The sequence below is a fragment of the Nelumbo nucifera genome, chromosome 3 (genome assembly GCF_055504915.1).
Source record: "Nelumbo nucifera cultivar China Antique chromosome 3, China Antique-T2T, whole genome shotgun sequence".
Lineage (NCBI taxonomy): Eukaryota > Viridiplantae > Streptophyta > Magnoliopsida > Proteales > Nelumbonaceae > Nelumbo > Nelumbo nucifera.
The window spans coordinates 99,922,772-99,982,253 of NC_142651.1; the positions used below are offsets into that span (position 1 = coordinate 99,922,772).

A 59,482-nucleotide genomic window follows, 5' to 3' on the forward strand; every position below is an offset into this window, starting at 1 on the left:
TTTACAAAGAATAGAAATAAAACACGCTGATGTGATTTTTTACCAAGAACAGAAAATTCCAGGTTTTATACAACTTATTTTTATTTTTTTAATTTAATATAATAATATTTTATTCCTACACGTAAAAGAGAGGAGAAGAATTGGAAGCTGTCTTGATACATGAGAGAGAAAGAGAGAGAGACGAAAGTGTTGTCACAGGGATGAAAAATTTGACAGTTAGTTCTGATTTTAGTAGAAGGTTGATAAAGAAAATTAAATAACACTAGAAGGGCATTTGTGTTTTTTTACATATCACTTAATAGCTGGTTAACGGCAGGTACTAGAATGTCGCATTTCAAAAATTTGGGTACTGAATTCTTGTATTTGAAAGTTCGGAGACCAAATTGTCACTTGAGCCAAAGTATAGGGATACTGATAGGGAATTTACCCTAATATAAACTGTGAATAAAGTGTAAAGATATGTTGAAATAGTGATTTTGAGGTTTATTGCGTGACTTAGCTAACTTGTTGCCCACAGGGGAGATGATCGGTCGATGTAACTAAGCTCAACACTATGAATAAAAAAAGGAAGAAAAATAAATAAAAAACTAAGGTCAGCACTCACACCCTAGCACTTGTCCTTGTATGAGAGAAAATATTGCAATGCATTAGTTAGTCAAAATGCTTGGGAACCAAGTCCATATGTGAATCATTTTTTTAATTAATTAATTCTCTATCTATCTATCCATCCATCCATCTACTGATTTTTGAGTATCTGCCACAAATTAACAAGTTCAAGCACCGTGTAACTTGCATTATTTCTTTGCTTTTTTTCTCTTGTCAATCACTTGGCACTTGAGTTAAATTTTAAGAGACATGGGAAGAAGAATAAAACAGAAGAATGAATTTTTGAGTTAAAAAGTAGTTGACTGTTAACTTTGAATGGTGCCTCTTGATCACATCTGATCGAATCATGGCTGTTGATCACATCAAGGGTCAGCTTCACACCAAAAGTCAAAACCACCATTTGTATTGTGCTACACACACGCATGCGCACACATTGCGCAATAGCAAGCCTCCATACTCTCCTCTTTATATCCAAGGAGTGTAAATCAGCTCCTATTAAAAAACCTAAAACAATTCTTATAATTTTCCAATGTGGGATAAATAGAAAACTAGTTTTAGTAAGAGAAAAAGCTATTTTTAAGACATGTGTGCTGGTGTATTTTTTCATGTAATTGATCAATCAAACCCCATTGGATTTAATCTCTAATGAGTGAGATTAAATCCAACATTAGTTGTCCTAGAGTCACTCTATTGTCTGATGAAAGAAGAAGGGATTTTCCTTCTGTTTCGTGTCTATGTTTCAAAGAATATCTAATTGAATCCTGTCAGGAGATCCTGCTGGTTTTTCTCATTTCAAGGAAATCACTTCTCATGGTGGATGAAGTTTAAGTTTTCAAACTGGATGCTTCGAATGTCTCATGGATCAAGATGGGCAGCTTCGGAGACCGAACATTGTTCGTGGGGATTGGTTCCTGTATGTGGGTCTCTACTAGTGAAGTCCGCTGCAAGGCTAATTGCATATATTTTACCCACTACACCAGTGATGGTTGGTGGGTGTTCGACATGAAGAGTGGAGGTTGATAATGATGGTATTGCTGAATTAGTTACACCATTTACTAACGTGAGAGATTTAGAGTTCGACTCATATTCAAATTTTGACTTTGTGTTTATTTATCTTGAATTCTCTGTGTATTTATCTCTAATGTATAGTCGCACATGTGCATACATATGCAGAAATATATATAAATATATATGTGAGGTTCACTATGAGTTATTCACGTTTATGTTCACTCAAAACAGTTTCTCTGTCTTTTATGGTATTAGAGCCTGTGACGAGAGTCATGGCAACCTCTGCAACCCAACAACAGTAGTGCTCATTACCATGATTGTTAACCTGAATCTCCCCACCAATAGTCTCACACCTTACAACAGTAAAGTTGGATCGCCCCAATTACCTGTTTTGCATGGCAATCACAACTCATTCTTAATCTCAAAGGTTTCAAGGCGATGGGCTACATTGACGGCTCCACCAGACCACCAAGTAAGTAAGTACATTGATGAAGGAATAAACTCCACTTTGAATCATGAGTTTGCTTTATGGGAACAACAAGACTAGTTTTTGTTAAGCTAGATTTTGTTCTCCTTGACTGAAGGCATACTTGCCCAACACAATACAACTGTGTTTTGAACTAATGCATATCATCAAGAAAGGCAACTTGACAATGGTAGATTATTTATAGAAAGCAAGGTTGATTGTTGATAGCCTTGCATCAATTGGAGAGACTCTATTTGATTGATGCTGAAATCATCCAATATATCCTTAGATGGGCCAAGCTTTCCTCATAAATCATGAAATCAGAATAGAGCATTCAAAACTCTTGTTTGAATTTATTCAACCTACTGCACATGTGGCAGCCCGTGCTAAGTCTGAAACTGCATTCTCTTCAACCTTGCGGAATGATAACCAAAAGCATAAGGACAAATCGTTTGAGAATCCTAAGGGACGAAAGCCAAATCCCTATCAAGGTGTTCAATGTTAAATTTATCACAAACTTAATCACATAGCCTTCAGGTGCAAAGCACGCTATAATAGAGATTTTTGTCATGATACTTCTACATCTCCTGTTGCATATACAACTTCATCCTCTCCATTCATTGATAGTAGTTGGTATCCTGACTCTAGAGCAAGTCATCATATGACTTTAGGGCTGGAAAATCTTCACCTTCATTTTGATTATACAGGTCCTGATCAAATTAAAAGTTGGAAATTGATGGTGCGCAATCCGGCCGGTCCTAGCTGTCAACGACCTTGCCTTCGACTGGAGCAACAGGGGGCCTGAAACGGAGAAGAAAGTGGGGAGCCTCCGGGGAGGAACCCGGTGAGATTGCTCCGAAGCTCAAGTCAGTATTCTCTCAAAGGCAAGATAAAACCAGATGGCGCAAAATTCACATACCTTGTTCTTGGGGGGTAAAGAGCCTTTTATAACCACTTCGCGCACTCACTCCTAGGCTTCTGCCAGGTCGGGTATGATTACTTCTGTGCTTCTGCCAGTTCGGGTGTCATCACCTCTGCTGGGACAGAACCGCCACTGCTCTTTGTCGGAGCCGTCTCTGTAACTGGAGATGGCGGTGGCAGGTGGCCGTTGGAGTGCGGCTGTCAAGCATCACATCCCAAGTGAGTCAGGTGCGCCGCCCCTGGATACGAACTCCTTTGGTGTCAGGTACAGTGTGGTTTGTTCAGTTCGGTGTCCTAGAGGCAAAGTGTTGGAGTGGTGTGCGAGGTTAAGTCTTGAGTTCGGATAGAGGCGTGGCCGGAACTGCCATGGGGCAGGCCAGTTCGGGTCGTTGCCCTTTGTATTCGTAAGGCTCGGGGCCTAAGGGAGAGCTTGGGCTTCTTACAAGGAGTTCGGGCTCTTTGCAGGGAGTTCGGACCGCTGGTTCCTCCTTTCGGAGCTTGCGCCTTGGCGAGCTGTTATCCCGAGCTGTTGCCTTTGCCACGTGTTGAGTGGTTACAAGGTCGGGCCAAATCTTCCTTCATCAATTGCCCCCCACTCCTCGTGCCAAGGGTCTTGCCCTGGCGCGGGGAGTTCACGAGGTGGTGGGTGGATTTGTCCCATACTTCGAATTGGTTGACTGATAGCGCGAGGTGTGTCGTCAGGATTCTTTTGGGTTTCTCGAGCGCCAAAAAGGCGGGAAACACGCCATTCTGCCTATAAATGCTGACAGACGTGACAGCGCGTGCCTTATTTCAAAATTCAAAAAAGCGCACCGCTGGGAGACATGACATCGCGCGCCTTATTTCAAAAATTGAAAAGCGCGCCGCTGGGAGACATGACAGCGAGTGTCTTTTTAGATTTAAAAATGTGCCGCTGCAGCCTTTAATGTGAGGAGATGTGCACTTTCAGTTTCGAGGGACGCGTGGCCAGTCACGTCTCGGTCTCAGGAGACGTGCGGTCAGCACGACTGCGGGCCGTCAGATTGGCTTTGATCTGAGCCGTTGATTCTTGGTTACTGTGGGTATAAATAGTGGGGGACCCCAGTCGCTTTGTCACTTCTGCGCTTTGCTTCTTGAGCTCGCGTCTAAGTTTCAGCTCGCGTCCAAGCCTTTAGTTTGCATTCAGGATTTTAGCTCGTGTTCAAGTTTCTGTAGTCCGTTCAAGCCTTTTTCCGGTTGAGTACTTTCCTAGAATCCATCTTCTCCTCCCGATGTCAAGCTCGGATAGCTCAGACAGTTCTTCAAGGGGGTCAGATGCAGGTTCTACGAACCGAGTTGCATCCCCCGACGGTCCTAGCGAACCTGAGGTAGAACTCGAGGAAGAGTTCGAGCCTGTAGGCCGAGTCGCCTCGGGTAGTTTGGCGTCCACCTCTCGTCGAGGTCGGATGTTAGACAAGTTTGGGCCCTCGACTATGATGCCTGAGGGGCTTCAATCCCTTATTACCCAGTTCAACTTGCCTGGGGAGTACGCCTACTTCATACCTTCAGGCAGTTTCCCTTGGGAGCACAGTCCTGATGAGATCGTGATATTCCGGGAGCAGCTCGCTGCGGGGTTGCACCTGCCTTTCCACCCCTCCTTGTCGAGGTCATGAACCACTTCGGCGTTACTGTCGGTCAGCTTCACCCGAACTCCATTCGTAACTTGGTGGGGACAATCTCCCTATTTTGCGAATAGGGTTTTCCTTTAGACTTAGAGATCTCCTCTTCTATTTTAATGCTTAAGAAGCAAGCGGGTCCCCTTCCCGGGCGTAGGCGGGCGTATTACCTGTCTCCTAGCCCAGGTGCGAAGTGTATTGGGGTGGCCGTTTCAAACCGGGTGGGGGATGGCCGCCCCTGACTCCGGTGTTACGCTTGATAAGGAGACGGCGAAGGGTCTCCGGCAATGGGCACGGCTTGGGCTAAAATGCCATCATTATCTGTCGAAGGCCAAGCTCATTGAGGCCGGTCTGAGTTCGGGTAGGTTCCTTACTCAGGTTTGTCTTTTGTTTTGCTTAGTTCTTTCGTTTTTTCCTGATTCCGAGCTCATTTTGCAGGTGTTATGGACTTAGAGAGGACTCGTGGTGGGCATCTGTTTCACGGCATGAAGAGGAGGAAGCGGATCGCCAAACGAACTCGTGCCAAGCTACCCCGGGATGCGGAGCCCGAGGTACCAGACTACCCGTCCGTGGATCTGCCCGGGGAGCCCGAGATGGCCCCTCCAGTGCATGAAGCGGCAGAGGCCCCTTATGCTGAGGCTACTTACACGGGGGCTCCCACTTACTCCGAGTCTGCCTACACGTGAGCTGGGCCCTCAGGCTCGGGGGCCCAAGGCGAGTTCAAGAGCGTGTTGTCGCTGAACCACACTCTTCAGAAGAGTAGGGAGGCCATCTATCTCGAGGAGGTCGCGGCATGGACCGAGCTTCCTTTAAATCGGGTAGCTTGTCGTGTTGCCACTCATGCCATGGTGGTAAGTCAGATTTCTTGTCGGGCTCTTTGCTTTTATCTTTCTTGCTATCGCTCCTTTGGTCATTTGTTCTTTCCTATTGGTAGGTGAATTCTTCTATTCACGCCTTGAAGGCCCAAGTGGAAAGGAGCTCGAGGCAGGCGCGAGCTGCCGAAGAGGCTTTTTGTTCTGCCGAGGCGGCTTCCCGAGCTGCTGAGGCGGCTGCTCGCGCTGCACAGGTCAGGCAGGCGAGGTCTCAGAGAGATGCCGAGGCCATGGGAGTTGTTATGAAGCATATAGCGGACCTGAGGCTGGATTTGCACCATCAGGTTGAATACCTTCAAGAGGACATTAGGGAGAGGACACAGATCTTTTCCCAAGGCATTGAGGACGCCAAGAAGAAGGCCGTCGATGAATACATTGCCTCGCCGCGCTTTGATGACCTGATGGTGGACTCGTACAGAAAGGGCTTTAAACTAAGCCGGTGGTTGATCTAGAATACATACCCCGAGCTTGATATTAGTGCGATATCCACTTCGCGCATTACTCAGGAGATGGCCGACGCTGCTGATGGTGAGCCGGATTCTGAGGGCGAGGCAGGACCTTCGGTTGTCATTGAAGTGCCTTCTGATGGAGAATAAGTACCTCTGGGCCCGTGAGCTCGATATGTATTTTTGTTTTTGTTTTTTTTTTTGAAATGTATACTCCCTTATTTTGAAATGGAATGACTTTTTGGTTAAGTGTTGGTTGTTCTTTCTCCCGAACTGACCGTATTTGCTGAATTGACCATATGCCCGATCTGTTTTTTGCCTGGGTTACTGTACTCGCGCGGCTTGTTTTGGTGTTAATACTTAGTCTCTGAGATGCCGATGTCTCTATTAGTTCGTTGTCAATACTTCGCCTGAGCCTTTGGTTGGCACTTTTTTCCTTTGCTTGCCTATGCCGAGGTTTCTTCGTTAGCTCGACATCCTAGCCCTTAGGCTCTGGTAGCAACTTTGTCCACTTCGCTTGGTGGTCTATAGGTAGTATCGCCTTAAGTTGACGATATTCCACGCTCGGGGTACTTGTTTGCCCTCTAAGGTTTCGAGCTCGTATGCCCCCCCGAGCGCTCTCTTTACTCTGTAGGGCCCTTCCCAATTTGGTCCAAGTTTGCTCACGCCGGGTTCGGGTGCCATGATCTTACGGAGAACCAGGTCGCCGACGCGGAAGCTCCACTTCTTTACTCTGTCATTGTAGTATCGAGCTACTTTTTGCTGGTAGGTTGCTGTCCGGATGTGCGCGAGGTCTCTTACCTCGTCCAGTAGGTCGAGGTTGGTACGTAACTCATCTCCGTTTGTCTGATCGTCATATGTTTCTAGTCGTAGTGTAGGTATTTCGATCTCCGCCGGGATTACCGCTTCAGTGCCGTAGGTGAGGTTAAAGGGGGTCTCTCACGTGGCGGTTTTTTCCGTAGTTCGGTGAGCCCATAGAACACTTGGTAGCTCGTCCTCCCACAACCCTTTAGCTCAGTCTAGTCATGCTTTCAGTCCGTGGAGGATGGCTTTGTTCATTACTTCTGTCTGACCGTTTGCCTGCGGGTGTGTGACCAATGTGAAGTTCTAACGAATTCTCATATCTTGGCACCATACTTGGAACTTGATATCCTCGAACTGCTTGCCGTTGTTGGAGATCCGTACTCGAGGTAGCCCGAAGCGACATACTATGTTCTTCCAAAAGAAGTTCTGTATGTTTCGGGCCGTAACTATTGCCAGAGGTTCAGCTTCTATCCACTTTGTGAAGTAACCTACCGCCACCACTAGGAACTTCCTCCCACCTGTTGCTAACAGGAATGGCCCCAGGAGGTCGATCCCTTATTGCGCAAAGGGCCATGGACTGGTGAGGTACTTGAGGTTGGCAGCAGGCTGATGGTGGATATTGGCATGCTTCTGACACTTGTCGCATTTTCTGACAAGCTCGACAGCCTCTGCCTTCATCGTTGGCCAGTAGTACCCTTGTTGAAGTGCCTTTTGAGCGAGGGCCCTGTCTCCCAAGTGTCTGCCGCACAGGCCTCCATGAGTGTCGCGGAGTACGAGCTCGGCTTTAGTAAGTCGCAAGCAACGCAGGTAGGGTAGCGTGTAGGATCGTCGGTACAACCGTTCGTCTATTATGACGTATTTGGCTGCCTAGCGCTGCACCCTCTTGGCTGCATTGCGGTCCACAGGGAGGGTTCCATCTAACAAGAAGCTCGTGAGTGGGTCGATCCAGCTCGGCTTTGCTTCAAGGACGGGAGCGACCTCCTCTGCCCCACCGAGAATGCTAGGCCGAGGTAAGTCCTCTATGTACACAGTTCTCAGGGTGTTGTGACTCGTGCTGGCTAACCGGGACAGGGCATCGGCCTTAGTGTTCTCTGACCTCGGTATTTGCCTGATGAAGTGTGATTGGAAGTTGAGCAGAGCCTCCTTTACTTTTGCCAAGTAGGTGATCATAGTCAGCTCGCATGCTTCGTATTCGCCCATAACCTGGTTGACTACAAGCTGGGAATCGCTGCAGATAACTATGTTTTTTGCCTCTACTTTTGGCGCTAGGTTCAGTCCGGCTATTAGTGCCTCATACTCCGCCTCGTTGTTGGATGCCGCGAATTCAAAGCGTAGTGCGTATTCCAATTTCGTGCCACCCGGGCTGCGCGACACTATTCCAGCCCCGCTGCCCTGCTAGTTCGAGGAGTCGTCTACATGAAGGATCCAGGGCTCCTCATCCCAGTTCGCGCTTGGCCTAACCAGGAGAGATGCCACACTGGCTAATACTTCATGGGGTTCAGACTCTATTGGCTTGGGAGCCCCGTGCTCACCCGAACTGGGGATCTCGGGCTCAATCGGCCTAGGGACTTCGAGGCTGAACGTGCACTCGGCGATAAAATCTGCTAAGGCTTGGGCTTTAATAGCAGTTCGTGGCTTATACTGAAAGTCGTATTCGCTGAGTTCGATGGCCCACTTCGTTAGCCGACCGGAAACCTCGGGCTTGAGTAAGACTTGCCTCAGAGGTTTGTCAGTCAGGATGATGACAATGTGAGCCTGAAAATATGGGCGGAGTTTCCAAGCTGCTAGTGCCAGTGTGTATGCTAGCCTTTCTATCTGCGGGTACCTTGTCTCTGCTCCTTGCAAAATTTTACTAACATAATAGATGGGTCGTTGGACCCGATCTACTTCTTTTATTAGTACCGAACTGACCACCTCGTTGCTTGCCGAGAGGTACAGTTCTAATACCTCGCCCTCCTCGGGCCGGGCTAAGATCGACACACTAGCGAGGTAGTTTTTAGCTCGTCGAACACGAGCTGGCAGTCTCGGGTCCATTCGAACCCTTTGCCTTTGATTGCTTTAAAGAAAGGCAGGCAGCGGTCTGCCGATTTGGGCATGAAGCGGATCAGAGCGGCTATGCGACCGTTTAGCCTCTGAACCTCTTTTACTTTTCTGGGTGGTCTCATATCTAGGATGGCCTTTATCTTGTCCGGGTTGGCCTCAATACCGTGCCGGTTGACAATGTACCCTAGGAACTTACCTGAGGTGACACCGAAGACACACTTGTTTGGGTTCAATTTCATGTTAAATTGACGCAGAATTTGGAAGACAGAATCTAAGTCTTGTATTAATTCCTGTGAAAACTGCGTCTTGACGACCATGTCGTCTACATAACATTCTATTTTCGTACCAATTAAGGGCCGAAACAACTTATTTACAAGTCTTTGGAAGGTCGCCCCATCATTTTTCAATCCGAAGGGCATGACCTTGTAGCAGTACAGGCCGAACTCGGTTATGAAGCTGGTTTTTTCCTCATCGGACTGGTCCATCCTGATTTGGTTGTAGCCCGAGTAGGCGTCCAAGAAGCTTAGCAACTCATGTCCTAAGGTCGCGTCCACTAGGCGGTCAATCCTGGGGAGGGGGAAGCAATCTTTCGGGCAAGCTCGGTTCAGGTCGGTGTAGTCGACGCACATGCGTCACTTGCCATTTGCCTTTTTCATCAGCACTGGGTTGGCTACCCAGCTCGGGTAATGAACTTCCCTTATGAAGTCTGCTGCGAGGAGCTTTTTGACCTCCTCGTCGACCGCCCTCCAGCGCTCTGGGGCTAAGTTGCGTTTCTTCTGTCTAATGGGTCTGACTACAGGCTCAGTATTAAGTTTGTGAGTTATAAGGCTGGGGTCAATACCGGGCATATCGGCCGCGGACCATGCAAAAATATCTAAATTTTGAATTAAAAAACTCACTAGTTCGGTTCGTAGAGGTTCCTTGACGGAAGCACCGATCTGTAGCATGCGAGCTGGGGTCCGTGGCCGAAGTCGGGATCGCGACCGTTTCCTCCGTGGGTGAAGCTCGTTCCTCGCTTTGCTCAGTAGGCCGCTCCAGTTCAAGGTCGTCAGCCGCCTTGGTTTTTCCCTTCAGGGCGGCAACATAACACTTGCAGGACTCAAGCTGGTCGCCCCGCGCTACCCCCACACCGAAGTATGTAGGGAACTTCATTGCCAAATAGTAGGTGGAGACCACTGCCCGCAGGATATGCGTAATTGGCCGCCCTATTATGGCATTGTATGGGGAGGGGGTTGCGACCACCAGGAAATCGTGGTTGAGTCTAACCGCACAAGGCCATGTGCCGATTTCCACAGGTACTGTTATTTTCCCGAGGGGCCTGACTTCTTCTCTGCTGAAGCCCACCAGAGGAGTGTTCGTGGGCTTCAGCTCGTTTCTCTGCAACTGTAGCTGGTCAAATGCTGACTTGAAGAGGGTGTCTGCCGAGCTGCCCGAATCCACAAGTACGCGCCTGACCTCGAATTCGTTGATCCTTAGTTTTATGACAAGTGCGTCATCATGGGGGTAGTGAACTCCTCGCGCATCGTCTTCCATGAAGAAGATCGGTTCTTCCGTCTTCGACCTCTTTGGAGGGTTCTAGTCTTCTCGGGCTACCTCGCGAACTGACATCCGGGCCGCTGCCGAAGTACAACCTACTACCACCGAACCTCCCACTATCACATGGATGGTTCCCCGAACTGGCCTCTCTTTTGGAGGCTATCGTTGCAATGGTTCGGCTGGCCTGCTGTTGGATTCGGGGGCATCCCTTCCGTGCTCCCCTTGCCGACCTGCCTTATTGTTATTATTATTATCATGCTGTACAAAATTTCTTAAGTATCCGCGACGGATGAGTCCCTCTATCTCGTCCTGAAGATTATTACACTGTTCGGTACTATGATCGTGATCTCAATGGAAACTACAATACAAGTTTTTATTTCTCTCATTTGGGTTCCCCTTTAAGCGAGGTGGCCATTTTACGTATGGGGCATCTTTGATTGTCATCAAGATCTCAGTCCACCTCGTGTTTAACGGTGTGTAGTCCGTCCGAATTGCTAAGGGAGCTCGGAATGGCTGGCTCGGCTTTGGCTCCCGGGCCAGGTTTTTTCTTTTCTCGATTGGGTTGGAGGGCTCGCCTTCCCTCTTTCTTTTCTCAATCCCGCTTTTGGTCCTTTGGTTGATTTCTTCCTCTATTCTCATGAACTTATTCGCGAGCTTGAGGAATTCGGCCACGATTGCAGGCTGGTTAACTACCATGTGCCATTTGAACTCCTTGTGGGTTACTCCTCTCTTGGCCGCCGCGAGCTGCACAGCGGGGTCCAATCGCGGTATCTGCAAGCATGCGTCATTGAATCGCTTGATGTAGCCCCTAATGGACTCACCTTCCCTCTGGACTACTCCAAAGATGCTCTCCTCGGTTCTAGGGCATTGTTTGCTGGTGACAAAGTGCACGGTGAAGACCTGCACGAATTGGGTCCAGCTTCTTATCGACCCCGGGGCCAGGTTCCTGTACCAAGTACGGGCCACCCCCCTGAAGGTGGTGGTGAAGGCCACACACATGCATGATTCACTGGCCCTAGCTAGGTGCATTCGGGACTGGAAAGCATCGACGTGGTCGTTAGGGTCGAAGGACCCATCATACTTGTCCAAAGGTGGGAGCTTGAAGTCTCTGGGCATGGGGACTGCTAGGAGTTTCGATGCAAGGGGGGAAGGAACTGAGAGAATCGAGGCGGCTTTTACCTCGTCCGAGCTTGTCTCTTCTTTACCTCTGAGCTCGGGTAGGACACGGGTGGCAGTTCGGCAACCTCGCCGGTGCCTTCGTTGCTGAGTGGGCCTGGTGGTGGCGCTGCTGGCCTCTGTGTTGCCGAGCTCGATGGGCCCAAGCTATTGGTAGTCTGCCGCTAGGATGCTGAATCGATTCTCTGCCAGCGGGAGCTCAGACTTGATGTGCCAAGATACTGACTTGGCGGGCGAGGTGCCCGACCCGCCGGCGAGCTGCGAGGTGGGGGTGATTTTTCTTTCCCCTTGGCCCGGGGATGAGGCATGGCTCTTGTGGGGGTTCTGAGGTTGGGAGGCATCTCCTCGGTGACGGCGCCCACCCTGGGGGGAGGGCTTGACCGGATTTGGAGAAGGGTGCCAAGGTGGAAGCAGTAGTTGGTTCAGAGGAAGTTGGGGGAACTGCTGTTGATAGTGATATTGAGAGATGTGGTGCAGTACTTGGTGCTGCTGGAGCTGATGTTGCTGGAATTGTTGCATTTGGGCTTGCATTGCCCGCATGCATTGCATCAGGTCGTCCAACTGGTTCTGGCTGGTCGCCAGGGGGACAACAGTTGGTTCAGCAAAGGTTGTTTCGACAGGGAGAGGAAAGGGGACGTTCATGGCCGTAAGGTTTACGGGTGCCACTATTTGTGGCGCACTCAAGCTCCAGGGGATGGTGAATTGTCCGATGCACACCACAGGGACTTGAAGTTGTTCCCCGGTGGTGTTCATCTCCGTGCCACGTCTGGCATTGCTGGAAGAAGCCATGAGTGTTGGGGTGTCTGGAAAAAGGAGGTTATGAGAGTTTTTTAGAGGGAGGCTTTTAGAAGCGTTTCCCAGAGATGGTGCCAATTGATGGTGCACAATCTGGCCAGTCCTAGCTGTCAACGACCTTGCCTTCGACTGGAGCAACAGGGGGCCTGAAACGGAGAAGAAAGTGGAGAGTCTCCGGGGAGGAACCCGGTGAGATTGCTCCGAATCTCAAGTCAATATTCTCTCAAAGGCAAGATAAAACCAGATGGCGCAAAGTTCACATACCTTGTTCTTGGGGGGTAAAGAGCCTTTTATAACCACTTTGCGCATTCACTCTTAGGCTCCTGTCAGGTCGGGTATGATTACTTCTGTGCTTCTGCCAGTTCGGGTGTCATCACCTCTGCTGGGACAGAACTGCCACTGCTCTTTGTCAGAGCCGTCTCTGTAATTGGAGATGGCGGTGGCAGGTGGCCATTGGAGTGCGGCTGTCAAGCGTCAGATCCCAAGTCAGTCAGGTGCGCCGCCCCTGGATACAGACTCCTTTGGTGTCAGGTACGGTGTGGTTTGTTCAGTTCGGTGTCCTGGAGGCGAAGTGCTGGAGTGGTGTGCGTGGTTAAGTCTTGAGTTCGGATAGAGGTGTGGCCCGAACTGCCATGGGGCAGGCTAGTTCGGGTCGTTGCCCTTTGTATTCGTAAGGCTCAGGGCCTAAGGGAGAGCTCGGGCTTCTTACGGGGAGTTCGGGCTCTTTGCAGGGAGTTCGGACCGCTGGTTCCTCCTTTCGGAGCTCGCACCTTGGCGAGCTGTTATCCCGAGTTGTTGCCTTTGTCATGTGTTGAGTGGTTACGAGGTCGGGCCAAATCTTCCTTCATCAGAAATGGTGCAGGTTTGCATATTAAGCGTACTGGATTTTTTAGCTTTTCTTCTTCTTCTCGAAAGTTTATTTTGCATAATGTTCTTCATGTTCCAGAGATTGCTAAAAGCGTTCTCTCAGTTGCCAAATTTACAAAGGATAATAACTGATACTTTGAATTTTATCCTTCTGGATTTGTTGTGAACAAAAAAAGTACTATTGAAGGGCCCAAGTGAAGATGGATTATACAAGTTGCAAGTGAGACCCCCTTATTGTTCTTATATTCCTAGTTCTTTACAATCCAACAGGTTATCCCTTGAAGGACATTTACAAGGGCTTCCAACTGTGTGTGTAGGAGGGAGAGAGAGAGAGGACAGTTCTATCATACATAAAGTAACAGAAATGCCAAAATTCTACCACAGCCACAGGTATGCAGAAAAAGAAAAGAAAAGAAAAGAAACATTCATAATCGATAGTTTAAAAATTCTCCATTAAACTCTGCCATGGCCACATTATCAAACTCTTAACAAATATCTCACATTCAAGCAAGTAAAAAACACTTGATAGAAATTCATACTTCATGGACTACAGAGTTTTCCCAATTAAACATTATGAATAACAAATAATGATGCACCTTCAAGAGTCCCTCTTTACCATTCAGATGTCTCGATCGGCATAAGAAAGCGAAACAAGGGTTCATATTGTCATGTAATGCAAACCAAGATGATGAAAGGAAAGTAGACACAACTGCAAAAACAACAGACGAGCATTCCAAATCCAGCCTAGTAGCTTCTGACCTCCGACTTCCGAGAAAGAAAAGGTTCAATTCCCTCCATGAAACAAACATATGATAGGAAAGGTTTTCGTATTGGATTTTTCTTTTTGAGCAAAAAAACCCAGCTTTTCTGATCAGACATCACAACCCATTTTTGCAAGTATAAGAACAAGGCAGCAAAAATTCAGAAAACATCAAGGATGAGTTTAGAAAGAAAAACAAAAAAAAGTTACTCTGATTCTGTTTCTGAACTCTCAAGGGAGTTGAGGGCCGTGAAACGGTCTAGAGGGTCTGGACCGTGGACCCGTAGCTCGGCATCAGGACCGGTGGGTGGGACCACCATTCAGTCCGGTCTAGACCGAATTATCTATAGATAATGGAAATTCGATATTGAAAAACATACAACAGCCATCAGAGTGACGCAGCGGAAGCGTGGTGGGCCCATAACCCACAGGTCCCAGGATCGAAACCTGTACAGAAATCAGACTTTTCTCTTCTTCCTCCAAATAGTAATCCACTTTCTGCAAATCCCCTTGAATTAGAATCATCTTTTCAAATTCCTTGTCCCCGAGTTTCATGGTTAAGGGTGTTGGTGTATTTTCAAGTACTACGAGCGAGATTAATTATTGGCACAAGTTTATAAAATTTAAACCAATTAACCGCAGTTTTTCTTTTTGTCCGGGAGGGAAAAAGAAGAGAATCATGAATTTACTGCTGAAAAAAAGAGAGAAACAATTTTAAGTTGAAAGAAATTTCTCTCACGGAATATCACAAAATTCATTATCAACTTTCCCTCTTAATTATTTTCTGTCAAACCAAACAGTGTATATGCTACTACTTCAGGTGGCATCACATTAGAGAACTGCAAAACGTTTCACCACCACATGGAAGGGACAATGGAAGTTCAAACAATGTAATAATACTATTAGATGGTCATTCCTTCTGTAGAGTTCATCCAATAAGTCCCATCAAAGGACTTCATTCCTTTGATACTTGATTCCTATCCCGTGCGAGGACATAAGTCCTGAACTTTATATTATAAACTAGCAGGGGCACGGGAAAATCTGAAAGATTTAATAATTTTATTTTTCATTTAATGTTAATTTGTAAAAAATAATTATTTTTAATTGAATATAAACATTTTTTTAATAAATTTAGTTTTATTAATATTTTTTATTCTTTTTAAATGAAATTTTGATCAACTTTAAATAAATAAAAATAGTTATAAAAGCTAACATTTTTATGGACTACACTAGGTTGAAACACTAGGCTGAAAATAGTCCAAGTGTGTGCAAAAAATAGTCCAAGTATAGGCTGAAACACTATACTGGTCATTCCAATCCAGTATGTGCAAAAAATAGTCCAAGTGTGGACTACACTAGGTTGAAACACACAACAATACTGTTGTCATGCAAACCACACTTTCACACCTATCGGCCGTGTCCGACAGCGTCAGAAGGCAAATGGGCTCGGGCTTTGGATAGCTAGGTGACCGACGCCCCTACCACAAGTACTACGCAGACCATTGGGTCATTCCATTCCGGTACGTGCATCGACACTAGGATGAAACACAAATCGGTACTGGTATCACCCAAACCACACTACGACACCTATCGACTGTGTCCGCGCGTGTTCGAAGACAAATGGGGATGATCTTTAGATGGTTGGGTGGTTGAGGCCCCCAACACAAGAACTACGCTGGCAATTGGATCATTCCACTCCGGTATGTGTTAAAAATAATCCACCAAGTGTGGACTACACTAGGCTGAAGCACACAACAATACTGCTGCCATGCAAACCACAATTCCACACCTATTGGCCATGTCCGCTCATATACAAAGGCATAAGGGCCCCAGCCTTCGGGCACAAGCACTATGCTGATCATTGGGTCATTCCATTCCGGTATGTGCATCCACACTAGGCTGAAACACACAACAATACTACTATAATGCAAACCACACTTCCACACCAATCAACCGCATCCGACCGCGTCCGAAAGCAAATGCGCCCAGGTGCCCAAGGTCCCCGACACAAGCACTACGCTGACCATTGGGCCATTCCATTCTGGTATGTGCAAGAAATAATCCACCAAGTGTGGACTACACTAGGCTGAAACACACAACAATATTGATGTCATGCAAACCACACTTCGACACCTATCGGCCGCGTCCGACAGCATCCTAAGGCAAATGGGCCCGGATTACGGATGGCCGGGAGGTCGACGCTCCCGACACAAGCACTGCACTGACCATTGGGTCATTACATTCCGATATGTTAATCCACACTACGCTGAAACACACAACAATACTGCTATAATGCAAACCACACTTCCACACCTATTGGCCGCGTCCGCCCGGGTCTGAAGGCTAATGGGCCCGAGATTCAGATGGCTGGGTGGCCGACGCCCCCAACACTACGCTAACCATTGGGTCATTCCATTCCGGTTTCTACATCCACACTAGGCTGAAACATACAACAATACTACTGCCATGTAAACCACACTTCGACACCAATAAGCTGCGTTCGCTCGCGTTCGAAGGAAAATGGGCCTAGGATTCGGATGGCCGGGTGGCCGATGCCCCCAACACAAGCACTGCACTGACCATTGGGTCATTCCATTCCGTTATGTGCAAAAAATAGTCCACCAAGTGTGGACTACACTAGGATGAAACACACAACAATACTGATGTCTTGCAAACCACACTTCTACACCTATCAACCGCATCTGAAAGCAAATGGGCCTAGCCTTTAGATGGTCGGGTGACCGAGACCCCTAACACAGGCACTATGCTGACTATTGGGTCATTTCATTCCGGTATGTGCATCCACACTAGGCTGAAACACACAACAATATTGTTGTAATGCAAACAACACTTCCACATCTATCGGCCATGTTCACCTGCGTCCGAAGGCAAATGGGCCCGGGCTTTGGATGGTCGGGTGCCCGAGGCCCCTGACACAAGCACTACGCTGACCATTGTGTCACTCTATTCCAGTATGCGCAAAAAATAATCCACCAAGTGTGGACTACACTAGGCTGAAATACAAAACAATACTGTTGTAATGCAAACCACACTTTCACACCTATCGGCCGCGTCCACCCGCGTCCGAAGACAAATGGACCCAGGCTTTGGATGGTTGGGTGCCCGAGGCCCCCGAAACAAGCAGTACGCTGACCATTGGGTTCTTCCAATCCCGTATGTGCATCCACACTAGGATGAAGAACAAATCGGTACTGGTATCACGCAAACCACATTTTGACAACTATCGGCCGCATTCGATCACGTCCGAAGGCAAATGGGCCCGGGCTTCGAATGGCCAGGTGCCTAAGGCCTCCAACACAAGCACAATGCTGACCATTGGGTCATTCCATTCCGGTATGTGCAAAAAATAGTCCACCAAGTGTGGATTACAATAGGCTGAAACACACAACAATACTGATGTCATGCAAATCACACTACGACACCTATCGGCCGCGTCCAGTAGCGTCCTAAGACAAATGGGCCCGGGCTTCGGATGGCCGACGCCCCTGATACACGCACTGTGCTGACCATTGGGTCATTCCATTTTGATATGTTAATCCAGACTAGGCTAAAACACACAACAATACTGCTATAATGCAAACCACACTTCCACACCTATCGGTTGCGTTCGCCCGGATCTGAATGCTAATGAGATCGGGCTTCGGATGGCCGGGTGATCGACGCCCCCGACTCAAGCACTACACTGACTATTGGGTCATTCCATTCCGGTATGTGCTCCCACACTAAGTTGAAACACACAACAACACTACTGCCATTTAAACCACACTTCGACACCTATCAGCTACATCGGCCCATGTCTGAAGGCAAATGGGCCCGGGATTCAGATGGTTGGGTGCCCAAGGCCCCCAACACAAGCACTACGCTGACTATTGGGTCATTCTATTCCAGTATGTGCAAAAAATAGTCCACCAAGTGTGGACTACACTAAGCTGAAACACACAACAATACTGTTGTCATGCAAACCACACTTCCACACCTATCGGTCGCGTCCGACAACGTCCGAAGGCAAATAGGCCCAGGATTCAAATGGTTGGGTGTCCGAGGCCCCCGACACAAGCACTACGCTGACCATTGCATCATTCCATTCCGATATGTGCAAAAAATAGTCCACCAAGTGTGGACTACACTAGACTGAAACACACAGCAATACTGATGTCACGCAAACCACACTTCGACACCTATCGGCCTTGTCCGATAGCGTCCGAAGGAAAATGGGCCCGGGCTTCGGATGGTCGGGTGCCTGAGGCCTCCGGCACAAGCACAACACTGACCATTGAGTCATTCCATTCCGGTATGTGCATCCACACTAGGCTAAAACACACAACAAACTGCTGCCATGCAAACCACAATTCCACACCTATTGACTGCGTCCGCCCGTGTTTGAAGGCAAATGGGGCCGGGTGGCCGACGCCCCCGACACAAGCACTACACTGACAATTGGGTCATTCCACTCTGGTATGTGCAAAAAATAATCCACCAAGTGTGGACTATACTAGGCTGAAAAAACACAACAATACTGCTGCCAGAAAAGCCACAATTCCACACCTATCGACCACGTGTGCTCGCATCCAAAGGCAAATGGGCCCGGCCTTTGGATGGTCAAGTGCCCGACGTCCTTGACACAAGCACTACGCAGCCCATTGGGTCATTCCATTCTGGTATGTGAAAAAAATAGTCCACCAAGTGTGGACTACACAAAACTAAAACACACAACAATACTGATGTCATGCAAACCACACTTCAACACCTATCGGCCGCATCCGACAGCGTCCTAAGGCAAATGGGCCTAGGCTTCGGATGGCTAGGTGGCCGACACTCCTAACACAAGCACTGCAGTGACCATTGGGTCATTCCATTCCAGTATGTGTAGAAAATAGTCCTCCAAGTGTGGACTACACTAGGCTGAAACACATAACAATACTAATGTCATGCAAACCAAACTTTCACACCTATCGACCGCATACGAAAGCAAATGGGCCCGGGTTTCAGATGGCCAGTTGCTCGAGGCCCTCGGCACAGGCACTATGCTGACTATTGGGTCGTTCCATTCCGGTATTTGCATCCTCACTAGGCTGAAATACACAACAATACTGTTGTAATGCAAAGCACACTTGTACATCTATCGGCCACGTCCGCCCGCGTCCGAAGGAAAATGGGCCCGGGCTTTGGATGGCCGGGTGCCTGAGGCCCCCGACACAATCACTACATTGACCATTGGGTCATTCCAATCCAGTATGTGCAAAAAATAATCCACCAAATGTGGACTACAGTAGGCTGAAATACACAATACTGTTGTAATGCAAACCACACTTCAACACCTATCGACTGCATCCGAAGGCAAATGGCCCCGGGCTTCAGATGGCTGGGTGACCGAGGCCCCCGACACAGGCACTACGCTGACTATTGGGTCATTCCATTCTAGTATGTGCATCCATAGTAGACTGAAACACACAACAATACTATTGTAATGCAAACCACATTTCCACATCTATCGGCCACGTCTGCCCGCGTCTGAAGGCAAATGCGCCTGGGCTTTGGATGGCCTGGTGCCCGAGGCCCCAGACACAAGCACTACTTTGACCGTTGTGTCATTCCATTCCGGTGTGTGCAAAAAATAATCCACCACGTGTGGACTACATTAGGCTGAAACACACAACAACACTATTGTAATGCAAACCACACTTCCACACCTATCGGTCACATCCGCCCGGGTCCGAAGACAAATGGGCACTGGCTTTGGATGGTCGGGTGCCCGAGGCCCTCGAAACAAGCAGTATGCTGACCATTAGGTCATTCCAATCTGGTATGTGCATCCACACTAGGATGAAACACAAATCGGTACTGATATCACGCAAACCACATTTTGACAACTATTGGCCGCATCCGAAGTCAAATGAGCCCGAGCTTCGGATGGCCGGGTGCCCGAGGCCCCCGATACAAACACTACGCTGACCATTGGGTCATTCTGTTCTGTTATGTGCAAAAAATTAGTCCACCAAGTGTGGACTACACTAGGCCGAAACACACAACAATACCGATGTCATGCAAACCACACTTTGACACCTATCGGCCGTGTCCGATAGCATCTTAAGGCAAATGGGCCTGGGCTTCGGATGGTCGGGTGGCCGATGCCCCTGACACAAGCACTGCACTGACCATTTGGTCTTTCCATTCTGATATGTTAATCCACACTAGGCCAAAACACACAACAATAATGCTACAATTCAAACCACACTTCCACACCTATTGGTTGCGTCTGCCCGGGTCTAAAGGCTAATGGGCCTGGGCTTCAGATGGTCAAGTGGCCGATGCCTCCAACACAAGCACTACGCTGGCCATTGGGTCATTCAATTCTAGTATGTGCATCCACATTAGGCTGAAACAAACAACAATACTACTGCTATGCAAACCACACTTTGATGCCTATCAACCGCGTCCGCCTGCGTCCGACGGAAAATGGGCGCGGTATTCGAATGGTCGGGTGCCCGAGGCCCCCTGACACAAGCGCTACGCTGACCATTGTGTCCTTCCATTTCGGTATGTGCACAAATTATTCCCCAAGTGTGGACTACACTAGGCTGAAACACACAACAATACAGTTGTCATGCAAACCACACTTCCACACCTATCGGCCGTGTCCGAAGGCAAATTGACCCAGGATTCAGATGGCTATGTGCCCGAGGCACCCTACACAAGCACTTCATTGACCATTGGGTCATTCTATTCCAGTATGTGCAAAAAATAATCCACCAAGTGTGGATTACACTAGGTTGAAACACACAACAATACTGTTGTAATGCAAACCATATTCCATACCTATCGGTTGCATCCACCCACGTCCGAAGGCAAATGGGCTCGGGCTTTGGATGGTCGGGTGCCCGAGACCCCTGAAACAAGCAGTACGCTGACCATTGGGTCACTCTAATCCGGTATGTGCATCCACACTAGGATGAAACACAAATCGGTACTGGTTTCATGCAAACCACACTTCGACAACTATTGGTCACATCTGAACGCGTCCAAAGTCAAATGGGCCCGGGCTTCAGATGACCGTGTGTCCGACACCCCCAATACAAGCATTGCGCTAACCATTGGGTCATTCCATTCTGGTATGTTAATCCACACTAGGCTAAAACACACAAGAATATTGATATAATTCAAACTACACTTCTACACCTATCGGCCGCGTCCGCCTGAGTCTGAAGGCTAATGGGCCCGAGCTTCGGATGACCAGGTGGCCGACGCCCCCAACCCAAGCACTACGCTGACCATTGGGTAATTCCATTCCGGTATGTGTATCCACACTAGGCTGAAACACACAACAATACTACTGCCATTCAAATCACGTTTTGACACCTATCAGCCGTGTCCAACGGAAAATGGGCCTGGGATTCGGATGGCCGGGTACCCGAGGCCCCCGATACAAGCGCTACGCTAACCATTGGGTCCTTCCATTCCGACATGTGCAAAAAATATTCCCCCAAGTGTGGACTACACTAGGCTGAAACACACAAAAATACTATTGTGATGTAAACCATACTTCCACACCTATCGGCCGTGTCTGACCGTGTCTGAAGGCAAATTGGCCCAAGATTTAGATGGTCGGGTGCCCGAGGCCCCCAACACAAGCACTACATTGACCATTGGGTCATTCTATTCCGGTATGTGCAAAAAATAATCCACCAAGTGTGGACTACACTAGGTTGAAACACACAACGATACTGTTGTAATGCAAACCGCACTTCCACACCTATTGACCTCGTTCACCCACGTCCGAAGGCAAAAGGGCCCGAGCTTTGGATGGTCGGGTGCCCGAGGTCCCCAAAACAAGTAATACTCTAACCATTAGGTCCTTCTAATCCGATATGTGCATCCACACTAGGATGAAACACAAATCGGTATTGATATAACGCAAACCACATTTCGACAACTATCGGTTACATCCAACCGCGTATGAAGACAAATGGGCCCGGGCTTCAGATGGCCATGTGGCCGACGCCCCCGATACAAGCACTGCACTGACCATTGGGTCATTCCATTCCGGTATGTTAATCCACACTAGGCTAAAACACACAACATTACTTCTATAATTCAAACCACACTTCCACACCTATCGACCGCGTTCGCCCGGGTCTAAAGGCTAATGAGCCTGGGCTTCGGAAGACCGGGTGCCCGACGCCCCTGACACAAGCACTACGCTAACCATTGGGTCATTCCATTCTGGTATGTGCATCCACACTAGGTTGAAACACAAAACAATACTGCTGCAATGCAAACTGCACTTCGACACCTATCAACCGCGTCCGCCCACATCCAACTGAAAATGGGCCCGGTATTCAGATGGTCGGGTGCCCGAGGCCCCCGACACAAGCACTACGCTGACCATTGAGTCCTTCCATTCCGGTATGTGCAAAAATTAGTCCACCAAGTTTGGACTATACTAGACTGAAACAGACAACAATATTGTTGTCATGCAAATCACACTTTCACACCTATCGGTCGCGTCTGACCATGTCCGAAGGCAAATAGGCCCAGGATTCAGATGGCTGGGTGCCCGAGGCCCCCAACACAAGCACTATGTTGACCATTGGGTCATTTCATTCCGGTATGTGCAAAAAGAAGTGCACCAAGTGTGGATTACACTAGGATGAAACACACAACAATATTGATGTCACGCAAACCATAATTCGATACCTATTGGCCACGTCCGACCGCGTCCGAAGGCAAATGGGCCTAGGCTTCAGATGGCCGGGTGGACGATGCCCCCGACACAAGCACTGTGCTGACCATTGGGTCATTCCATTCCAGTATGTGCATCCACACTATGCTGAAACACACAACAAACTACTGCCATGCAAACCACAATTCCACACCTATCGATCGTGTTCGCCCGCGTCCGAAGGCAAATGGGCCCGGGTGGCCGACACCCCGACACAAGCACTATGCTGACCATTGGGTCATTCCATTTCGGTACGTGTATCGACACTAGGATGAATCACAAATCGGTACTGGTATCACCCAAAGCACAATTCGACACCTATCGGCCGCGTCCACGCGCGCCTGAAGATAAATGGGCCCGGGCTTCAGATGCCCGGATGCCCAAGGCCCCGACACAAGAACTACGCTGACCATTGGGTCATTCTGTTCTAGTATGTGCAAAAAATAATCCACCAAGTGTGGACTACACTAGGCTGAAACACAAACAATACTGCTACCATGCAAACCATAATTCCACACCTATCGGCTGCATCCACTCGTGTCCAAAGGCAAATGGGCTCGACCTTCAGATGGTTGGGTGCCTGAGGCCCCCGGCACAAGCACTACGCTAATCATTGGGTCATTCCATTCCGTTATGTGCATCCACACTAGGTTGAAACACAAAACAATACTGCTATAATGAAACCACACTTCCACACCTATCGGTCGCATCTGCTCGGGTCTGAAGGCTAACGGGCCCGGGCTTTGGATGGCCGGGTGTGCAATGCCTCCGAAACAAGCACTACATTGACAATTGGGTCATTCCATTCCGGTATGTGCATCCACACTAGGATGAAACACAAATCGGTATTGGTATCACGCGAACCACATTTCAACACCTATCGGGTGCGTCCACGCACGTTCGAAGATAAATGGGCCCGAGCTTTGGATTGCTTGGTGCCTGATGCCCCCGACACAAGCACTATACTGACCATTGGCTCATTCTATCTCAGTATGTGCATCCACACTAGGCTGAAACACACAACGGTACTGATCCCATGCAAACCACACCTCCATACTTGATGGCCGCGTTGGCCCGTATCCAAAGGCAAATGGGCCCGGGGTTCGGGTGGTCCGATCCCTGAGGACCCCCGACACATGCTCTATAATGACCATTGGCTGATTCCATCTCGATGTGTGCACAAAATAATCCACCAAATGAGCACTACACTAGGTCGAAACATATAAGGTACTGATCCCTTGCAAACCACCCATCCACACCTATCGGTCGCGTCCATCCATGTCCGAAGGAAAATGGACCCGGGCTTCAAATGGCCAGGTACCCGAGGCCCCTGACACAAACACTATAATGACCACTGGGTCATTTCATCTCGTTAAGTGCACAAAATAATCCACCCAATGTGGACTACACTAAGCTTAAAAACACAACAATACTAAACCACACATCCACACCTATCGTACGCATCCACCTGCATCCAAAGCCAAATGGGCCCAGAGTTCGGGTGGCCCGGTCCCTGAGGCCCCCGGCACGTGCACTATAATGAACATTGGGTCAATCCATCTCGGTATGTGCATTAAATAATCCACCAAACACTAATTTTGATTTCGTTGTTGTTGACTTGTTATTAAGTCCTACATATGGATGTATGTATTTAGGAAGATAAATCATTTATGGTGGAAGTGGATAAACGCATTAACATGACAAATAAAGACTAATCAGATAAAAATATGGTAAATGTCAGACATGGGAGATTTATGAAAGAAAGTACTTTTACAAAAACAAGTTTACGTAAACAGATTACAGGCAAAATATTTGATCCAACATAAACATATGGTCATTTAGACACAGTCCGATCTCATTAATGGTGACCACTTCCATCATTTCGTGTACCAATATTCTGCAAGCGTATTGTAAAAACTCACGTCTCAATGCTAGATATGCTGTCCTCACGTCCTCTAGTTCGGCCTCCCGTTCAAGGCAAATACGTTGGTACTCCGACGGTGTGATCATAGATATTGGATGGCAACTCAGGCAGCCATTTCAATGGATGCATCGGGAGCATCGGTTGTGTCCCCATAGAAGCTTCTCACATCACCTCACTGAATCACAGTAACCACTGCGTAAAATTTGTTGCCCAAAGTATTTATGGTAAATCTTGGAGGTGGGAGGTGGCAAGCAGCCACAGTTCGCCTCAGGATATCAAGTAATGATACTTGGACCTCATAGGGTTCCTCCATTCAAAACTACAAAACAAAACAATATAAAAAAATTCTAAGAACATGTAAAAAGTGAGAGAAAATTGATACCTAACAAAAATGATATTAGTTTCATTAATAACTTAGAAAACAGGGGAAAAAATTCTTGCTGTTGCTCAGTTGCATAGAATAATAAAGATGACAAAAGAGAGAAAATGGAAAGAATGACAGCGAAGGAAGAAACAAAGAGAGTTAGAATCTTACATTGTGTGAACAAAACTCAACCCGAAAAATAGGGCCCGGTTGAAGGTTGGGTTAGTGTTGGGTGTTCATACTTCATAATGCTAAACCAATATATATATATATATATATATATATATATATATATCCAGTCAGGTTGGGTTAAACATAAACAGTTACAGACAGTTGATGCTTTGAACAATCTGAGCCAAGAGGACAACGATAAAGTATGGTTACAACTATGGTATACTATACTATAATGTCTTCGTGCCATGCATGATCTGTTGCACTTGTATGAAGATGATAATGTTTATTTTTACACAATGAATTTATAAATTTTGTAGGTCATGGGTAGGGTTAGGGTTTCACAATTCAAACCCAACCCAACTTGTAATGGGTAGACTCCCCGCCATTGATAGAGATCCCATTCTGGGCCTACTATTTATCAGAGGGTTCCTCTTCCTCAGTGTGAAGAACAGTGTTCAATTGCTTGTTGGCTTAGAAGAAAATTTGATATTTAGCTGTTCAATATCTTGAGCTAGTGAATAATAAGTTCAAATATGGACTACTCAGTTATAGGTAATAAAAGCCCACTTGTACACATTTAAGTTTTTATTTTCCAGACTCAACGTCAAGGAGCCGGAGCTGTTTCAAAGAATTACACTAAGCTGATGAAAATATAATCTAGCAAAAACACTAGAGGAAAAACAAAAAAAAAAAAACAAAAGAGGAACAAGAAAAGAGAAAAAGAACAAAAAGGCAATGAAAAATTCCCGTGTCGATGACAAAATAGACTACAACATGCAATCTGTGAAAACAACCACAAACTTGACCACCTCAGAGAGCCATGGAAGCTTTAACGAGTAAGCATTAAGATAAGCCACCGACACTTTCAGACCAAGTAAGCAAGCTGTGGAATTGCTAATGTAAAAGCTAATCCATAAAGACTGCTCCAATTCTATACTATAAAATACAACATGGTGATTTGGCACTCACTGGTAGGTCGTGACATTGGAGGGCCTCTGGGATGTCCTTGATTACCCCTCCCTCTTCCCCTTCCCACAGCAGTTTGGGGAGGTGGAGCAAGTCTAGGTGTAATCTGTTCACTCTTGGCAGAAACGAATATGGAGCTAAGATCTGTAGCTTTTGTTTCAGTATTTGAACCTATCAAAGAACTCCCTTGATTAGATTTCAAGAATCCAATGGAGTTTTGGAGGTTGAGCCCCCCACTATACAGACTGTTGATATTTGACATGTTACTCCCCTGGTTGTCTTGGAAGCTCGTTGGAACTATGCATGTTGAGAGTGTTGAAACCACTACTGTTCTGATTACTGGCATTTACAGAGGTCCCCTGTTTTGATACTCCAATGGGCTTGCTATTGGCTCCAATGCTGTTCTGACCAACTGTGTTCAACTTATTGGCAGAAGACCCCAAACCACCTACCGAGTTACTAGGGCGTGGGGACCAATCAGCAAAAGGATCTATATCATCAAAATTAGTGGTGGATGCACCCGAGTTCTGTTTCTATTTCTCACTGTCACCTAATTGAGGGGCTAGATCGGAAAATGGGCGAGGAGGCCATTTTATATCAACTGCAGGGCATGACAGAGCAGTTTGCTGGGTAGATGCTGATGTCATCAACTGCCCTGCTGTAGTAGTAACTGTTGTTGGCTGTGAAACTGGCACCATTGGTGTGGATGATACACTAGCTGTGGAAGGCTGGAGGGGATTTGTAGGTCCCTTTGTTATGGGACCCCAATCATCATCCCATGCTGAGCCACTCTTTTTTGAAGAGAGGGTACCACTTGGTTTACTTAGTGGTTGAGGCTGAAACCCATTGGCTGCAGGTGTTATCTTTACTTCTGGAGTGCCAGCATCAGTTACAGTTACACCTCGTTTTTCTTCTATTTTCCTGCAATTGGAAAAGCATACAACCAGCTCAACAACCTTGGCTACAGAGATGTATAGAAAATGTCAAGGATGAAGTAACATAATTATACCTGAGTATATCTTTAACAAAAAGCATGTATTTAGCAAATTGTTGGACATTCAATTGCTGGGCAATGATTAATGGCATAAGAAGTGGAAGAACATGCTCTGCAACAAATTCCACGCCATACTGAACAAATAGTAAAATAATAAGCTGTTATTCTACAATAACCATGCATCTTTACTTCATACTTAAGCCATGACAAAGCTATGTCAAACAAGTATTTAAAATACCAAGAACAATTTTATGCTTCACAAATAGATTTAGCAAATAAGAAAACAATACCTGCTTGAGAATTGAATTTGAAACCCCCAAGGTACACATGAGTGTTGGGGCTGAATGATCAACAGCCGTACAACGTTGAATCGTTTGTAAGATATCTAAAATAGCATGTTTATCAAGAATTTGGATCATATCACCAAGGCATAGCAAAGCATTCACTCTCACCTGCCAATGGAGGCATCTCGATGGTTCAGATATTTAATTTTTCTGCCTATGTGTATCAGTATGCAGAAATATATCCACAAAGCAGTTGGCAATTAGTAAATAACAATATTGTATATGCTAACCAATAAATATTTTCATTGCAAACCAGACTAGCAGAATAAAGATCAATCCATTGCTGGCATTTTTCGTAGATTGGGGACTTCTCCATGCAAAGCTATGTATTTGTTCAACTGGACAGATGAAAAAAGATTTCTATGTATCTTCCTAGCGTTTCCCATGTCATTTTAAAAGTGTTGATGGTTCAGGAGTTAGATCTCAATTGATTTTACAACCAACTTGCTGTCCATAGAGTTTGATCTCCACTCTTAACATTTTACAGAGCAATGATTGCAATAAATGAGGGATAATTTGGGCACATTACCATTGAAAAAGACACATGGCTCCCTGTTTATTTATCTATTTACTTGTTTATTTGTTTATTTTGAAGGATAACATTTGATACATAGGAGTGCTTTTGTCTTCGTCAAGATGTATTTTGGACTGGTTATTAGGGGTGTTCCCCTCATGATGGGATATGCTCAAATCACTCCCCTAATATATAGTGTTGAGGTTCAACAATATCCCATTGCTTTGCTCTGGACTACAATAACAGAACCATATTTCAAGGTGATGCATGAAGCAAAAAAAAAAAATCAAAGTGATGCACTTTTTGAAGTTGTCTGATGATAGTGATCCAAACAAGGTTGAAGTTGTTTAATTCAGGCATGGAACCTGAAGCAGAAAATAGGAGTTTGCATGTGAGAGAAAGGGGGGAAAAGGAAAAGATAGAATATGATGGAACTGTTGATAATAACATAAATGTAAATGGCCCATTTAGGCCCATTAAACTAGTGTATAACCGGGGACCTCGCAAGATGGCCCATTATGGCTAAAGAGGGGTAACCAACATCTATAAATAGTCCATGAAACAATGAGAAAGGCATCAAGCCATTTCAGAGTCTCTCTCTCTCTTTCTCTCTCTCTCTCTCCCTCTCTCTCTATTTTCTGATTTCAGGAGGCAGAGTCTCCCTCGAAGAAGACTCCTGTGGTGATCAGTTGTATGCTAAAAGGTCGAAATGTGATTTTGGACAGTCGCAAATTCACTATTTGGGACACATTGTCACAGCCGGCACAATCAGAGCTGATCCAGACAAGATAAATTGTATGTTGCAGTGGCCCAACCCCACAACTGTCAAGGATCTTAGGGGACTTTTGGGTCTTACTGGGTATTACAGGCGGTTCATTAAGGGGTATGGCACTATGACGGCCCCACTAACAAACTTGCTCAAGAAGAATGCCTTCCAGTGGTCGGAAGAAGCAGAGAATGCCTTCACGACACTGAAGATGGCCCTTACAACCCCCCCCCCCCCATCTTGTCCCTGCCAGATTTTTCAAAACCGTTTGTAGTAGAATGAGATGCATCAGGAAAGGGCGTAGGGGCCGTTACAAGACAAAAAGCCCATTGCCTATTTCAGCAAGGTTCTCTCACCACTGGCCCATGGGAAATCCACGTATGAAAAGGAGTAAATGGCGGTTGTGTTGGCTGTGCAAAAATGGAGGGGGTACTTGCTGGGTCGAGCTTTCACCATTCGCTCCGACCAAAGAAGCTTACGATATCTAATAGAACAACCGGTTCTGAATGAGATACAACTGAAGTGGCTATATAAGTTGCTAGGCTTTGACTTCACAATAGAGTACAAAACAGGTCCGTCCAATCTGGTTGCGGATGCTTTGTCAAGGCAACATGAGTGCTGTCAGATGGTAGCTTCTAGGCTCACTTATCCATTTATGAGTCAGCTGAGGGAGGAAGCCCCTAATGATGCTAGTCTCACTGAGATCAGATGTACAAGGGCAGAATGGTGCTGCCAGGTAACTCAACCCACATTCTGGCCCTCTTAGAGCTTTTTCACACTTCTCAGTGGGTGGCCATTCTGGCATCCTACGAACATATCGTAGGATATCCTCTCATTTTTATTGGGTGGGGATGAAGAGACAGATTCGGGAGTATGTTGCCATGTGTGCAATATGTCAGCGGCAAAAATATGACAATCAGTCCCCGGCTGGGCTGTTACAGCCTATACTGCTCCCGGAACAAGTTTGGGATGAGGTAACTATGGATTTCATTACTGGTCTACCTCCTTCCAGCGGAAAGACAGTCATTGTTGTTTTTGTGGATCGGCTGTCTAAGTATGCGCATTTTGCACCACTATCCCATCCATACACTGCAGCACAAGTGGCCAAAATTTTTGTCCAGGAGGTCTCCCGTTTTCATGGCACACCCAAGGCAATTATCTCTGATCGGGACTCAGCTTTCATGAGCCGTTTCTGGGGTGAATACTTCCGGGTGCAAGGAACGAAACTCCATCATTCCACCAGCTATCATCCACAGTCCGATGGACAGACAGAGGTGGTGAATCGTTCCCTTGAGACCTACCTTCGGTGCTTTACTAGTGATTACCCCAGGAAGTGGGCCAAGTGGCTGTCGTGAGCGGAATACTGGTAATAACACCTCTTTTCATGTTTCAATTGGCATCTCACCTTTTCATGCTCTGTATGGAAGGGAACCACCCTACCTACTACCCTATGAGAAGGGATCCACAGCTTTGGCTGAAGTACATGCACATCTAACAGACAGAGATGCAGTCCTTAAGGACTTAAAGGCCAACTTGCTAAAGGCACAACAACAAATGAAGGCCTACTATGATAAGAAACATCGAGATGTTCAGTTCGAGGTAGGAGACTGGGTTTATTTGAAGCTAAGGCCCTACAGGCAGAGTAGCTTGGCTAAAAGGTCCTCTCAAAAATTGGCTCCCAGATTTTATGGTCCATTCCGTATCGTAACCAGGGTGGGAAAGGTGGCTTATAAGTTAGACCTCCCTAGCTCTTCCAAGATGCACCCCACATTTCATGTATCCCTATTGAAGAAACACTTAGGGCCAGTCCCTTCGGTTTCAGCTTGCTTACCAGAATTTTCTGAGGAGGGGGTTCTACAGACACAGACAGATCATATTGCTGACTTCAGGTGGGTACGAGATGGCAATAAGTCAGTTCAGCAAGCCTTGGTGGTATGGAAACACCTCCCACCGGAAGACGCCACATGGGAAGACTACTGTCAGCTGCAGCAACGCTACCCCAGCATTAACCTTGAGGACAAGGTTGCTATAAAGGGGGGAGGATTTGATGGAACTGTTGATAATAACAGAAATGTAAATGGCCCATTTAGGCCCATTAAACTAGTGTATAACCAGGGACCTCGCAAGATGGCCCATTATGGCTAAAGAGGGGTGACCAACATCTATAAATAGTCCATGAAACAATGAGAAAGGCATCGAGTCATTTCAGAGTCTCTCTCTCTCTCTCCCCCTCCCTCTCTCTCTATTTTCTGATTTCAGGAGGCAGAGTCTCCCTCGAAGAAGACTCCTGTGGTGAGCAGGCTCTCATCAGAATATGGGTAAACCAAAAAGCAAGTGACCAACGACAAATTGAAGGGGCTAGAAAGGACTAGGGGTAAAGCAAAAAGGATATGGGTAGTAGTAAGGAATGATTCAAGTGTGAAAAAATTTAACAATGGATATAGCATTAAAAAGAATGCAATAGCAAAACAGGATTCATGTAGCCAACACCACATAGTTGGGATAAGGCTTGGATGATGATGACGACCTTATATAGTGGCTCACTGTACATGACATCTCCTGTACATGTTTTGTTATAGAACTTAAATGAAACACATTATCTTTTTGCTCAAAAAACAAACTGAACATATAGTTGGGACAAGGCTTAGATGATGATGGATCTGAAAAATGTAGGAAATATCATATAATATACTTCTTATTTATTTCTTTCATTTGATGTACTCTAATAAATTCGTTGTTATTGATCAATAAAAAATCAAAAAAACTGGACTAGAAGTGGCAGAGAACAGAAATACTAATTATAATAAAAACCTACCTAAATTAATTAATTATATATATTTTGGATGTCCATTAACTTATATCCTTATCATACTAAACCAAATACAATTTTAAAACTAAATATATGAGTGACAGCATTCACAATTAATACAAACTAAATTGTCACCTTCTAAAACAACAACGAACATTTCCAATAATCCCCATTCACCTATGCATCATTACTGGGTATCACACACTTGATGACTGATACAAACTCCATAGAAAAGCATCATTAAAAGAAGAAAAAAAGAGAAGCAAGATAAATTCAAGGATATGGAATGTGAAGTCAAACCTACTAATCTATGACAAGTTATCCTTCACTTCTAGTTGGAAGTTAAAACTGAATGAGGAGATGAATGCAACACATGACACAGATGCATGAAACAAACATCCCAAACATACCGCAGCCACTGTCGTTTTAAGTGCCAAGCCATGAACACGAGGTAAAATTGCTTGCTTCACTAGCTGCCAAAAAGAAAAAGGAGCAGAAAAAATAAAGTTTATAAGGCTTCACATATTAAAATGTATCAACCATCAAATAAGCATCAACAACAAAGAACCCGAACTTGTCACTATTTTAAATTAGTTTCTAGAGTAGGGAAAAGAAACTTAAACCAACCCCCTTGTTATCTTACTCAAGAACACTAGTCAAGCTAAAGACATGACCCATTTTTAGATCTAGGTGGTAGTTCAGCACTTCAACCATTCTGGTAAATATTTGAGGGGGGGAGAGAGAGAGAGAGAGAAAGAGGAGATATATATAGAGAGAGAGAGAGAGAGTGATGACTTAACCAGTTGCCTGTGATTTAATTGCTTCTGGTGGTGGTGTGGACGACAAACACAAGCATGCTTTCTTTTCTTCTTCTCTTCCCCTGCTGCCAGCAGAAACAACATCCCCTATCTTGTTTCTTTGTTTGTCAAATCCCCCCTTCACAATTCTTTTTCCTGTTTCAATTTTTTATTTCTTTTCATCTGATATTTAATTACTAATTATATGGATTTGGTCAGACCTGACCCTTTGAATGGTTGAACTGAACAGTTCAACCGTTTCAACCAGCTGGGTCACAGCTCTTTGACTAAGTAAACATTTTTTTTCTATACAATGGATCTAATGACGGACTGAACTGCCTCAGACTCCAGATGATGGGTTGAATGGTCAGACAGCCAAGTCAATGACTTGTTGAATACCTTGTTACCAGCTAGAGGATTAGCTCCTGGCACAAGCTCAACAAAATAATCATTTCTCTCCTCAGTTTAGATTTTAGTTCAAAACCTTACTCCTTAGGGAACTCAAACCTTGATGCTCCATAATGAAAGCCTCTATTTCTTGTCGAATATTCTATTCCCTCCTTGGGTTGCTCCTAAAGCGTCCAAATATGTGGCCTCCACTCCTTCAGGGATCCTACCATATAGAGGACTCCAGTCACAACATTTGCTTTCTCCATACTCACTATGAATATCAAGCATAGATACCTTCATCTGTGATGGAAATACTCCAACGCATGTGTTACCTTCATGACATTTATAGAAATCTGAGGCAATATGGCACATTAGTTGTCAAGGCGTGACCTAGGTGACTAGGTGCCCTTGGCTGGGCACCTAACCCAAATGCCTTGCTTTATAGCAACTGGGTGCCTGTCTAAGCGACTAGGCACCTGCCTAGGCGACAAAAATGACAAGGCGGGTGCCTTATTATAATATCATCTATATTTCTACATCTTATTAACATGTGTGTTAATACCTTATATTATACACTGTATATATTGTTGAGAATTCTATTGTTATTTGTTTGTTTAGTTTATTTATTTTCTGTTAGTATGTTCAAAACACAGTCCTTTAGTTAAAAGTTGTTTAAATAGTTTTGCTTAAATTTGTTAGTAGCAGCCAACCTATCAAGGGTAGGGTATATGTGGCATTGCACTCATTTTAAGAGGAAAGAAGAGGCTCAAACAGGAAGGAATTCATTCACATCTCTCAATCTGGGGGCCGATTCCCTCGAAAGAACCCTGAGTTAGGCATATTCCTAACAGTCTGGTATTAGAGCTTGGATGCCAAATACCTGTGCTACATTCATGGAGGCAAGAGTTGATCAGGTAGAGGTTGAGCTCCACCAAGTCTCCGACGATGTGAGAGAAATAAAAGAAACCATGACAGTCATACTGTGCCGTCTCAAATAGGATATGCTAGAAAAACACAAAGGCGGCGATCAAGAAGGGGGCAGCCAAGGAAGCAAACAACGAGGGAGTTTGAGCATCGACAAGAACATCAAGTTACTCTTTCCAGTGTTCTCTAGAGGTGACCCAATTGCTTGGATTTGTCAGAATTGTTAGTAGTTAACAAGGGCAGTATTGACTTTTTCATGTTACTCTTTCTCTCTTATATCTGCTGTATTTTTCCTAAGGGTATTGTAGTCATTTCAGCCTTAATAGAATGTTAATACAACTTGGGTCGACAGTAAGGAGAATGGAACAGATTTCTCCTTTCTAGTCTTCCCTCTTTTCCTCTCATTTTCTTCTCTTTCTCTTCCCTTTCTCTTCTTATCTTCTATTCTTTTCTTCATATTTTCTTACTTTATTAAAGTTGGAACATGGTATCAGAGCCTTGAGGTCGACTGTACTATTCACGTCTCAACTTTTTGTACCCTAGGAAAAGAGAATATTCTCTATTCTTTGTTGGAAAGGAAAAGGACTTAAGAGGACTGATCGCCCACTTTGAAAAGAGGCTTTAATGCCTCAAGTTGCAGTGTTGTGTGAGTTGGTGGTGCTTTTCTAAAAGCCCTCTATTCGGCAGTTCAAAGAGGGCAGTTTTGTGATGTTTCAAGTTGTGAGGTAGGTGCTCCTCAATGTGTGGTGATTTTGTAGCGGTTTGTGTTGTGGTGACACCTTGTGGTAAATATGCAATCTTTCCCAAGTGTTTCTAAAGTAGAGGGCTGATGATTCTTGGTGTTTTTCCTAAAGAAAAAGGTGTGTTACAGTAGTTGCATACCAGCTGTTTGACAGTTTGCCTACGTGACAAATCAGTGATCTCAATTAACTACAGTAAAACTCAATGGTACTAATTATATCCCATGGGCCAAGTCAGTTGAGGTATCTCTCATTGCAAGAGGCAAGTTGAAGTACATCAAGGAGGGTCCATTGAAAAGTGAATTAGAAGGGTACAAGAGAATGCCCAAATTATGACATCACTTTTGGAATAGTATGGAAAATCACATTAGTGTAAACCTTATGTTTCTAGACACGGCCAAGGAGATTTGGGACCATGCCAAGCAATTGTACTTTGGACAAGACAATATCACAAGAATTACCAATTGTACCAAGACTATTTTTCTCTTCAACAAGGGGATAAAAGTGTAGAAGAATACTATGCTTCTTCTGTTGCAAAACAAGTTATATGCCAAAGAGTCCAAATGTGCTTTTGGACAATCAAGGGTTCATTATTTGGGACACGTAGTTGAAAATGGCACAATGATGGTTGACCCAAGAAAAAGTAGACTGTATACAACAATGGCCACAACTAACCACTGTTAAGGATCTATGAGCATTCCTAGGGTTGACAGGATTCTACCGCCAGTTTATTAAAGGTTATGGACAGATTGCAGCCCCACTAACAACCTTGCTCAAAAAGAACTCTTTCAGCTGGTCTGGCCAGGCCCATGATGCATTTAAAGCCCTCAAGTCAGTCGTTTCCTCACCGCCTGCTCTAACACTTCTGGATTTCAACAAAGCATTTGTAGTAGAATGTGATGCCTCAGGTCTTGGGGTGGAAGCAGCACTATGCAAGATGGACAACCTATTATGTATAATTCATTTCCGCTAATGCCACAAGCAATTAAACAGCCTAAGCTCCCAAAATTCTCCATGGATATGGAGTTGTAGACAGAACCATTACGTATAATTGATTTCCGTTGGGTTAAAAATGGCACCCATGTGATACCAGAAGCATTAGTGGTATGGACTCAACCAAGGATCAAGATTTCAATACGATACGCACCATATCAGGCATATCGTATTGTATCTTTGGGGTTCCGAGACACCTATTGACAGGTGTTTCGGGAACCCTCTTTTTTTAATAAAAAATATACATAAAACCTCCTCAAAAACCAATTTTTGAAAAAAAAATAATAAAAGTGCATGCTTTTAGTACCAATGCACCTCTTCCGATACACAGGGGCATATCGATACTTTGAACCTCGGACTCAACTACCGGAGGAGGATCCTACATGGGAGCCATACCTACACCTGCAAGTTTCCTCACATTGACCTTGAGGAGCTCACAGAGAACCCAGGCCATTATATGGGAATAGACAACCGGTGCATGAAGTATACAAGAGGACACATCGGCATATAAATAGGTCAAGTGGTTAGAAGGATGTAAGCCTTGTAATAGTCTCTCTCTCTCTCTCTCTCTCTCTCTCTCTTCTTCTTCTTCTCAGTCTAGAGCCGGCTCCCTTGAAAGAACCCTGAGGCAGATTCCTAACACTGGATCTGTTACAATCTGTGCAACTTCACCCACCTCAAGTGCGTCATCCTGATTCTTGTAGTTGGTTGTGGGAGAAAATAATGGTAGGTTCTCTGTAAAATCTTTCTATAGAAGTATGTGCCAAGATTGACAATTTCTCAGTGAACAGAATCTAGCATAGTGGGGTGCCATCCAAAATTGTTTTTCCTTGACTGCAGCTCTGGAAGAATGTTTAACTTGGGATAAATTACTGCATAGGAGAATGACATTGGACCAGCAGGGGTGTGTCTTTTTCAGAAGATTTGGAAACTTCCAATCATTTATTCTTTCACTGCCCAAATGCTGTCAAAATTTGGACTGTGCTTTTTGAATACATTTGGCTCAGCTGGCTGCTTTCAACAGTCTATTAAAGTTTTTTACAAAGCTTGCAGATTAAAGTGTTGATAGTAGGGACAAAACTGTATGGAGAATGCTTCCCCATGGCTGCTTTTTGGTCTATATGGGAGGAAAGGAACTTGTGTTTTTGAAAACATCTATGCTGATAGTGATGTGCTAAGGGCAGTCCAATGCACGAGGCTCCCACCAATGCAGGATCTAGGGAGGGACAGATGTACGTAACCTTACCCCTGCACATACACAGAGGCTGTTTCTAAGCTGATAGTGGTGTGCTCCTGAACAGAATTAAAGGCAGGCTTTGTTCATAGTAAGCTGCTCATAAGGATTTCAGGGGGTTGCTATAGATATTCTTCTTTCTCGTTAATTTCTTGCTAGCAAGTTGTATAGATATATACTCATGGGATGTAAAAGGCCTACAAGTGCATCTCATTTTGTTTAAGGATAAAAAGGAAATTTTATTAAACTGAAAATAAAGGCAGTACATCTCAAAATGATGGTTGTCAAGTTGACAAACCAAATACAGATCAGATCAAACTGTGAAAGAATCAAAATTACAAGGATTCAACTCCAGAGTACCCCATAAATTCTCTAACAGATCAAAATTACAATGTTTTTTCCTTGTCCTTGAAAACCCTTCTGCTTCTTTCTTTCCAGATGGACCAGCATACTGTGAATGGGATATAGCTCCACAGAATTTAAGCTTTCTTACTTCCTCTGATCTTCGGCCATTTGGAGAAAATCTCTGATGGAACCAAAGGATGAAATGCATTCTCTCCAAACAGGTAGGAGAAGAACTTCCAAATAGAATTTGCCACACTACATGAGAAGAACAAATGCAGAACTGTTTCTTCCTCCCGGTTGCACATATAACAGCAGTTGTTAACTGTAAGCCTCTGGATTTCAAGTGATCTGAGGTTAGGATACTGTCATGTGCCACCAGCAGTTCGCTACAAATGCGTCTCATTTTGTTTTATATATTTTTTTATCAGAATGAACAGATTTATTAATAATTGAGTTAATGATTACAATTACAAACAGAGCTGAGACTGAAGACCCACCCATCCATATGTTGTATTTAACCTTCTATAATGCTGCCCAGAAATATTGTTCCCTATGGACCCCTTGTTTAGCCAAGGAATCTGCCATCCCATTAGCGGTTCTCTTAACCCATCTGAATGTTGCACCAACTTCCCTTGCTAGCTTCTCAATTTCCCTTGAAATTTTCCTACAAATCCAAGTTACTGAGTTGTTTCTGCACATCCAAGAGATGACCATATTCAAGTCCCCCTCCTACATGCTGCAGTTCAATTTGCTTAGCTAACCTTAGGCCTTGTAGTAATGCCAATACTTCAGCCTTCAAGGAATCAGCATAACCAATTGATCCTGAAAATGAAGCCACCACCTTGCCTTGTGCATTCCTAAATACACCCCCAATCCCTGATGGTCCCAGATTTCCAATTGAGCTTCCATCAAAATTCCTCTTTACCCTATTATTTCCTGAAGGCTTCCACTCCATTATAATTCTCTTTAATTGTGAAGGAACTTGCCACTTATCCCCATGCCCACAATATGTCATCCATGGAGTACTCCTTGAAGGCCTCTATTATAACATCAGGCCTTGTAGCTAACCTCATTTTGTTTTATACTATTAATACAATACCTTACTTAAAAAAAAAAAGGTCTCTGCAATGTTTTTAAGACCAAATCCATATTAATTTTGAAGGCATGGCCGTTCATAATTTTTATAGATTAAGGAGCACTTGACAGGTTAAGAGAATTAAAACAAGTCAAAAACCACTGACCAGGGGACCCTGGCCTACACTGAATTTCATGGTTTAGCTTGGTCTGGTTTCTCAAACATTGGATTTTGAATTACCAACAGAATACAGTTTCCAAGCATTTACTTTTCAAGGGGAAAATCACTTTCTTTAAATCATAAATATGTAAGCAGAGGTGTTTGGGAAGAAAGAGACAACAGGACCTTTGAAAATAAAACCAGGAACACCAAAGATCTTATCTCTCATATTTTTTTATGCAACATTTGGGCTCTTAATTCTTAAGTTTTCAAAGGTATTTCTTTCAATGATCTTCAGAGAAATTTAGCAGATGTCCTCCTGAGAGTGGTTTAACTCATACACTTTGTACTAGGGAGGAGGGACTGATAACTCTAAGCTTCAATGGTAGTGCTCAAGGATCCACAGGTCAAGCAGGAATTGGAGGAGTAATCCGTGTGAGAGGGGGGGACATCTATTGGGCTTTTAGTGGTCCGATTGGGAGATGGCACTACCAAGGCAGAGATCTTAGCTGCTCTCACAGGTCTTCGAGGCTTGCTCATCTGCTGACTGAGGCTAGAGATATTTTGGATTCTCTGAATGTGAAGCTGATCTGGATCCCTAGGGAACTAAACTCCGTAGCTGACAGCTTAGCCAAATCTGGAGTTCATAGAGAATCTCTTAAGGCTTCTGTACTGTACATCTTTTTTTTATCGGTAAAAAAGATTTCATTATAAATTTAGAAAGATTACAGAAATGAGTAGCCTCAGCTACCCCACTAGAAGTTAGAGTTTGCCAACTATCGACTTTTAATTATCCAGCCTCACAACTAAGCCCAGAAACAACGTTCCCTGTTAACCCCCTGTTTTGCTAGCTGATCTGCAAAGCCATTTGCCGCTCTTGGAGTCCACTGTATTAACCAACTGCATGTCTTTGGAAAAGCATTTAAACTTCTTAATTTCATTTCTATAGAGCCAAGGAGTCTGTTCATTTTGTTTTAACCAGCTCATGACCACTTTGGAACTGCCTTCCACAACCAGTTTTCTCACTTCCAACTCCACAGCCTTTTGTATCCCAAAAACCACTGCCTTTAGTTCAGCTGTAGTGGAGTCTCCCCTTCCAATAGGGCCTGAGTGAGAACATCCCCACCACAGCCCCTTTGTCATTTCTTATCACCTCTCCAATTCCAGATATTCCTGGGTTGCCAAAACTACTTCCATCAAAGTTTAATTTGAGGAAACCAAAATCAGGGGGATCCCACTCTCTTAAAACCTTCTTTTTAGTTGATGAAGAGGAAGCTACTGTCCTCCAACTTCTGAAGATATCATCCACAGTAAAATCCGAGAACAATCCCACAGATTTTACCCAAGAAATCACCTTTATCATGATCCCTTCTATCAGCACTTCCTTGCATCTTTGCTTTTCTTCAAAGATTCTCAGATTTCTTTCCTCCCATATCACCCAAAGCACTGCTGCCGAGTGCATCTCCATAGCATTCTACCTCTTCTGTACTGTACATCTTCTCATGTTCCTGTTCTTTAAATAAAATTTTCAGTTAAGTTTTCTAAAAAAATCATAAATATGTAAAGGGAACTAAAAGAACCAAAAAGAAGAAAAAAATTGAGGACTAGTTAAAAAAATAAAATAAAAATAAAGGATACAAAAATTGAAGATATCACTTTGACAGATGGAGTATTATCACCCTTGAATCTCAATATACTTAGGTAACAAAATTGAATCAAGATTCACAAGTAAAATAATTGAAAAATAAATTTGGTCTGAGCTTCAAGAACTTTTTATTCTACCCATTTCCTTTTCCATGCTGAAACATCTCACAAATATTCCCAGAGTTAAAGACGTGCAACTCCAACAAGGTATTATAATGGCCCTGCTCTATTTCCTCCTCTCTCACCTGATGAAGAAGTAGGAGTTCAATTATGAAATCCTCCCAATCAACATTACCTCCTTTTGATTGTTTGCATTGTTGCTTCCTAGCTTCCAAGTCTTCTAGAAGGCAACTATCCTTCTTTTCACCTGAAACAGTGCTGGGAGGTCGCATAATCTCATCAATTCGCAGCTTAGCTGCATCTATCTTTTCTCTCCTCCTTTTGCATGCCAAACTACCAGTAACAAAAGATGGAGGCAAGGCATTAAACCCCACATTCTTCTCCAAAATCTGTTGAAGTGAGAGCTTTTTGCTCAAATCTGATTTTCCACTCCACCATTCCTTACTTTCTCGATCTTCATATCTCCTCCTATTTTTTTGGTAATCCTCACCATTTTCACCTACATTCTTAAAGTAAGAAGATTCTTTTGAGAACTTTGAATAAATGCCTGCCAAGCATTCCTGTGACAGCTTGAGCTTCTCCACATCATCATAACTCAAACATGGAACTCTATTTCTGTCTTCTAGCTCAAAGTACTGAGAATCATTAGTTACATCTTCCAAATTGAACCAGTCAGGTTCTATACTCTTCCTCTTATTGCCTGGCTTCAATCTTGACTTCATCTCCATATATTGAATCACTAAAGGTGCATTTTTTACTATATTCTTAACTGTCACATCTTTTCCCCATGGTAATTTTTGAGCAACCTTTACTAGAGTCTCTTTGAGCTCTTTATGCCTCTTTTTGGATGTGGCGACTGTTGAATGCACCTCCTTTGCTATATCTTCAATTTCAACATCAACTTCATTTAACTCTGCTACAAATTTCAGGATAGCAGAAACCATAGGAAGAGGCCTCCTTCCTGTTGTCAAGAACCATTTAACTGCACACTGCAGAAGAAACCTTCCCTGTTTAACCATTTTATCCATCACATCCTTTGAAAATCTGGAAAAAGTTGGGCAGGTCCTAATTGCCTGTTCGAAAGAGGTCACAATATCAAATTCAGGCAACTTCAAATCAAGAAAATCGACGGCACGAAAGATCATCCGGCCAAGCTCATAAACATCACAACCAATTACTGAGGCAACCTCTGCAATGGAAAGGGGTCTGCTGTTCTTTCTCATCACAACATATGAACAAGCACCAACAAGAACAAGGAACCACTCTCCGCCACCGAACTCTTCATCAGTAATTTGCTGGATCATTCGTTTTACCTCTGCAGAAGTTGCAGCTGAGAACCCTAGTTTTAAAGCAATATCTTCAATAACCTTATCAGCTTCATAGAGCTTCTTCTCTTTATAACTGTATTCACCACTGGCAGAAGCACCAACACGGACAAAGGTGCCCTGGGGGCCATTGATACCTCCAAAACTTGCTTGGAAATTGTCAAGTTCTTGCACAATACCACAATTCCTACAGACCAAGGTGTCGGTGAACTCATCACGTATGACAGTCTTCTTATTGCAGCTCTTGCAGGTACGGGAGTTCTCCATCCCTGTGCAACCAAATTAAAAGGAAGTTAGAGCTCAGGCATTTCTTTGAATTACTTGTGGGGCTAGCAAAAGTAAGATTTTGAAAATATGCAACAATCTCCCTCTACTCATTGTTTGACGATGATGAAAGATAACTGATTGCAACCGAAAAGCTTCCAAAATATCAATAACATTGGAAGAAAAAAAAAAGATAGTGACTAATTATTAATCTCTAAATCGATAGATTGGCAAGCAAACAAAAGAGAGACTGGAGAAATTCTAACCAGTCAGAACATTAACTACATACAAAAATAGGAGAGAAATCATGCAATCTAGTTAATGTTGATGCTAACAAAGATTTGATCTCATGCTTAATATCATAGTCAAGATCAGATTCATCGAACAGGGACCAATTATAAAACGAAAGGAAGCTGCTTGCTCCAATAAGTGTAGATTACACTGGTGAAACATAGCTTTTGTAAAATACCAAGTCCAAGGGCCAAAAGCATTTTTGTATAGTTAAGTGTAGATTACACTGGTGAAACATAGCTTTTGTAAAATACCAAGTCCAAGGGCCAAAAGCATTTTTGTATAGTTAAGTGTAGATTACACTGGTGAAACATAGTTTCTCCTTTTCCTCTTTTCCTTTTTTATAGGTGAAGATGTTTTTACTAGGTATAGTAGCGGAGAAGCAAGTTTTTTGGTATAAAGATTAAGTAGTGTTTTAAAAGCCCCATATACAAGGACCTTATGTGAGACCATGTACAGTACAAATTCAGCTCTATACATTAAAAGAATTAAAAATAATTGAATCCCATTGGCCACCATTGATTTATCCATCACATAGAGAAAATATTGGACAACTGATCATCTGAAATCCAGAGGTTCCAATATGACTAGCAGATGCTGTCTGTGTGAGGAGCAAGAAGAGAATGCTACTCACTTATTCATCTCATGCAAGTTTTCAAACTTCTTGTGGAAAGTGTTTACAGCTATGTTTGGGGTCTCAGGCTTTCACACAACTTCAACAGCAGAGATTTTCTCTACTTGGCCCTGGCTGAATGGGAGTAAGAAGGTGAAAATGCTATGGAGGTGTATCCCATTTGCAATTTGCCGGAACATTTGGAAGGTGAGGAACAGGACTTTCAAAGACAAAGCTTGCAGCATGGACAAGATGGTTGTAGCCATGGGCAGATCAGTGATAGATTGGCTGCTGATTCTTCCAGATTTCAATCAACTAGAAAAAGAAGACTTTGGTTTTAGGTTAGGAGAGGTCATGGATTATCAGATATGTAATGTGGAGAATGTTCTCTAATTTGAAATTGGGTCTTTGTACTTGAGTGATGGCTTGTCACCTCCTGTTGTAACTTCTTATTCCCATGTTAGAGTTGGCTCATCTGGTAATGATTATGATATTCTTGCAGAAAGTGTAGGCGGGAGGTTGTTCTTTGCTGCAGAAGCCACAAATAAGCAGTATCCAATCAGCATGCATGGTGCTTTCTTGAGTGGTATAAGAGAAGCTTCACGTATTCTTCATGCCACAAGGAATCAACAAAATAATCTCAGGTTGTATGTGCAAAAGAATGTGGGACCATGTGAAGATGTTCTTACAGATCTATTAAAGAAGCCTGATTTAGCATTTGGGAAGTTTTAATTTATACTTTACCCTTCAACTGAAGGACCTACATTTCCGGGGCTTACGAAAGTTATCATATTGGGAAGTCCAGGAGTGGATTTATTGGCAAATATGAGCGGACACGGGTGTCACGGTCTAACACTGGCTTAGCCTTGCTTACGCTTGGCGGGCTTACGTTGAGAGGCACTATCATAAATTGTGCCAGTATGATTTTTGGAAGAAGTCATGTTTCCTATTGGCAGACCACCAAAAGCTTAACGTACTATTTGAGGAAGGGTGGTCGACCTCTTTGGGTGCCTGACCTTGGCACTCCTAGACCAACTTCCCTTGCGGGGCGGCCTTCGTTAATGGCTAGCATGGCTACCAGGGTTCCTCATGGGCACGCTCATGCTCATGGGGACAGTGCATGGACCAGCACTGCGCCAAGCACACTGAAGGGAGGCTTGGCATGCGGGTCTAGCTCAAGCATGTCCCTTCACCTCGCCAACCCCATGTCTAAGCTAATTGAGCTACCCCGTTGCCCATAGCGCACGAGAGTGTTCCAGCCTAGCAGTTGCCTATCATCCTTGGCATACAAGTGTCCCTCCTCATCGACGCCACATTCGCCTCTCATCATGGCCTTCCCCCTTTGGCACGTAAGTGGCGCCTCCCATGGACTGGTCAAGGCCATAGAGAGCCCCGACCATGAGCCTTGAGGTCATGATCCAGTGCCACTGACCTTGGTGAAGCCATCTCATCGGGCAACGCCTAGCCCTTCAACACACATGAGGCTTGTCCTGGCCTACCTTGGCCTAGACATCGCACGGGTTTCTTCCGTTGCAGAACTACCCCCGTGACATGGGGCTAGGCCATGGGGTGGGTGCAAGACAAAGCGGGGATGCCGTGGGCGAGGTAGGTTCAGGTTGAGTAAGGTGGTCGCGAGCGGTGTAGGCCTGAGCTGGGTGGGTGGGTCCGCGGACTACCACGGGCACAGGGCCAGGTTGTAGAACAGGGTTTTGGAAAAGATATTGACTCCATTCAGTACAATTTTTAATATTTGTAGATCTTTAAAGGAGCAAATGGTAAATGGGGTTTCTAGTAACACAAGAAATGCATTGATGAGAGAAAAACCATGGAAGAATACCCAGTTGTTGAGAATGAAGCTAGTGAATTACGAAATACTTAACATCAGAAAGCATGACTACAAGCTACTCATGTGACATAATATAAAGCCTATACAATTCCATGGAGTTCAGTTTCAGCATAAGGTCCATTATAGCCCATTTCCATATCGACTACAGAGAAAATCACGTACAAACCCGATTAATAACCGAAATCCACCTAATTCAGGTTTAATGTGAAAGAATTCTAGACAAACAAACAAGAATGGAAATCACCCAAAACCAATCTAGGTCGAGAGGAAAACAATTGGCAATCAATAAACAGCTATTTGTGTTTATTTAGCTATTTAAGGCCTAAATCAAACATTTACCTGATGAGATTCTTCAAAGTGATGTGTGGAGCTTTGATTGCAGCGCCAATCAAACTACTTCCCGTTATATAAATTCCCCTAAATTTTAATAGAAATTTGTAAGTATTATAGATTCAGAAACAGATAGGGAAAAACTCCAAAATGATTCCAACACACAAATACCAATAAAGAATATAATGGAGAGAAAAAAATTGATCAAATACCTTAAACGATGCTACTTGCTATTAATGGTTACAGGGCCAACGTTGGTGGTCAACCAAGAAAACGAAAAAAAAAAAAAAACAGTAAGAAATATATAAGAAGAAGAAGGTATCGAACTTACCTTCATTGTTAGCTTCGTGCTTTGTGCGCACGCAGAAGGAGAAGAAATGAAGAAGAAGAAGAGGGGAAGATCTTACCTTCACTGAACCGTAGAGAGATCGATTTTACCTTCCACAATGAGATAGGAGAAAGAGACGAGGGTTCAGTCGAGGGTTCAATCGAATCGAATGAAAAAAAAAAGAGGGAAAATTGCACTTTAGTACCTTAAAATTTGGGGGTAGTGTCAAATTAGTACCCGAACTTTCAAACCTGTCACTGCAATACCTAAATTTTCAAAAAGTGTCAAGTTGGTCCCTATCGTTAACCGACCGTCGGTTATCTATTAAAATGTCAAAACTACCCTTCAAAAGAAGATATTGTTCATTGTCTTCTACCTTGAGATTGAACCACAGAAAAGAACATATAACGTATAAACTAATTAAAACAAAAAAAAAACAAAGAGAATAAGAAGGCAATGACCATTAATTCAGCAATGACCATATATATATATATATAGAGAGAGAGAGAGAGAGAAACAGACAGACAGAGAGAGAGAACTTCATGTGTGGGAGCAAGGTTCCATGGGAAGAAACAGGGGAAGTGTTAGTTTACACGTCATATGTTCTTTTCTGTGGTAAAAGACAATGAACAATGTCTTCTTTTGAAGGGTAGTTTTGACATTTCCAACAGATAACTGACAGTCGATTAATGGCAGGGACCAACTTGACACCTTTTGAAAATTTAGGAACTGCAATCAACATTTGAAAGTTTGGGTACTAATTTGACACTACTCCCAAATTTCAAGGTACTAAAGTGCAATTTTCCCTTTTTTTCCATTCGATTCGATTGAACCCTCGACTAAACCCTCGTCTCTTTCTCCAATCTCCTTGTGGAAGGTAAAATCGATCTCTACTATTAAAAGTGAAAATAAGATTGACCTCTCTTCTTCTTCATTTCTTCCTCTTTTGCGCACAAAGCACGAAGCTAACAGTGAAAGTAAGTTTGATACCTTCTTCTTATCTATTTCTTACTCTGTTTTTTTTTTCGTTTTCTTGGTCGACCACCAATCTCGGCCCTGTAACCATTAATAGAAAGTAGCACCATTTAAGGTATTTGATCAATTTTTTTCCCTATCCGTTTCTGAAACTATAATACTTACAAATTTCTATTAAAATTTAGGGGAATTTATATAACGGGAAGTAGTTTGATTGGCGCTACAATCAAATCTCCACACATCACTTCAAAGAATCTCATCAGGTAAATATTTGAATTTAGGCCTTAAATAGCTAAATAAACACAAATAGCTATTTATTGATTGTCGATTGCTTTCCTCTTGAACTAGATTGGTTTTGGGTGATTTCCATTCTTGTTTGTTTGTCTAGAATTCTTTCACATTAAACCTGAATTAGGTGGATTTCAGTCGTTAATTGTGTCTTTACGTGATTTCCTCTGTAGTCGATATGGAAATGGGTTATAATGAACCTTATGCTGAAACTGAACTCATGGAATTGGATAGGCTTTATATTATGTCACATGAGTAGCTTGTAGTCATGCTTTCTGATGTTAAGTATTTCGTAATCCACTAGCTTCATTCTCAACAACTGGGTATTCTTCCATGGTTTTTCTCTCATCAATGCATTTCTTGTGTTAGTAGAAACCCCATTAACCATTTGCTCCTTTGAAGATCTACAGATATAAAATATTGTACTGAATGGAGTCAATATCTTTTCCAAAATCCTTTACGGAGTTTGTTGGACTTGTGATGCTAACTCAGTAGCAAGTTAAATTTATCATTTAGTGCCTCCAATACTCCACAAAAGTAGATATTAAAGTTTGAATGTGATCCTCAATTCTGTTGGTTTTACCTATTCAGTATCTATGAACAAGGGATCCAAGTCTAGCAAGAAAGAATAGGCTTCTATGTGGTGAATTTTGAAGGACTCTTGGAGTTTTGCAAAATAGGGGCATGAATATTTTTCGTGCTGCAAAATACATATTTTTCCCGGAATGAATCCTGCGGCATCAAATGGTTATCCAAACACCCACGTCTCATTCACTTTACCCATTCTTTTTCAAAATCGATAAGAAATGAAGCTAGTGGCAGTGGAGTTCACATATGCCCTCACAGAATGCGGCCCAAAAATGTCCAACAGTACATCCCATTCGTGTATGAGAACATTTCCCAATGACAAGTACAAGAAATGTTCTAAATGCACATTGAGATGTGCATGTAGGGCGCTTTTGGGGCCCGTTCTATGGGGGGCAAATGTGAACTCATGGCAGCGAAAGGAACATGCCTAAGAACTCACCTGGAGTTGGGATTGGCTTCATTGGATGACCCAAGTGAGGTTGAACTGATGGATCTATTGCTGTTGTGGCCGATCCTCTTCCTGGTCAACCGTAAGACAGACGAGGATTTACGAGACTAAACACTTGCCCATGACAAACTATTTCCCCACTCATGTTGATGTTCTTGAGCCTATATCAGTGTTGCAAACGGGTCAAAACCAATCCGGTTTAGAAAATAGACCCGCCACTGTGACCCCAGCGGCCCAGCCTTCGGCACCCGACGTCCATGGCAGACCCTGGACTACAACCTAGCCCTATGCCCGTGGTAGTCCACGGACCCACCCACCCAGCTCAGGCCTACACCGCTCACGACCACCTTACTCAACCTGAACCTACCTCGCCCGCGGAATCCCCGCTTTGTCTCGCACCCACCCCATGGCCTAGCCCCATGTCACGGGGGTAGTTCTGCAACGGAAGAAACCCGTGCGATGTCTAGGTAGGCCAGAACAAGCCTCATGTGTGTTGAAGGGCTAGGTGTTGCCCGATGAGATGGCTTCACCAAGGTCAGTGGCACTAGATCATGACCTCAAGGCTCATGGTCGGGGCTCTCTATGGCCTTGACCAGTCCATGGGAGGCGCCACTTACGTGCCAAAGGGGGAAGGCCATGATGAGAGGCGAATGTGGCGCCGATGAGGAGGGACACCTGTATGCCAAGGATGATAGGCAACCGCTAGGCCGGAACACTCTCATGCGCTATGGGCAACGGGGTAGCTCAATTAGCTTAGACATGGGGTTGGCGAGGTGAAGGGACATGCTTGAGCTAGACCCGCATGCCAAGCCTCCCTTCAATGTGCGTGGCGCAGTGCCGGTCCATGCACTATCCCCATGAGCGTGAGTGTGCCCATGAGGAACCCTGGTAGCCATGCTAGCAATTAACCAAGGCCGCCCCGCAAGGGAAGTTGATCTAGGAGTGCCAAGGTCAGGCACCCAAGGAGGTCAACCACCCTTCCTCAAATAGTACGTTAAGCTTTTGGTGGTCTGCCAATAGGAAACATGACTTCTCCCAATAATCATACTGGCACAATTTATGATAGTGCCTCTCAACGTAAGCCCGCCAAGCGTAGGCAAGGCTAAGCCTGTGTTAGACTGTGACACCCGTGTCCGCTCAGATTTGGATCCACCTCAATGTTGAACATGATCCAATCTAATAGATATTTAGTCACATATACTTATATCTATATAAGATTAATATGATCTATCAATAAAGCTTTTCTGATTAATGGTGTGCGTCTTCAAAGAATTATACTTGGATCAAAAGAATTATAAGTCCAACTCCCTACGAAATTATCTTTAGGTCATTTTATTAATAATAAATAATATTTTAATTGATTTCTGTATTATTTATGATATTCAATACCCAAAGGTGATCCAAGTCCCATAAATCTGCATTCAAGAAATTTCTGTTCTATACCCAACAAGTAAATACATTTTTTTCCTTAGGCTGTTTCATAATTAACTCGTATAGATACTTGAAATAGGACAATTTAGAACACTTCAGGTAGGGCTGCAAGTCAGGCCGGGTTAGGTCGGGTTGAGACCAACCCTAGCCCAACCCTAGGTTCTAAACCCCCAACCTAACCCTAACTAAATTCCTTCAACCCTAACCCAACCCAAAGTCAACTTTGGGTTGGGCCCAACCCAACCTTCTTCCCTTCCCTTAAAATCTTGTAGAACTTCTTAGTCTTAGATCTTAACTCAACTTTCATTACGTATATTAATCCTATGTTTTATTAGTATTTGTTTGTTGATGTTTTTATTGGTTCTTTAACTACAAAATTCAGAAAAAAAAAAGTGTTTGAAATGACTATAGTTTATTATGATGACTTATAATAGATGTTTTATGGGCAGCAAGCTATGGGTGAAAAACAACAGAGAGGAGATAAAGAATAAAATATTCAGAAAACATAAAATATGTTATCAAGGTTTTAGTATTTCCAATTAAGATTAAGTGAAGGGATTATCTTAAAATGAAATCAATGATATTACGTGGTAGTGGCTATACAACTATTGTGAACGTTGGAAAACCGACTCACTTTGCCATTTGGGCTAGAAATGGAGTCACCACCCATCAGTTTAGGAAATGGAGGTGATGGAACCTCCGAGAATGATTTTCAAAATGGTTCGCTTTAATAGTGACTCCAATAGCCCAAGGCACTGGTCCAACCAGTCGAGGTAAGACTCGGATGGGAGAGGGAAGGGATTAGGCACCCCTCTCCCAAGTCCAATAAGTGAGAGCCACATGGTATACTAACAAGCATAAATAAGTAATTATCTAATTGATTAAAGCATAATCAACAAACTAAACTCCCAGGTCCTTCCCCTTTCCATTCCAAGAAACCGAATTCAGTGATCATTCAATGCGATTCACAAAACTGAACTGAACATTTAGATTAAGCAGCTCAAGAAAACTTAAGGAAATCAGAACGACATTAAACCCAATCCTAAGCATGCGAGCATTTAACAGAAATCCAATCCAGATTCAGAGTTTCTCACTCTTCTATTCACGCAGAACAGAATATGTTGAGCACAAGCATTAGCGGTAGCAATATCAGATAAAAAAATTATAATCAATGAAATGAAATACACGATCAGTAATTCATCGAAACCCATGGTAACAAAGAAATATACCACTGGAGTAGGATTACCAGGGTTGTATGTCGGCCTGAACTCGACGATGGATGAACAGGGGAATCGGCTGAACTGACAGATGCGCGTCACTGAACTTCACTGATTGGGAAAATGGTGATGCCACAGGGACAGGTTGCTTCGAATTTCAGAGGTGGCGCAATTGAGCTATTGTTGCGACCGAAAGATTTGCACTATCGATGTCGGGCTGAGAGCTGTCGTTGCTGTGGTTCGGTTCCAATGATGGACAGTCTGATTTCGAATTCAACGATCAGGGGATTTGATCCAATGGAAGGGAGAAAGAGACGGAAGAGAGATATGAGAAAAAGAGGGAGGGGGCGAAGAGATCCGATTGGATTCGTCACCGCTTCTGGTTCGGTGGTGGGTTCGACGGTGAGAGAGGGGGCGGCAACTGGTTCGGCGCAGAAATAGAAAAAAAAAAACGAATTATAAAAGAAAGAGAGGAGAGGGAGGGAGAGGGGCCGGTGGTGGAATGGGAGATCGCTGGGCTAGAATCCGCCGCTGCGAGCAGTTGCAGGGCAATCTCGTAATGTTGAATTTAGGGCTGTTCATCATAACAAGACCCAAACCGATCAATCCGGTCCGATCCAACCCGAGTTGGCCGGTTTTTCTTCAGCATCGGTCGATTTTGGGTTACAAAAAAACATAAATCGATGGTTTGATTTGGTTTCGGTTTTCATGTGTGAAAACTGAACCCGAACCAACTTAGATATATATTATATTTATAATATATTTCAGATATTATATATATATACATATATATATATATATCAGTTTTAATCCATTAAATCATTTTTAATTTCCAAGCATCCAGCCTTTGCTTTCTTAGACTTGAATCCTTTACCGTTCACACTGAGAGAATCATTCACAAAACTGACTCAAACCGACTAGGTCGGTTTTACTTAGTACTGGGTCGGTTTCAGTTTCATTTCTAGGTAAACCGACCAGGTCGGGTCGGTTGGAAAAACGCCAGTAAACCGACCCAACTCGACCCGTGAACAACCCTAGTTGAATTTACATGGGAAGCAGGGGCAGTCTCGTAATTTTGGGGAATCCAAGGGTTATTTTGATAATTTTTTGTAAGTTGGGCTAAACCAGGTCCAGGGGTTGAACCGGGTTCTTGGTTTAATGATGGGTGGCTCCGGGTCAAAAAAGTAGAAGGATCTTTTTAGGTAGAAGGGTTAATGAGGGTATTTTCGATTGAAATTTTGTAGGATGGGGTTTTCAGAGATTTTGAGTTGATTGGTCAGGTCAGATTGGGCCAACTGGGTCCGAAGCAAGCAGATTTGGAATCTGATCAATTTGAAACCTTGAAATGGAATCTTAGTGTGATTAAAGGGTAACCGGAGGTATTATGGGCTGAGATTTCACAGGTGGGTATTTGGGAGTGTCCGAGATCTAATGATGAGGTCTGATCAGATGGTTGAGGTGTAAGTAGGGGTCGATCGGGGCATCGGATAGGTATCAGGCAAGTTTAACAGTGGATTTGAGGGCTTTTGGGGTGAAATTCGGGTTTTTTGGGTGTTCCGAATGGATTGGAGTGTTCTGATAAGGGATTTGGGGTGAATTGGAGGTTTAGGCAATGGACCAAGCAAAAATTGGATGCTAACAACTATCATGCATCTAAACAAATCAATGTATGATCATATATATCAACTATCATGCCCAAGGGGTCAACCCTAACACTAACCCTAACCCTAACCCTAACCCGAGCATCAACCCGACCCACCCCAACCTGACTTTTTTGGGTTGGGTTAGGGCTAACCCAGCCCAAGTTGCAGCCTTAACTTCAGGCTAGCCCTTGTAATGTAACATTACTAACCTCTTAATCCTCTAGGTTAAATTAGTAATAATTAGACCATGTTTGGGAGTGCTTAAAAATAAGTGCTTATTTGGGTTGGACTACACCATTAAGCACTTATTGGTGTTTGAGAAATAAACCCAAAATAAGTGCTTATTTTAAAAATAAAGGTTTATTTTTTAAGCCCAAATTTCCAGCTTTTTTTAAGTGCCCATACAATAAGCACTTATTCAAATTTTTTTCCCAAAACTGTCCCCAGTACATTTTTAGAATACCAATCATACCCTTTCAATATTGTTACTTTTAGCAACAATATTGTGACTTTTATGAAAGTAAAATACTTTTACGATAACACTTTTATAAAAGTACTTTTATGAAAGTACTTTTACAAAAGCACTTTATGAAAATACTTTTACATAAAAACACTTTTACGAAAGCACTTTAATGAAAGTACTTTTATATGAAAGCACTTTTATAAAAGTACTTTTATGAAAATACTTTTACAAAAATACTTGGAGTTTTATTGTTCGGTCCACCCCTACAAATCTTAGCACCACCGTATAGGTGGGATGAATCCTACCCATGGATCAATATCAAATCCACAGGCAAGATGTGGTTTATAGAGGGGGACTACTAGTAAACTAAGAGGAGGCTTTAATTTCATATTTCTGAGGTGCAGTGCAGTCTACTTATCCCAAAATACTATCAAGAAGGTACACACAAAAAGTACTTTTACAAAAATACTTTTATAAGAGCACTTTTACAAATGTACTTTTATAACAATACTTTTAAGAGCACTTATCCCAAAATACTTTTAAGAAGGAACACACAAAAAGTACTTTTACAAAAATACTTTTATAAGAGCACTTTTACGAAAGTACTTTTATAACAATACTTTTACAAAAGCATTTTTATGAAAGTATTTTTATAAAAGCACTTACAAAAGCACTTTTATATAAGTGCTTTTAAAAAAGCACTTATACAAAAGTTCTTTACGGAAACACTTTATCAAAGTACTTTTACGAAAGCACTTTTACCCATTCACTTTGGATTGGATATTTCGAAAATTTGAAAGAAAATGAAGGACAAAAGAGTCATAAGTGCTTATTGGAGAACACCCAATATAAAATAAGTGCTTATTTGTGAAAATAAGCCATTAAAAAAGCTGGGGCCAAATGCAAATAAGTGCTTATTTCGAATAAGCACTTGTTTTGAAGCATTTATTTTTTAGCATAAGCACTCCCAAACATGGCCTTAGTTACATATTATTGGCTGAAAGTTTAAACTATTTATGTTACAAAATACCCATACGAGTAGGACTCAGTTGTTGCCCATCACAGTGGCCATGATCTAGATTGTCTGGTCCTAATCCAACCACCCAAGTAGAGATTATTATGTGGGTGGTAGGACTTGAATACCTTCATAGAATAGCTTTAGAATTTGGGGGATTTGACATATATAAATTTAAAATTTGAACAGACTCATTTATTTGAAAATAACTGAGTTGTTAATTGAGAGAAAATCAAGAGAATTAAATCCCAACTCTTTAGGTAAGTTATTTAATAGAGGGAGTTTGCCTACAAGAATTAATATGAGAATGGACCCCTTTCCCCTGTGGTGAGAAGTATTCTCTCTATTACCTAACCTCCAACTCATGAGAGTGCTTCCTATCAGCATAATTTTTTTTTTCTTTCTTTCCAGAAAAAGTATACTAGAGGGAATCATTGTGACTCAAGGGGATAGACTAAGTCCTTATAGTCACCAAGTATCTATCTTGGTGGTAGAAGATATTACATTCAAGTGCAAATACCTATATAGATTTAGTGAAGGAGAGTGTGTGGATGTGGTTGTGCTTTATTAATTCCAAAGACTTAAAGGCTAATACGAGAAGGAAATCGACTTCTAGAAGTCAAAAACAATGGTTATGGCAACTAGAGGTATAATTCTTATTTATTTATTTATTGTTGTTTTATTTGGCCAAAACAATCATTATTCTTCAAGATCTAATCTAATCTGATCTGTTTTACCATTTTAATTTATTATTCCATGCTTTTATTTAGATTGTTCAAAACAAGTGGTTGTATGACCGACTTTCAATTTATTGCATAGCAATTCCATTGACTTAGCATGCTATAACCCTTATGAATGATCATTTAGTAAATCTCCCATATTATCCTACATTACCACCATAATACATTAAGTTTGCTATAGCCATCCATTGAACTAAGCTTTTCACATTATTATGATTATTGATATATATCGCACGTACATAATTTTTAAAGCACAATAGCATTATATCCTTCTATGCGACATTGCTTTAGGTTTCTTTATTAAATCAACATTCAATTTCCACAAAAAAAAAAAGAAAAAAAAAGAAAAAACTATCACATTATCTTCAAAGATACGGTTTTAGTTTAGAATATTTTACAAAAACCTAACCATTAGCACAAAACCATGTTTTAAAACAAGATTCTAAAATACAATCACATTATTTAGTTCAAAATTTTCCCAAACAAATAAGTAACATCAATTCCAATTTCCAGGCGTAAAAATACATGCTAGTGTTTTAAAAACCTAACCGGAGGTGGAACCTTTTTGCCTCCAAATCGCGGGTCATCGGTTCAACCGGTTGGTTCAAACGATTCAGATTGTGCCACATCATTGAATGTATGTGAATAAGTATATATATGTGTGTGTATGTGTATATATATATATACATATATATGTGTATAAATATATGTTTTAGCAATAAATAATGTATAAATATGTTTTAGATAATATTATATGTATTATTTTGTATTTGATTTCTTATAAAAGATTATTAAAAATGTAATTTGAGGCCAAATAAGTTTTTTTTTTCACAAAAATAGCGAGGCAAGGCACCTATTGGACGTATATGAAAAGTTACCCAAAATCAAAGAAAAAATCACCCCAATCAGACATTGGAGTGCAAAGTTATGGCCTTGAAAGTTTTACATGCAATGTGTGTGCAACCCGCAACCTAGTCACCGGGTTGAACGGGTCAACGGTTGAACCATTCAAGTTGAACGGTTTTTTATTGTCTGATAGGTCTTGACTAAACCAGACCCGAAATCCTAGTCGGGTGCCTTGCCTCGCTTCCTTTCCCCTTTCTAGTCCCACAACTTGAGCCAATTCCTCGGATTTTGGAGTATAGACCACCATCATACAACTAGTATTGCACTACGAGAAAATTGACTTTTAGCAGCCGTTGTGACTGTCGCTAAAAGATGAACCAACTGCTGCTATAAGTGCCTTTTAGCGATAGTCAAAGATGTCATTAGCGGCAATCATGACTGTCGCTATATATATAACCTATTTTTTTAATTTATTTCTAATTTTCTTAAAATAATATTGATGAAGGGTGATTTGGCCCGACCTCGGAACAGGGGGACACGTGGACGCAACCTGACTAATAGATGACAACTCAGCATGACCAGCCCACAACAGAACAACCTCGGGTACCCAACTACCCCGGGCTAAAGTGACCTCGAGACAAGGTCACCTCGAAACAAGATCACCTCGGTACCAGATCACAACAGGAATACCTCGATGCCAAGGCACTTCGACACTCAGTCCAGTTCCGGACTTAAAGGCGTCAGCTCAGGGATACCGACGTGCCACTGTGAGGATCCCAAAAATCCCTCCACATAACAGCTAGCGTTATCTCCCCCGACCGATTCGGGCAGACTCGATAAACCCTATCGGTAGGGGTGTTCACGGGTCGGGTTGGGTCGGTTTCTTGGGATTTTCCCAACCGACCCAACCTGGTCGGGTTAGCTAAGGTGGGAACCGAAACCGGCCCACTGACAGGCCAAACCGACCTGGTCGGTTTGAATCGGGTTGGGTCGGTTTCGGTTTTGCTCCTGTACAAAGCCAAATAAAATCAGAATTAGTTGATAATTTGATATTCAAGAGTCCAAGATAAATCTAAATTTAATTCAGGTAAAGAATAAAATCAATACATTCTTCATGTAAAAACAAGTGTCAACAATGGGCCTTCTAGAGTAAAAAACTAGGTAAATCTAGGTAGGTAAATCAATAAAATATAAATTTAGAAACCTTCTAAATTCTAATCTAGGTAAAAAACTAAAAAAGGACACCTAATTGAATTCTAATTGTAATTGCCTAATGGGCCTTCTAGAGTTCTAGTTCTAGTAGAAGTCTAAAAGTAGAAGACTATTAGGAATTAGGAAACTACTCAAACTAGGAAGTAGGAACTACCAAACTAGTAGAATACTAGTTCGGGTCGGGTCGGGTTGGTTTCGGTTTTCACGCAAGAAAACCGAAACCGACCCAAGATTTTGGTTTATGTATGTGCCCAACCCGAAACCGACCGGTACGGATGAAAACCCGGCCGACTCGGGTTGGGTCGGTCCGGGTTGGTGGGGTTGAGCATTCTTATGAACATCCCTACCTATCAGTTATCCCCCATTATCGCAAAACGGATCTCATCGTGGCGAGGATCCTGGAACCGCTCCGTGAAAACCGCGAGGACTCCATTATATAAAGGCTCCACCCCCGGGGGTGCAATGTATGCGTGATTTTCCTGCTCTCAAGATCTCTACTTTAAAAAGCAATTTTAGCTCACTACTAGCCTATTGACTTAAGCATCGGAGCGACCTCACCGGGTTAGCATCCCTGGGGTCTCTGATATCCTTGCAGGTGCAGTCCGTCGTTTGTCTGGAAGCCAGATCACCTCTAGCAGAGAGCAGCTAGACCCAGTCGCCTCTTCGGCATGGGCATACAAGTCCCAATCGCCTCCTCGGCATGGGCAGACAAGACCTAATTGCCTCTTCGGCATAGGCAACTCATCTCGTGCCTAAGGTATAAACAGCTCGGGTGTAAACCCTACGATGCCTAGCCCACCTCGGTATATAATAAAAAAGTTGAACCCCAATAAAGGGACAACTAACATCACCAAGTAGCCCGCGCGCAGACAGGTCAGGTAGATACCCTACAATGTCCCTGCACCTCAGGCACATCGTGCGAAGTTACCCCTATTTGTAGTCCAGCTCGGTAGCTCGACAGTTTGGGATAACCTATACCTATTTGGTTAGTTCGCCAGTTAGAGAATTATTTGCACTTAGAACATTTGGCAAAAAAAGTGTATTTCATTAATGTGAGGAGCTCGTTAAAAAAAAAAAAAGAAGAAGAAAATTCTCTACTCTAAGCCGAGCTCGCAGGCCCGAGATATACAAGGAAGACTCAGTGCTCTTCACCCTTGCCTGAGGCCTCAGTAGGATGATCAACCCTTTCGTCAGCGCCGGCCTCTCCGATGTCAAGCAGCTCATCATCAGTCTCTACCTCAGAGTCCGGGTCTTCGGCGGCTTCGATGGCCATTTCATCCGTAACCCTCGAGGTGGTGATAGCGCTCAGATCAAGCTGCGGGAACTCGCGCCTGGTCAGCCACCTACTGAGCTTGAAGCCCTTGCGGTAACCTTCTGTCCCAGCTTCGATTAGCTCTCCTTTGAACTCCTCTGAGCTCTTGTACTCTTCGACGGCCTTTACTTTGGACTCTTCCACCACCTGAAGGAGTACCTCGGTTCGTTCCTTGACATGGGCCTCGAGGTTCTCCACCTCCCGCCTCAGCGCCGCTTTCTCGGACATCAGCACTGAAATGAGCTCCTTCTGAGCCCGTGCATCGTTTTTCAACAGGTTGATCTCGCTACGGGCCAGACTCATCTCGGCGTGAGCTTCGCGAGATGAGGACTCAGCTGCAAGAGCCCACTTCAAATGTAGCTTGGATTGGTATGTCAGAGCGTGCACAACGGAGTTCACCTGCCAAGAGAACAATAGTTAGTACCAGAAAAGTCTTAAATACGAAATTGAAGAAGTCAAGACGGAACTTACCACCATGCAATGAGTAGCCGCTCGAGCTCTGAGCTGAGCGACCAACTGCTCGGCCCAGCTAGCGACCTCTTCAGCATACACCACGCTTTTGCTCTTGAGTTGCGTAGTGGAGGGCTGTTCGGACTCAAGCACAATAGCCTACGGTGACTCGACGTGAGCTCTTTTGGCAGCTCGCTTCTTCTTTCCCTTCATCTGGCCAAGCAGTTGATCAGCAGCGAGCTTCATGGGAGCTGCAACGAAAGCAGAACATCAGCAACATTATCAGAAATAAAGAAAAAACTCAAACAGAGACGACCTACCAGGACTCAGGCCAGCCTACACAAGCTTGTCTTCAACCACGTAGTCCGCGAAGTTGAGGCCGAGCTCCGCCCAAGATTGGAGCACTTCCTTTATTTTCAGGTCCAGTCAGACGGGGGTCCTGAATGGCCGCCCTCCAATGGGTTGGGAAGGGCCATCCCTCAGTGTTTCAAACCACGAAGTAACCCCGCTTCCAGGCCGAGACGCTATTTGGGAGCTCGTGCAAAAGCTTGTAGCCCGGACGAGGAGATAAGTAATAGGTCCGCCTATGCTCGGGAAGGACACAGGAGGCATTCTTCTTTATGGACAGGATTGAAGAGAAGGTATCGAGGTCAAGAGGCAGGTTATAGTCATGAAAAAGCGAGATGGTCCCTACTTTGTTGCGGATAGAGTTCAGGTGCAATTGGTCTATAGTAATGTTGAAAAGCTTCAAGACTTCTACAATCAAGGGGTGCAACGGAAGATGAAGACCAGCAGCGAGCTGCTCCTCAAAAATCACGATCTCGTTGTGATCATGCTCCTAGGGGAAGTTGCCTAGCAGAAGACTATAAATGAGGTTGTTCGGAAGATTGTACCGAGCTATCAAGACCTGGAGCCTGTCCGCTGTCTTTGTCGATGGGCCAAAGTTTTCTGGCACCCGACCTCGGTGCGAGGTGGATGCCAGATTACCAGAGGCCTCTCGTGCCTCCCGGGATGACTGCACCTCAGGAGGGCAACGGACCATTTCCAGACCCGAAGTATCTTCGGTATGACTATCGACCTGGGCCGAGGCACCCACCTCGGCCTCATCTAGAAGACTATCAAAACTGAAACTAGACATGAAAAAGACAAACTGAATCGAAGAGGAGAGCTAGGGAAGACTCACCAAGGGGAAAGACCGAACCGAAAAGAAACACCGAACTGGAAGACTCGAGCTAAAGATCTTGAATGCGACCTCAGATCGAAGGCTAATGAACTTATGGCGAAGAAAATGAGTCTCGGGTCCCCCTATTTATAGCCATTGTACCTGAGAATCAACGGTCGAGATCAATGCAATCCGACGGCTCCTAAGAAAGTCGGTTGCGCGACCCCCGAAGTTGAAATCGGTTTAGCGCATTTTTTGACGTCCGCTGAGTTTGTAGATCGCATGACCTCTGTGCATAAACCAGACGTGACCCGGGTTATCCTTGGTCGAGCTGAGTATCCGAACTGGTCCGACCAACGATTCGCCCCCCAAACGGCCTAGACCTCAAGCCAAATCCACTTGTCACATCATGAACTCCCCGCACCAAGTCAGGACCCATAGCTCGGGGAGTAGGGGCAATTGATGAAGGGCGATTTGGCCCAACCTCATAACAGGGGGACACGTGGACATGACCTGGCTAATAGATGACAGCTCAGCATGACCAGCCCGCAGCAGAACAACCTCGAGTACCCAACTATCCCGGGCTAAAGTGACCTCGAGACAAGGTCACCTCGAAACAAGATCACCTCGGTACCAGATCACAACAGGAATACCTTGACGCCAAGGCACTTTGACACTCAGTCCAGTTCGGGACTTAAAGGCGTCAACTCGGGGATACCGACGTGCCACTTTGAGGATTCTGAAA

The 59,482-nt window shown here is 43.9% G+C and overlaps 1 protein-coding gene and 1 pseudogene across 6 annotated transcripts; both read right to left on the reverse strand.

Annotated features, from left to right (window-relative positions):
• Window positions 1-24,394: 24,394 nt before the first annotated feature.
• LOC104587621 (SCY1-like protein 2 B) lies at window positions 24,395-36,659 on the reverse strand (annotated as a pseudogene). Its single transcript, XR_016084185.1, has 6 exons — window positions 32,330-36,659; window positions 31,940-32,002; window positions 27,387-27,548; window positions 27,112-27,230; window positions 26,106-27,023; window positions 24,395-24,917 (listed from the first exon to the last, which is right to left on the reverse strand). The product of XR_016084185.1 is annotated as an SCY1-like protein 2 B (transcript).
• Window positions 36,660-36,794: 135 nt separating this feature from the next.
• On the reverse strand, window positions 36,795-50,454 carry LOC104587604 (plant-specific TFIIB-related protein PTF2-like). Of its 5 annotated transcripts, none has more exons than XM_088901498.1 (5): window positions 49,924-50,454; window positions 45,153-45,204; window positions 44,832-45,057; window positions 44,629-44,706; window positions 36,795-41,544 (listed from the first exon to the last, which is right to left on the reverse strand). In XM_088901498.1, exon 5 carries the CDS (start codon window positions 41,540-41,542, stop codon window positions 39,965-39,967), a length of 1,578 nt encoding a protein of 525 aa, XP_088757624.1. In that variant the 5' UTR covers window positions 41,543-41,544; window positions 44,629-44,706; window positions 44,832-45,057; window positions 45,153-45,204; window positions 49,924-50,454; the 3' UTR covers window positions 36,795-39,964. The 5 variants fall into 5 exon arrangements, 4 of the variants coding, with proteins under 4 accessions (XP_088757624.1, XP_088757623.1, XP_010243578.1 ...); XM_088901497.1 differs by having other exon boundaries at window positions 45,153-45,213; XR_016084184.1 differs by lacking the exons at window positions 44,832-45,057; window positions 45,153-45,204 and having other exon boundaries at window positions 36,795-39,699; window positions 39,825-41,544.
• Between the last annotated feature and the right edge of the window lie 9,028 nt (window positions 50,455-59,482).

Coding starts and splice junctions, on each gene's coding strand:
- LOC104587604 (XM_010245281.3), bottom strand. CDS start 41,542: ATGGAGAACTCCCGTACCTGCAAGAGCTGCAATAAGAAGACTGTCATA.